This window comes from Phodopus roborovskii, unplaced genomic scaffold, assembly GCF_943737965.1.
Source record: "Phodopus roborovskii unplaced genomic scaffold, PHOROB, whole genome shotgun sequence".
Classification (NCBI taxonomy): Eukaryota; Metazoa; Chordata; class Mammalia; order Rodentia; family Cricetidae; genus Phodopus; species Phodopus roborovskii.
In genome coordinates, this window is record NW_026126461.1 from 1119987 (window position 1) to 1189933 (window position 69947).

At 50.8% G+C, this 69947-nt stretch overlaps 3 protein-coding genes across 3 annotated transcripts in view; 1 reads left to right on the top strand and 2 right to left on the bottom strand.

The window, feature by feature from the left end:
- LOC127226620 (intestinal-type alkaline phosphatase 1) overlaps positions 1–2659 on the bottom strand; it is a 3011-nt gene extending 352 nt beyond the window's left edge. The window contains exons 1-10 of the mRNA XM_051190687.1: positions 2467–2659; positions 2263–2379; positions 2034–2149; positions 1690–1864; positions 1449–1621; positions 1084–1218; positions 925–997; positions 685–819; positions 410–601; positions 80–196 (exon numbers count right to left, since the gene is read on the bottom strand). Of these exons, the coding sequence (XP_051046644.1) occupies positions 80–196; positions 410–601; positions 685–819; positions 925–997; positions 1084–1218; positions 1449–1621; positions 1690–1864; positions 2034–2149; positions 2263–2379; positions 2467–2650 (1417 nt within the window). The 5' untranslated portion in view covers positions 2651–2659. The remainder of the gene's footprint in view (positions 1–79; positions 197–409; positions 602–684; positions 820–924; positions 998–1083; positions 1219–1448; positions 1622–1689; positions 1865–2033; positions 2150–2262; positions 2380–2466) is intronic.
- Positions 2660–21201: 18542 nt separating this feature from the next.
- Positions 21202–24039, top strand: LOC127226621 (intestinal-type alkaline phosphatase). Its single transcript, XM_051190688.1, has 10 exons — positions 21202–21283; positions 21366–21482; positions 21599–21714; positions 21879–22053; positions 22127–22299; positions 22457–22591; positions 22673–22745; positions 22870–23274; positions 23476–23589; positions 23675–24039. Exons 1-10 carry the CDS (start codon positions 21217–21219, stop codon positions 24037–24039), a joined length of 1740 nt encoding a protein of 579 aa, XP_051046645.1. The 5' UTR covers positions 21202–21216.
- Positions 24040–36873: 12834 nt separating this feature from the next.
- Ecel1 (endothelin converting enzyme like 1) lies at positions 36874–44442 on the bottom strand. Its single transcript, XM_051190720.1, has 17 exons — positions 43575–44442; positions 42908–42976; positions 42695–42805; positions 42522–42614; positions 42226–42350; positions 41386–41608; positions 40818–40916; positions 40314–40388; positions 40079–40182; positions 39785–39843; positions 39655–39706; positions 38707–38774; positions 38446–38570; positions 38083–38148; positions 37631–37726; positions 37323–37399; positions 36874–37179 (listed from the first exon to the last, which is right to left on the bottom strand). Exons 1-17 carry the CDS (start codon positions 44358–44360, stop codon positions 37080–37082), a joined length of 2328 nt encoding a protein of 775 aa, XP_051046677.1. The 5' UTR covers positions 44361–44442; the 3' UTR covers positions 36874–37079.
- Between the last annotated feature and the right edge of the window lie 25505 nt (positions 44443–69947).

The window sequence follows — 69947 nt, forward strand, 5'->3', positions numbered from 1 at the left end:
GGTGTCCAGGGGGAGCGTTGTTCATTTGCCCTAGTCTTCTCTGCCTGCAGTCCCACTTAGACAAGGCTGTGACACTTACCACTCTCAGCACTGGTGACATTGGGCCGCTTGCCTGAACTAAGGGCATAGCCAGGGCCATTGCCATAGAGAATGGAGGTGTATGGTTTGCCGTCTTGAGCATTGAGTGGGGCCAGGCCTGCATGAAGGAAGGGAAATACCTTGCCCGCGTACTGACTACTGCTTTTGGAGTACAGGTAAGCTCATTTGCCTGCTCAGTGGTTAAATTGTCACCCATCCCTACAAGGCAGATACTCTTTGTGCCATTTTGAGGGGTGAGGAAACCGAGGCCCAGCAATATCTGTCCCCATAAGCTTGCAGCAACACCGCCTGACACTGTCCCTTGGCCTACCAAAGATGGAGGTCCCCCGAAGTGTGTAGCCACCAAAAGCAAAGACATGGGAGTGGTCAGCAGTGATGAGTATCAGTGTGTCCTTCTCGCTGGTAAGCTGGCTGGCACTTTCAATGGCAGAGTCGAACATGACGGCCTCAGTCAATGCCAGGTAAGCTGTGCCCGCATGGTGGCCTTGGTCAATACGGCCCCCTGTAGGAAGCCAGTGATGCTAGATGTATTTGCTCTGGGGCCCTGGCCCCGCCTCTTTCTCACAAGGCACAACCACTCCTCACCTTCCACAAAGAGGTAGAAGCCTTGTGGGTTCCTGCTCAGCATTCGAATGGCTATCTCTGTCATTTCCTTGAGAGATGGGTCTAGTGAGGAGTTCCGGTAGGTGTCATATTTCATTTCTGCTGGCTCAAAGAGGCCTGAGAGGCATAGGAATCCATGGTGAGCACTAAGCTGGGGAGTGGGGAGGGGGGCTCATAGCACACATACAGACCCCACTGAGAGGTGATACGCTATGGCGTTACCCATGAGGTGAGTCACAGTGGAGTCCTGGGAGGCCTGAATGAGCTCTGTGCGGTTCCAAACATACCGGGCTCCCTGCAGGGACACAGCCAGACTTAGTACATAGAGGCACAGTTCTGCTCTAGGCCCTGATGTGGCCCCTGCCCTGGACCCCACATCACCTGGTGCTTTGCCAGCCACTTCTGCACTAGGTTCTGTCCATCCAGCCTGGTTCCAGATTGGGCAGTATCATTTAGGTATTCAGGGTCTGGTGTCCCCTTGGGAAACATGAACTTGCGGCCTCCACCGAGAATCACCTTTGGTCAGAGGATCAGCGTGGGTAGATGTAGGGCTATGTGGGGCCCTACCCACTCCTAACAGACAGCTGTGTCGCCACCATGTCTGTGGGACATGCCTCCCCTGGGCTTTCCACACCTTCTTACACATACTCTACGGGACCTGGAGGTCAGGCTGTTTATGCCTGGGACTATGGCCAGTCCAAGGTTCAACCCTCAGTCCAGCCCTCGCCCTGGTTCTTGGAGCTCACATCAATGTCCATGTTGGAAATGAGTTGTGTGGCGATGTCCTTGCAGCCCTGCTGCAGCGCCAAGGTAGGCATTTCTGCATCTGAGTACCAATCACGGTTTACCGTGTGTGCATAGGTGCCAGCTGGAGAGGCGTGCTGCACCCTGGTGGTGGTCACCACTCCAACAGACTTCCCTGCAGAGGATAGAACATCACCCAGTGATCCAAGACTTTCCTAGCTCCCACGCCCAGCACCAACATACCTGCTTTCTTTGCACGATACATCACTGAGATGACCTCATTGCCAAATGTGCTGTTGCACTGGTTAACACGGGCTGCTGCGCTCACACCAATGGTCTTGTAGTTGGCCTTGACCCCACAGAGATAGGCTGTGGCTGTGCCTGCACTGTCTGGGACCTGTCTGTCCACGTTGTATGTCTGGGGACAAAGACACTCTCAGCTGTGTGCAACTGGTAGACATTAGTCCTTGCTTCCTGGGACATGTCCACACTTTTCTAGTTCAAACTTGGGCTCTGGTTCTGGATTCTTCCTCCTCCAGCCATTTCCCACCTCTTCTCCCTCATCCCAGATGTGTTCTAGCTCTTACCTTGGACAAAGCCATGTATGGGAAGCTGTCCATGGCTAGGGGTGTCTCAGGTCCTAGATGGTATTGCAGCTGTCCCTTTAGAATTCTGGTGGCTGTCACTGTGGGCACCCCCATCCCTGAAGGCACAGAATCTGGTCAGACCTGAGCTCACAGACCTTCTTGGACCCATCAGTGGCCTTGGGTGCTTGGAGTGCAAGGGCTCCAGGGTAACCAGGCCTTGAACACTCACCATCCCCCAGGAAGATGATGAGGTTCTTGGCTGATGTCTGAATGGGCTGCAGCTTCTTGGCGACATTGAGAGCCTCGGCTGCCTTTTGGTTCCAGAAGGCTGGGTTCTCCTCTTGCACTGGTCAAGAGGAAGTAGACCCAGGTTAGTCCAAACGGGTGTGTTAGGTTAGTCCTTCCATGGGAGTCAAAAAGGAGCCTTCTTTACCTGGGATGACACCAAAGGACAGATGTATCTTGAGGCCCAGCAACAGCAGTAGCAGCACCTGGTCTCCCTGCATGGCTGGGGCTACTGGTAGGTTACCCAGCAGAAAACCCAGGTACCAGCTACTGCTTAGCCTGCCTGGACTCAAGTCAGAGAAGGACTTTGTTTCTGGTTGCAAAAGGTCCATGTCCCTCCCCTATATGCAATGTTACCGTGGCTCCACCCCTGGCCTATGAACTGAAGTCTGGTTTCTAGGGTGTGGCTGGGCCAGGGGTCTTGTGTCTCCCTTAGGCTGGATGGGAGGTTAGGGGTAAATCCTGGATGAGACACTCATGCTGTGTACTGCTGGGGCCACTGTCTGCTCTTGTGTCTTGTCCAGGATCCCTCAACTACCTGAGAGCCAGCTGGAAGCAGCCTTTGCTCTGGGTGCTCAAAGTAGGTGGGCTTCCAAGCACCCAGCCTAGGCAGGACCCGGATTTGGTCCCCTAGTCCAAGGTACCCACTGATAAACACAGAGTGGCCTGAATACACTGCCCTCCAACTGTCTTCTTAATGGCCTTGCCTGAGGGAGGTGGCAGTTGGGGATCTGAGCCCAAAGCAACTGCTATGTGGGGTAAATAGTGCTGAAGGGGCCACCCAGGGTGGAACCCTGTCCGTGTCTTCAGTTACTGCTGGTGTGCTGGGCCTGCCCTGGAGATCCAGGGTGTGTCCTCTATTCGCCTCCCCTGTGACTGGAGCGGCAGATTGGGGTGGGACTGCTATCTTGGGCCAGATGTGGCTTTGACTGAATTTTTTCAGAGTAGCCATCAAGCATGTGTAAGTACCATTGACCCCTGCTCCCTCAGGCAGGTAGATGGGGCCTAAGGGTGAGTGTATTATCCACTTGCCTGAACACACCCAAATAGCCTCTGATAAGGAGTAAGAGGCAGTTGTTGCTGAATGTTTCTGTCCTGCCAGATCCCACTGCCCTCCAGTCCCAAATACGCACAGAGACTCTATATTAACTATTACATTATTAGCTGATGGCTGGGGCCTCTTATTGGGTAGCTCTGTCTTAATTATTAACCCATTTCTATTAGCCTGTGTATTTCCACATGGTCTATAGGGTCTGGACCTATTATTCCCTCCTCCACCTCATGGTGGCTCCTTAGGTTGCCTCTCTGCCTACCTTTCCCAGAATTCTCTAGTCTCCTAGTCCTGCCTATCTTCCTGCCTCTATTAGCCAAACAGTGGTTTATTCATCAACCAATAAGGGAAACATATATACAGAAGGACATTCCCCCATCAGGCAGGCTCAGAAATTTTTCTGCAATTTAACAATCCCATTTCTGAGAGTGTTTCCAAAGGAACTAAAGCAGGGCTCCAAGAGCTGCCTGGTGTGGCATACTGTGGCTGCTGTGGTGGCATACTTCCAAGGTCCCAGGTTTGGGGAGTCAAAAACAGGACTGAGTTGGAACGCAGTCTGGGCTACTTAGGGAGACCCTGTCTCAAATAAACAACGAAATTAAAAAGTGTCACTTGCGACATAGAAATAGAGAGGGGCCACTGGGGGTCAGAGGGCAAGGGGGGGAAGAAAGGGAAGGGAGAGACTATGAAACAAAAGTTATTTGAAAACACACCGTATTAAAACCTCTTGTGAACTAATGAAAACTTAAGAACGGGGTCAGAGGGGCCGAAGAGATGGCTTAGAGGTTAAGAGCTTTTACTGTTCTTGCAGAGGGCCCAAATTTGGTTCCCAGAACCCGGGTCAGGGGACTTACAACTTCCTGTAACTCCAGCTCCAAGGGGACCTAATGTCACTGGTGTCCATAGGCACCTAAATTCATTTACAAATACTACACACAGAAATAGACACATTCACATAATTAAAAACAAAATACTAAAAATACTAAATACTAAAAATACTAAAAAAAAAACTAAAGATAAATAAATAAACATGCAGGGTCTCAGACAAATGGATTTCTCTCCTAAGATTGGCAGCCACAGCCCTCACAGTAGCTAAGAAGGGGAACACATGCTATGGTTTGGATCTGGTTGACCTATGTCCCACAAAGGCTCAGGTGTTTCAAGCTCAGTCCTAAGCGTGGAGCTGTGCTGGGAGATGATAGATTTTTTTTCTAAGATTTATTTATTTATTATATATACAGTGTTCTGTCTGCATGTACCCCTGCAGGCCAGAAAAGGGCACCAGATCTCATTATGGATGGTTGTGAGCCATCAAGCTACACAACTGTCACATGCATGCAGAGTCCCTAGCTCAGTCCTGTGCAGACTCCCTGGTTCAGTCTCTGAATTTTTATAGGTGAAGAGTAGTGGAGGTGTCTGAGTCAGGGGCCCATAGTTGAGCAGAGCTGAGGTCAGTGCTTGCTCGTGACCTTCCAAATCCTTGAACTAAGTAACCCTCTTCTCATTATATGCTACCCACCTCCAGGTATTTCCCTGTGTCAACGGGAAAGACTTTTCTTGTTTAGGTGGATGAAAGGCCAAGCAACATGTGCTCCAAATACACAACAGGTGTCATCTACCTTAAAAGGGAAGGAAATATGATCAAAATACATGCATGAGAATGTCATTATGAAACCCATTATAATGTATAATTTTAACATATGTCAACAACAGACAAACAAAAATAACACCAGAAAGAAAAAAAGGTGTGCCGTGCTTAGCTCTAACTGGCACTTAAGAGGGGAAGGCAGGAGTTAGGTGGGTTATAGGTTATGCACCCCACTCCTCTTGGAATAATGCACCTAGCAACCTCAGAACCCCTTGATGCCCACACCTTTGCCGGGTTAGTGTGTTCCCATCTCTGAATAATGGTGTAAGTTTTCTGCTACTGGTAACAATCAAATTCAGACATTTTCTATTCAAGTATATTCCTAAACATATCTCGGTATGAAGAATAGAAGGGTCAAGCTGGCCTGAATGGGTTTGGGTACGTGTGGTGTAAAACAAAATTGTGTCCTCAAGCAACATTATAGGGAGACTCCATACTTACTATGTTATGTCTCTGCATAATTAAAGTCAGATGCATTGTGGGAAGAGACATAGGTAGTAGGAAAAAGTAAATGTGTGTCCTACTACATCAATCAAAATAAGGAACCATCCAAACTAAACCCTTTAGTAACTGTGATGGTCTGAATAAAAATGGCCCCCACAGGCTCATAGTGAGTGACACCTTTAGGAGATGAGGCCTTGTTGGAGTAGGTGTGGTCTTGTGAGAGGAAGTGCATCACTGGGGGGATAGGCTTTGAGGTTTCAGAAGCTCAAGCCAGGCCCATATCAATCTGTCTCTCTCTTCCTGCTGCCTTCCAATCTCTGGCTCTTTTTCTAGCACCGTGTCTGCCTGAGCCCCTCCATTCTTCTTGAACTAAACCGCGGAACCTGTAAGCCATCTCCAATTAAATATTTTCATCTATAAGAGTTGCCATGGTCATGGTGTCTCTATATAAAGCAATAGAAACCTAAGACAATGGCCAGCTCCTCTTTCTTTGGAAGTCCATAAGAAGCCCTAACAATAATTGGGGCTGTTCGGTATCATTGCTCATGCAGCCCAGGTGAGGCCTCTTTAATCTGTGCTCATTCTACCTTGAACAAATTTATCTTGCTCCTTGGGCAAGCCCATGTAGATTTATTACTTTCAGTTATTGGAAAAACAGACCCAGACCCAAGCACAGCTAACAGTGCTGTTCAAGTCTATTCACAGGAGATTTCCAGGAAGTTAAATTCTTAGACACTATTGAAATCCCAGTGAGTGGATAGGAGGTGGAGGCAGAGGCACCAGAGACTCAAGGACATTTTACCTTTTGGTTAGTTCAAGGTAGTGGAGTATACCTGAAACCCTGCCAAAATCAAAAGCCATCTGGGCATGGTGGCACACGCCTTTAATCCCAGCACTCAGGAGGCAGAGGCAGGCAGATCTCTGTGAGTTTGAGGCCAGCCTGGTGTACATAGTGAGTTCCAGGTTACATAGTGAGATCCTGTCTCAAATTAATATATATATATATATATATATATGTATATATATACATATATATATGAATATATATATGTATGTATATAAGACAAACATGTTATGTGGTAAATTTTATATTGTGTATGTTTCTAAACACATTTAAAAATATTTCAAAGATTAAAGGAAAAAATAATTTTCCTTGAGTTCTCCTCCCAACCTACACAGCTTAGCTTGTTCCATCCCCGCCCACTTGCCATGTGAGCCACAGGCCTCATTCCCAAGCCTCTGCTTACCCTTTCTTGTGCCCATCACTTGGCCCTCAGAACCCACCATGGCCCCTGCCTTCCTTCCGGCAGAGCCTCCTGGAGCCCTCTCATCTCTACCCCAGCTCTGTGTCTGCTGATCCCAAATCACAGAAGCAAGAAGTGAGAGAGTCCTCAATGTCCCACTCATCACCACCATAGAGACGGGATATAGTCCAGTGGCAGAGCACTTGCCTGGCATCCACACCTTAGTTCAGTCACCTATACTGAAAAGACGCTTAATTACTCCCGTAGCTGCTACATGGAGTGTGTGTTACCAGGGCATGTTTCTCCAGCTCATCAGAAAATATTCCAGGGCCTAAGGGAGTGAGCGCATAGCAGTTGGTAGAGTGTTTATTGCCAAGCATAGTGGCTCATAACTGTAACACCAACACTCAAGAGACTGAGGCAGGAGATTGCCATGAATTGTAGACAAGACTAGGGGCCTGCAGAAATATCTCAGTTAGGGCACATGATTGGCATTTTGAGGCCCTGGGTTTGATCCCAGCACTAGAAAACTATTTTAATCATTAATAAATAATTATATATATATATATATATATATATATATATATATATATGCTGCATAGTTTGATCATTTGATGTTTAACAATGGAATCAGAGTAACTAGGCTTTCTGTCTCTTAAGCACTCTTTGTGTTGGGAAGGAAAATTTTTGACTAAAGGTCAGAGATGACTAGTCAATAGGCAAGCCTTAATCAATTAATTAGCTTTATATCAGGGTACAGATTAAAGGTTCAGGACACCACACTCAGTCTTCAACCAAGTAAGTCTTTGATGTGGCACATCCTGCTTGGAGATGGAAGCTTTGTCCTTCCTAAGGTGCCACCTGCCATTTTAAATTTTTTGTATGATTGTTAACATGTATGAATGGAATGTGGGTGTGGGTGTGTGGCTGCCACAGTATCCATGTGGAGGGCACAGGATGACTGTGGAGTTGTGTTTTCTCTCTCTACCTTCCAAGGGTTCTGGATGGTCAGTGTGTCAGGCCCCTCTCCTCATGGGCCATTTCACTAGGTCTAGAGTCACATGATCATTTTAAGAAATGAAAAAAGTGGGCGGTGGTGGTGCACATCTTTAATCTCAGCACTCAAGAGGCAGAAGCAGGCAGATCTCTGTGAGTTCCGGCACAGCCAGGTCTACAGAGCTGGTTACAAAGAAACCTGTCTCAGAAAAACAAAAAAAAAAAAAAAAAAAAAAAAAAAAGGAAGAGAAAAAACGAGATAGAGAGCTAGAGAGAGGGCTCAGAGACTAAGAGCACTGGCTGCTTTTCCAGAGAACCCAGATTCCATCCCCAGCACCCATCTGTAACTCCAGTTCTAGGTGACTGGATCTAGATGATCCAGTGTCCTCTTCTGGCCTCCATGGGTACCAAGTACACACATGGTGCACAGACATACATGTAGGCAAAACACCCATACACATAAAAAATAATAAAATATCTTTTTAAAAAATGAGATGGAGAGAACCCTGTACATTTCTCCCGGTTTCCCTTGTGACTCCATAGATATGGTTTACATTTCCCCAGTTTGCTAGGAGTATCTGTGTGGGTTTGAGGCCCTGTTCAACCTCATCACCGCTCCAGTTATCACCCAGATGGGTCCCCTCCTCCTTGCACCCCATCCTCTGTCCCTTACTTCACAGCAGTAATATACAGACTTGCTGTCTTCAGAATCTTTTGCTTCCAGTAAGCTATAGCCACACAGCCTAACTGTAGACATTGGAGTAGCCTTTTTCACACAACAAGATTGGATTGTCTAAGAGTTGGCTGGCCTCCATTGCCAGGGCAAATGTAACGGGGTGTGACTGAGTGTTCTGCTAAAGGACTGCTGCTCGCTTCCAGCCTCACCTTTTATGAGTGAAGTGGCAGCAAACGCTCAGGTTCTACATGAACATGTTTGCCATCACTGTCCATATGGTGATGGCACATGCCATTGATTGAGAAACTGCTGGACTGTCCGTGCAGAATAGCTGTGTCATTTTCCATGTTCATCACTCCATGTGAGGGACCCTTTTTCCCTTCCTGCCAATGTTGATGTTCATAACAGCCAAGACAGTGACTCTCGACACCCAAAGTACTATGCAGGACAGAGAGGAGGATTCTCATATAGAACTACCTACCATGTGGATTAGAGTTCCACCAGGAAGGCAGAGGCAAGGAAAGGCTTTTAAGGGAAGACAAGAGGACCACACTAGTTATTATAGAATGATAATCTTGGACCGCAAGGATTAATAATGTGGTTCAGCCCATAGTCACACGGGAAGTTGCTGGGCAGATGGCCTCTGAACTTGGAGCCAGGCACGGCGGCACGGTGGCATGGTGGGAGCAAAAGCAGGGGATCTCTGTGAGCTTGAGGCAAATCAGTCAGTCTCCATTGTGAGCTCCAGGACAGCCATGGCTGCCTAGTGCAATACTGTTTTTAAATTTTACAAAATTCTTGGGGTGAGTTCATGGTAGCTGGGGGCAAGAGTTGTGGCTCTGCAGGGTCTTTTGTCATAGTTCATGCTGCTAGGTTGGTAAGCATGGGGGCTCTTCCCTTATTGGCTCTCGGGCTCATTTATTATTTAATTATTTTACATACGTGTGTGTGCGTGTGCGTGTGCGTGTGCATGTGCGTGTGCGTGTGTGTGTGTGTGTGTGTGTGTGTGTGAGTAAACCTTTCAGGAACTAGTTCTTTCCTTTTACCCAAACACAGGTGTGTTCACATCCTGAGCCATCCCTCCAGCTCCTGTATTGTTTTTTTAATCTTTGTGTTTTTTTGTCTTTTGAGACAGGGTCTCACTCTGTAACACAATGACCCAAAACTCATTGTGTAACCTAGGCTGGCCTTGAACTCTTCACAGTTCTCTTGCCTCAGCCTCCCAAGCATTGCTACCACCAAGGAACAAGGTTTTTTTTTTGTGTGTGGGGGGGGGGATTTGTTTTGGTTTGGTTTGGTTTTTTGCTTTTTTGTTTGTTTGTTTGTTTGTTTGAATGAAGATGATGCAAAATGTTGTTACTAACATTACAATAACTTCAATTTAGTTGGGCGTGGTAGCATTAATCCCAGTCCTCGGGTGGATTTCTGAGTTCGAGACCAGTCTGGTCTACATAGTGGGTTCCAGACCATACAGTGAATCCTGTCTCGATACTGATGCTACCACTAACAATAATAACAGTACAATAACAACAACAACAGCAATGTAATTGTGTCTCAATTTCTCTGGAGGAGTTTACCCAGGGACAACATGGAGACCTGGCAATCCACAGTACGTAATGCCACCAACAAACACTCAGTAGATAGGCTCTTATCCAACTTTACTCTAGAGAGAGAATGTAATGACTCGTCTGGCAGTCACAGTCCTTGCAGTACAATCTGGAAAGGCACCAAAGTGACAGATAAACCCCTAATCAGATGTTTATTGGCCACACCAGAGTCCAAAGGATGTGACAAATCTATGGAAGCCAGAGTCCCAGGGTTCACCAGGCTGACCTCATCTGACCACTCCTACTCCGGCCTGCCGTGCCTCTTACGTATGTAGGGTTGACATGAGTTGCCCATTTTGACTGACACTATCACGCCTGCTTTGCTGTTGCCACTGTTTTGTTGTTGCTGCTGTTAAGTATTTTGACAGGTGTGTAATGCAGGCTGCCTTTCATGTTCTTCTAAGACTGTGCTGCCATCCTCCACTACAATTGGCCCAGCTTTCCTGAAAAATAGCATCAAGTGCCTGTGCAGGGCTGGACAGCAGGCAGGCACTACCTGCCACCTGCAGTGACCAAAGGCTGCTTCATGTGCACAGTTTATGGACACAATCCAGCCATGTGGGGCCACCTGGGCCCCTGCCTCTACTCCATGCCTGAGTCACATGACTGGTGACAGTCCTGTTTCTGGGGTCCAGGGATTGTGTGACAGCAACAGTTGTGCTGAGGACTTAGAGGGTAGCTCCACTCCTTTCATGAGTGGCTAACCCTCACATGATAGGCAGATATTAGGCATCAGTTAATCAGTGGGGTGGAGGGAGTGTTGACCTCACCATAGCCCCAGCTTATTCGGAGTGATAGATCGCTACTCTCATCCCTTTGACAGCCCAGGTCTCATCTCAGGCCAGGCCTGCCAATGCATTTCTGAGACCAGGGGAGGAGGCTAGACCACGCCTCTGTCCTTCCCAGCCTGCCTACCTGAGGGGCCTTCAAAAAGTCTGCCCCAGGCAGCCAGCACTTGAGCATCTGTTCTGGTTTTGGATGACCATGAAGGAATGCTCAGAGCACCAGAAGTTGGACCATCTGCAGGCTTTGTGCAATACCCCAGGAGCAATTTAGACATAATTGTTAAGAACAAATAAACGAGGTGAATTCAAATGGGATAAACAATTTGTAATGTTCCCAATGTGTTGCTGGAGTCAGGGGCTCACCACTCAAAGGCCAATGTTCAGAGCACGAGAGTCATAGGAACAAATCAGGCTTATTCAAAGGCTGTCAATCATGACAAGAGAGCGGTTATTATCTCAGCTTGAGGGCTTGAGAGCATAGACAGTACTCATAGGGAGGGAGAAACAGGACAGGGAGGCTGCATCTTAAGGTCTTCCTCATCTAGGGCATGAGCCTCGTTTTACCTCCCTAGTTGGAACACTGAGGTGGACCTCAGTCTCTTGCCTCTAGGCCTACCTCTGCAACCCAGGCTGGCATGGAACTCACTACGTAGCCATGGCTAGCCTCAAACTTGCAGCACTCCTGCCTCAGCTGCCCAAGTTGTGGGGTTACAGGCATGCACCATCACTCTCAGGCAGTTACAGCCTTCCCGTCTGGGGGTGGAAGGGCCAGGGGAGAAGGCAGCACATGCGCAGTTTCAAACCCTTTCCAGGTGAGGGGTGGTTAAGAGAAGGTACGGCTCTTGCAGAGGACCCATCACCTACGTTAGACGGTCCATAACTAACTGTAATTCCAGCTCCAAGGAATCTGACGACCTCTTCTGGCCTCCGGGGGTACCTGCACTCACACATGTTCATAACACACACACACACACACACACACACACACACACACAAACATAAACTTAATCTTTTTAAAAATGTTCAAAACCAGGCCTGGTGGAGATGCCTGAAATCCCAGTATTTGGAACACTGAGGCAGGAGGAACACAATTTATTGGCCAGCTTGGATAAGTAGTCTCAAAACAAACAAACAAACACACACACACACACACACACACACACACACACACCACAAACTTTTTCAGTACCTTGAAATCTGAAGGTCATGTTATATTAAGTCATATCCATTAGACATCTAGGCTATTTCTGGTTTTGCTTTGTTTGTTTGTTCCATGTGGTTCTGGCTGTCCTAGAACTCTCTATGCAGACCAGACTAGACACAAACTCACAGAGATCTGCCTGCCTCTGCCTCCAACTCCCAAGTGCTGGGATTAAAGGTGGGTGCTAGCACCCCACTGGCCATTTCTAAATAAGTTAAATTCCTAGCCAGGCATCATGGCACACATTTATGGGGAAGCTTCGACAGGAGAATTTCCTTAAGTTTGAGGTCTTGTTTCAAAAACAGACAGAAAAATAAAATTCTAAAGTTCAATGATTCAGCTTAAGTTCAGGGTTTACATACTTTTTTTTAATTAAGTTTCTTTGTTTTGTGAGTGCAAAGAAGCATTCTCTTGTTCCACCGTGCATGTGTGCAGGCCAGAGGACATCCTATAGATCGTGATTCTTTCTGCCCCATGGCTGTCAGGGATCACACTTAGCTCACTGGACTCAAAACATCTTTACCTGCTGAGACAAATTTTGAGAGCTGGTTCTCTTCTTCCATAGGATCTCAGGGGATCAAACTTGGATCCTCAGGTTTGGCAGACACACTCATCTTCAGAGCTTTCTTACCAGACCTCTGTTTTATTATTTGTTTGTTTGTTTGTTTGTTATTCTTTTTTGAGACAGGGTCTGATTGTGTAGCCATCTGCTGGCCTGGAGCTCACTCTGTAGACCAGGCTGGCTTCAGCCTCCTGAGTGTCGGGGGTTAAAGATGTGCACCACCCTGCCCAGCTTTGTCTTTTGGGTACTTGGCTCATTTATTGACACAAGTATAATGGCACAAAGCAATATAGCCAAGGAGGACTCCCTGACAATTGGCTTTATTTTTCCTCAACCAGTTTTTAGGCATGTTGTGGTTTCTACTACAACGTCCTTTGAGGCTCATGTGTTGAAGGTTGAGTCCCTAGCTTGGTGGTGGTGCACACCTTTAATCCCAGCACTCAGGAAGCAGAGGCAGGCAGATCTCCATCAATTTGAAGACAACTTATTGTACTAAGCAAGTTTCAGCACAGCCAGAACTGTTAAGAAAAAAAAAAAAAGGTGAGTCCCTAGTAGAGCAGCATTCAGAAGTGGGCCTTTGTTTCTTTCTTTCTTTTTCTTTTTCTTTTTTTTTAAGTCAGTGTCACAAGTAGCCCAGGCTGGCTTTGAACTGGCTATATAGCTAAGGCTGACTTTGAACTCCTGATCCTTCTGCCTCCATCTTCCAAGTGGAAACAGAAAGATTGCCAAGTTCTATCTTCCAAGTAAAACTTTTAAAACAGGATTGACTTATGAGGCTCCTTTGATGGGTTTGTAATTTAATGAAAACACTAGAAGGTGGTAGGCACCACTTAGTTGAAGGAGATGGGTCCTGGGGATGTGCATGAGAAAGGGGTTTTGGCAGGCTCTGTGTAGCCCTAAGTGTCTTGGAACTTGCTCTGTAGACCAAGATGGCCTTGAACTCAGAGATCCTCCTGCCTCTGCCTCTTGAGTGCTGGGATTAAGGGAGTATGCTGCCACCACCACCTGAAGGGAATATAGTTTAATTGGTGCCTAGCATGCTCAAATCTCTGAATTTGATCCCCTTAATGGCATAAAACTGAACATATTGAATGCTATAATCCCAGCCCTTTGGAGATAGAGGCAGGGGGATTAAAATTCAAAGACACCCTATGTTGGCTGTGTATTAACTAAAGGTCAGCCTGAGTGACATGAGACCCTGTCCCTAAAGAAAATACGAAGTCCTGAAAAGCTAATACATTGAAGGCTTGGCCTCCAATATAGGAAAGTCTAGAGATGGAGTTTTGTTTTGCTTTGTTTGAGATAGGATGGCCTCAAACTTGCTGTGTAGCCAAGGATGACCTTGAACGCCTGACCCTCCCCCCTTTACCATCCAAGTGCTAAGATTACAGATGTGAGCCACTGAGCTCTGGTGCCCTTAATTAAAGAGTGTAAGAGGGTTGATCTCGTTTTACCATAACCCTTTCAGCAAACTGGCTTAGGAAACAGACTGCATTACCAAACTGTTTCCTGAGCCCGGAGTCTCTCACTGGGGCTTTAATCAAGAGAGGAAACTAAATCTGCCGATAAACAGCAACAGATTTTTCTAAGCTGTCTAACTTTCTGTATTTCCCTTTTGGAGTCTTTTGATTGCCATTTTGATTAGATGGCTATTTGACTATTGTTCACAGTGACCCTTGACCTCTGATCAAGTGTTTTTAAAATCTTAATATGTTTTAGCAAACTTCCCCATATCAAATTCTAGATAGTCTTTTTACCTAAAGGTAATCTGGAATTACCCAGTTGGGATCCTGTAAAGCCTAGAAGTCTCTCATTTGGTAAAAGAGAAGTGAACTAATTAGGCTTAGCTGGGCATAAGGGCATATCCCTTTAATCCCTGTGTGTAGGAGGCTGAAATAAAAAAAGCTTGAGTTCAAGGCCGGCCTGGGGTATACAATGGGTTCTTCGCCACCCTGGCTCACCAAGTAAGACTACTCATCTCTTTCTTTGTTTTCTTTTCTTTCTTTTTTGGGAGTTGGGTGAAGGTGGGGGAGGAGGGTCTGCCTAGGTAGACTCAATATATAGACCAGGCTAGCCTCAAACTCATAGAAATCCACCTACTTCTCTCAAGGGATTAAACCTGTGTGCCACCACAGCAGTCAAAGGCCCCCATTTTTAACCCCCCCCAAATAATGACAAAATACAATGAATTAAGCATACCTGATGAATTGAATTAAATGGGAAAGTTGTCAAGGAAAAAGTAATGATAAGCCTGGAGAGTTAAATTTGCATAAGTGTGTTACTAATATGTATCTCAGAAGTTGGACAAAATTCATACAGATCTGATAGTCTGGCATAGTATCCGCCACAGTCTGTTATCTTCAAGAGTATGCAGAAGAAATAACTGAATTTCCCCGTTCACAGATGCTTGTTTACTCAGTAATTTCCCAAGCAACCATCAACCTAAAGTGCTTTGTTCTCAAGGAAATCCACAGAAGAGCTTGTGGCAGCTTCCTGATGACTTTAAGATGGAGCTGTAGACTGCTGTGATGTCCCAGGATGCTTCCCAGGGAGTCCACTGGTTCTTAAACCCAAGAAACCCACTGGGTCTTAACCCTGACAACCCAAAGGGAGCAGAGCAAGAGTTAAGGCCCGGTGTATGGTGCATACCAGAATCCCAGCACTCAGGAGGCGGAGGCGGAGGCAGGGGCGAGGGGTAGAGTTCCAGCCTAGTTATATGTCTGAAAGATACGTTATTAAATACCAAGAAATTAACTTCAATAGGTTTTCCCCCTCCTTCCCTCTTTCTTCTTTGTTTCTTTCCTTCCTTCCTTCCTTCTTTCTTTCTTCTCTCTCTCTCTCTCTTTCCTCTTCCCTCCCTCCCCCTTTCTGTCTTTCTGCCTGTCTCTTTCTGTCTTTCTTTCAACACCATCTCCTCAATCCCAGGCTTTTCTTGAATCCCAGCATAGCCAAGGATGAATTGATCTTCTTGCCTTGCTACTTGCAGGGTGGAATTACAGGGGTGCACCACTGGTATGTTGGGGGATTAAACTCCCTGGATGCTGGGCAAGCACTCTACCAACTGAACTGTATCTCCAGCTCCACCCCTAGATGGTTTGAGGTTTGGTTTTTACACCACATTGGGCAATTCTGAACTTGTGTTCAGATGCTTAGTCTGCAGCCAAAGATGGTGCTGTGGAACCTTTGGAACTCAGGGGCTAAAGAGTGGATCTAGACCATAGAGTGGAGTGACACTTGTAGCCCATGCCTGTTTCTGCTTGTCTCTGCTTCCTGACCTGCCAAGATGTGAGGAACCTCCAGCACACACTCCTGCCATCACAAACTCTGCCACACCTTCCCTGCCACAGTGAACTGTATCCCCTTAAGCCCCAGACCACAGTAAGCCTCTTTGCCTTTAAGCTGTTTCTGCTAGTGACAGCCATGGGTTTGACTGTCATGGTAGCCATGGGTGTGGCTGTCAATACCTGGGATGCTCTGCTTAGAAAGTAATGTGCATCCAAATTCAAAAGAAAAATAACAGGTGTCGGGTGTGATGGTGCACACTCAGGAAAGGCAGAGGTAAACAGCTCTCTGTGAGTTCAAGGTCAGCCTGGTCTACATAGCAAGTTCCAGGCCAGTCACAGTTACATAGTGTGACCCTATCTCAAAGGAAGAAGAAAACGAACAAACTGTGTCCTTATAGCTCAGATATTAAGCTCTGTCTCTTCCAGAGAGAAGCATAGCTCACTGGCAGAGTGTCTGCCTGGCATGCTCAAAGCCCTAGGTTTGATCCCCAGCACCAAAGTAACAGTAGTATAAGTAATAATAATAATAATGTGGAAATATATAAATATAGCAGGGGTGGGTAGTATGTGCTTGTAATCTCAGCAGTTAAGAAGCAGTTAAGAAGCAAGAGGATCAAGAATTCAGGGTCATCGTGGCTACATAGCAAGTATAAGGCTTGGGCTGTAGGAGACACTTCCTCAAAGAACCAATAGGGGCTGTGTATGTAGTTCAATTGATAAAGTATTTGCCTAACATACTAAGTCCTGAGTTTGATCCCCAGCTCTGTATAAACATGACATGGTGGCACATGCCTATAATGATAGCACTCTGGAGGACACAAGTTCAAGGTCATCTTCATAGTAAGGTCATCTTCATATTGAGGCCAGCCTAAGATATATGAGACCATCTTTCTCAAAATAAATAAATACACACACACGTTGAGGCAGACATGATAGTCAGCCTTGATAGTAAGTACTTGTAATCCCAGCACTCGAGGTTGAGGCAGATGGACTGTCAATAGTTAGAGGCCAGCCTGGGCTATATAGCTTACAAGACCAGTCAGGCCTGCAAGAACCTGCCTCAGTAAGTCATAAATGAAGAAATACTAAATACGTAAATAAATAAAGGATAGGAAAAGTTTTAGATTCCATTACTCATAGTCTAGACAAAAACAGTACAAATTGAGAGAAAATGTTGCTATAGTTTTTCGTTTCCAGGCTGTTACTGAAAGACCCGCAGAGCATGGACCTTCCTGCTCCCACTCAGGAAAGGCGACACGAGAAGTGGTCTCAATGCAAGTAGCACGAGGGATTTTTATTCCAAGTGCGCTGGGATCCACAGTCATAGGATTGAGGACCTTGAGGACAGAATTGAGACAGTTTTTATAGGGTTTACAACAAAGCCCACACATAGGTTATTGGGGAGGGGGGTTTCACAAGCAGTTTACGAAGTCAGATAAGCAGTTAGTTAGCTCATTTTCTGTTATATTACTCAAGGGCCTGACTGTCCTAAGCATCAAGGAGTGTGACCTTTGCCTATTTATGCAGAAGACAGGGTCTGGAACTTGAGGTTTTTAGGGCTTTTTAGATAGTATTTCTAAACTTTTAGCTTTCTGGGGTCATTGGAGAATTAGGCTGTATTTTTCCATCCTTACATTACAATGGTTTATAATTGATGCCTGCCCCTGAGTAGCACATGCTCCTGGGAATTAAATAAAACTCTGCTGGTGGTTTTACTGAAACGCATCCATCCCTTGATGGGCCATGTGGACATTGAGAGAGGGGCTCCATCCCATCATCACCCTTAATCAGTGTGCACTTGTCATGGTTCCGTAGAAGCTTTTCCATCCAAGGACAACACTGTGACAGTAGTCAAGCTGTAAGGAAACATCCTCAGAGACAGAGAGCTCAGTTACTATACTCGTGATAAAGATGTTCAGTCAGGCCATACAAAGATGACGACACCACTATTGACCCAATTACCTCTAGTCTCCCAGAAAGGCTGAAAAGATGAGAATCATTTTAAACTTGAAAGTGACAAGGTGATCCAGCCACCCTGTGCCATGCTGCTCAGTCACACAGAGGAGTGGGGCACTGACTGGCACATGCTTGAGCAAATCTCCAAAAGTTACACTGAGTGAGAAACCCTGCTTCAAAAGATGACAAAGGGTTTCATCCCATTGACACAATTTTTTAAACAGGAATTTGGATTACTGGATTCAAGGATAGGATCAGAGGAAGAGGGTAGGGGAACCCAGTGAATGGCTGCAGAGGGGTCTGGTGGGTTTAGAGATATGGGGGAACACGGCCCTGGTAGTGACCCTGAACCCATTTCGGTGGTCACGGTACACACCTATAACCCAAGCCCTCAGGAGGCTGAAGCAAGATCACAAGCTTCAGGTGTTTGGGCTACATCAAGAGACGTGTGAAATAAGATGATGAAGATAGAAAGGCAGGGAAGAAGGGGCTGGAGAGATGTCTCACTGGCCAAGAGCGTGTACCCTTGGGGCCCTAAGTTCAATCCCCGAAACTTACGGAAAGATAACAGGAGGGAACCTGACTCCACAAAGATGCGCTCTGATCCTCACATGGCACAAGCACGCACCCATGATGATGGTGGCCGTGATGATGATGGACAACAATAAGAGAAGGAAGAAGCTTACAAGTTAAAGGGAAATGGTGTGTCATGGCTAAGCCTTCCTCCTGACTGAACACTCAGTACAGAGCTATGATCTTTAACCTACAACTTGTTTGGGGTGTGTGTGTGTGTGTGTGTGTGTGTGTGTGTGTGTGTGTGTGTTAATTAATTAAGTGCTCCTCCAGTAGCCCATTCGCCCCTGAACTTTAGCCAAGAATTTTCCTCTCCCAGAACAAAGAAATATTTAAGGAGATGAAAACTCTAATTACTCTGATTTCCTCATTCAATATTGTACCATGGATTGAATTATCATTGTACCCATTAATGTGTGTAATTATTATGTGGCCATAAAATCATTTCTTGATAAACTTGAAAAAATTAATTTTCCTAGCACAGCACAACAACACAGGAAGCGGAGGGAGCGGTTAGAGCGCTGGCAGGAGGCAGGGGCTTGCCTCGAGGGCCGGTCTAGGTAGGCAGTGTTAGGGGCCCCACGTTACTGTGCAGTCCATGCTGAAGAGCTGGGACACTGAACCCATTAGACAGAAGCCCCCTCTCCCTCCCCTGTCCCGGGCTGTGCACCACCCTTCTTTGCTTTTTCTTTTTTCGTGTTCATGGGCTTCATTAAATGGAAGGTGTTATACCCGTTTTAAAGATGTCTTACGCCCCTGCCCATTATTATTTTATATGTATGCGTGTTTAGGGGGGGGTGCGCGCGCACACGCGCGCGCATGAAGGGCCTTCAAAGGCCAGAAGAGGGTGTAGGACTCCCCTGGAACTGGAGCACAGACCTTTGTGAGCCACTACGTGGGTGCTAGGAATGGAATCTGGGTCCACTGGAAGAGCAGTCAGGGCTCTTAACCACCCAGCCATTTCCACATGCCCTTATTTCCTTTTTAATTACGTGCTACGTATGTGTGAGAATCGGGATGTGGCGTGAGAGTGCAGGCATCCAAGGATGCATCAGACAGGCCCCCGGGAGCTGAGTTCCAGGGCTGTGAGTGTCCCGATGTGGGAGCTGAGAACCGAACTTGGATCTTGCACAGGAAGTAACCTCTGGCCATCTCTGCAGAACCTCCTCATTCTCCTGTGTGGAGAAAGTGCTACATCTCTTGGTGGCATCCAAGAAGGATGAAACAGTGCTGTGCTTGTGTGAGGGGCTGACCCATACTGCAGGCTGAGGGTTCAATCATCCTGCAGTCAGGGCTCCCTTGGTTTTGATTTTGGTTTGTTTGAGTTTGCTTTGAGGTTGTTTTGGTGGTGGTGATGTGGTGGTGGTAGTGGTTTTGCCCATGGCACCGGGGCTTGAACCCAGGGACTTGTGTATGTTAGGCAAACACTCTGTTTCTGAGCTATACCCTCAACCCCCTTTTCTCTCTTTCATCACATGTTAACTTTTAAAATCTTTATATTTATTTATTTATAATTTTTTGAGACAGGGTCTCACTATATAGCCTCTGGATGACCTGGAACTCAATATGTATGCCAGGCTGGTCTCAACTCAGAGAGATCCTCCTGCCTCTGACTCCCCAGTTCTGGGATTAAAGGTGCTCATCATTTTGTCTTTTAACTCACTGGATAGCCATGACTTCCTTGAACTCCAGATCCTCCTGCCTCCAAGTCCTGAGTTCTGTAATTACACATGGCAGGTTGCCTTCTCTTTTCAGGCTAATGGTATTCAATTACTTCTGTGGATCACTTCTTATTTGTTTATCCATTCATCCACCAAAGGACACTTGTTATATAATTCCATTGTAATGGCAAAGTATCTGACAGTGGGAAGTAAATAAAAAAGTAGGTTTGGAGGTTCAATGCCCCGGCTCTCATGTGCGCTTAGATCTCATAAGGGTCCCCTTCACTAAATCACATGGAGAATAGCACTGTGATGTGGTCACAGGGGACAAAGAGAAAGATCACAAGGGAGCCAGAAATGAGAGGTCAGTCTTGGTCTTTGATTATAACCACCTCTAGTTGGGAGTACATAGGAGCTCATGAGAAATAAGATAACCCCTTCTGAGAATATTGCCTCAGATGGCCCCGTCACCTCTTCCTCCCAGTGCTTAAATGCTCCCTCACCTCCTAGCATGGTCTCCACACTAGGAACTAAGCATGCAATGTACACTTCTGTGAGGGACAGGCTCCAGCCGTATCCAGACCATCGCACATAGTTTCTGCTGTCTGTGACCATTGTGAATGATGCTTCTTTCTCTGTCTGCAACCCTGCTTCAGACAAACAACAAAGGGGAAAACCCAAGTTCTGGCCCAGGTCAAGCTTAATAAGAGGCCAAGTGGACGGCAGGGCATTCCGGACCTTCAGAGTGCTTGTTTCCTTTGTCGGTGTGGCTCCTGGCATTGGGAAATCAAATAAAAGCCCCACGTCCAAGTTGTGTCCTTCCAGACCCACCCACCTTCAGCATCAGAACAAAGTCTAGTCCCCCTGGCTCAGGAGCGAGACTGATGTGTCTATGGAGGATGACGTGAGCAAGAGTGGGTGAGCACCCCAGTCAGCACCCTCCCTGGGGAGAACACATAGAGGTTGCTCTGTCAGGACCCTGGTCCACCCACACTGGAGGACACACCCTGCCATTTTCCTCCAGTAAGGTTCAGTTCTGTTCACAGGGCAGAGGTGGAGCCATCGTGGCCACCTGGATCCAGGGGAGGAACACAAGATTGTTCATCTAGGAACAAAGTCTTGCCCTATTTAAGCCCAGGCAGACTGTGCCTTAGTTGGTACCCTGGTGTCGCTGCTCTCCTTCTCTGCAGTCCCACCACCAGCCCCAGCCATGCAGGGAACCTGGCTGCTGCTACTGCTGGGTCTCCAACTACAGCTGTCACTCAGTGTCATCCCAGGTAATGAGGCTTCTTCAGGTGCATGCTCTATCCACACACATGGGCCTTCAGTCTGACCCTTCCTCTGTATTCCCTTGGCCAGTGGAGGAGGAGAACCCAGCCTTCTGGAACCAAAAGGCAGCCGAGGCTCTCAATGTCGCCAAGAAGCTGCAGCCCATTCAGACATCAGCCAAGAACCTCATCATCTTCATGGGGGATGGTGAGTGTTCAAGGCCTGGTTACCCTGGGGCCCTTGCACTCCAAGGTACCACCCAAGGGCACTGGTGGGTCAGGCAGGCCTGGGGGTTCAGTCCTAACCAGGTTCTTCTCCTTCAGGTATGGGGGTGCCCACAATAACAGCAACTCGGATCCTAAAGGGCCAGTTGGAAGGTCATCTAGGACCTGAGACGCCCCTAGCCATGGACAGCTTCCCATACATGGCTCTGTCCAAGGTGAGTCCTGGGACACCTGGGATGGGGGGAAGAAGCTGACAAGAGGCTGAAAGGGTGACAGAGAGGACCCTGGAGATCGAGAGCCCAGTTAGGGGTCTGGCATGCAGGCTGAGGTGAAGAAATAAATTCTCCTTGAGCCCAGTTGAAGGTGTCTCTGTCCCTAGACATACAGTGTGGACAGACAGGTCCCAGACAGTGCAAGCACAGCCACAGCCTACCTGTGTGGGGTCAAGACCAACTACAAGACCATTGGTGTGAGCGCAGCTGCACGATTCAATCAGTGCAACACCACGTTTGGCAACGAGGTCATCTCAGTGATGTATCGTGCAAAGAAAGCAGGTGGGTTGCCAGGCTCAGGCATGGGGCAAACCTGGGGTGCCGACTGTCTCACCCTGACCTCTGCTGTCTTCAGGAAAATCTGTGGGAGTGGTGACCACCACCAGGGTGCAGCACGCCTCTCCGTCCGGCACGTATGTTCACACGGTGAACCGTGACTGGTATGGGGATGCTGATATGCCTGCCTCGGCAAGACAGGAAGGCTGCAAGGATATTGCTACACAACTCATCTCCAACATGGACATTAATGTGAGGAATAAAGGGCAGGGGGAAGAGGCTGGGAGAGGGGATGGTCCCAGACAACACGCAGACTGAGCTCCCTGGATCCTAGTGGGGAGCTGGGAACTGGTTGGAAAGGAGGCTTACGTCCTGAAGTCCCATCTTCTTTGATCCTCTCTGACTATAGGTAATCCTTGGTGGGGGCCGAAAATACATGTTTCCAGAAGGAACCCCAGACCCTGAGTATCCATATGATGTTAACCAGACTGGAACTAGGCTTGATGGCCGGAACCTGGTGCAGGAATGGCTGTCAAAGCACCAGGTGATAAGGGGCTCAATAATCATGGCACAGCAGAGACCAGGGGAGGGCTGTGGGCCCTAGCAAATGTTTGTGTCCCTCTAGGGATCCCAGTATGTTTGGAACCGTGAAGAACTCATCCAGAAGTCCCTGGATCCATCAGTGACATACCTCATGGGTAATGGCCCCACACTTCCGGTGCTGGTACCCCTCAGTTGGCAACCTTTGAACATGTGTGTATGTGTATGTACCATGACCCCACTACCAAGCCTGGTGGTCGCCTCTTTTGGTTTTGCCCTTAGGCCTCTTTGAGCCTGTAGACACAAAATTCGAGACGCAGCGAGACCCCTTGATGGATCCGTCTCTGAAGGACATGACAGAGGCAGCCCTGAGGGTACTCAGCAGGAACCCCAAAGGCTTTTACCTCTTTGTGGAGGGTGAGTGTCCAGGACCCCGTGAAAAGAGGGACAGTCGGCAGGGACAGGCTCAGGCTCAAGCTCCTTGGCTCCCTGCAGGGGGCCGGATCGACCGTGGTCACCATCTGGGCACAGCGTATCTGGCGCTGACTGAGGCCGTCATGTTCGACACAGCCATCGAGAAGGCCAGCCAGCTTACCAGCGAGAAGGACACACTGACCATTGTCACCGCTGACCACTCCCATGTTTTCTCCTTTGGTGGCTACACACTTCGGGGCACCTCCATCTTCGGTAGGCCGGGGGCACTGGCAGGTTGTTTTTGTTTGTTTGTTTGTTTGGGGGGGGTTGCATCAATCACATACAGAACTTTCTCTGAGCTTCACTTGCCTTGTGGGAATCTAGCAATGACTGAACTACTGGCCAGACAGAAGGTTGGGGAGCATCTAAGCCTCAGGCCTTGCGAGGACAAGGTGTCTCTCTTCCTTTATGCAGGGCTGGCCCCCCTCAAAGCTCTAGATGGCAAGTCCTACACCTCCATCCTGTATGGCAATGGCCCGGGCTATGTTGGTACAGGCGAAAGACCCAATGTCACCACTGCCGAAAGCCGTGAGTGTGATGGTGTGGCTTGCCTGCGGGTCGAGAGAGGATGGCTCCATCAGAAATCCTCTCGCTGAACCTCTTGTCCCTCCAGATGACTCCTCGTACCGGCAGCAGGCGGCTGTGCCTGTGAAGTCGGAGACTCACGGCGGGGAGGACGTGGCGATATTTGCGCGTGGCCCGCAGGCTCACCTGGTGCACGGAGTGCAGGAGCAGAACTACATCGCGCACGTCATGGCCTTTGCAGGCTGCCTGGAACCCTACACCGACTGCGGCCTGGCGCCCCCTGCGGACGACAGCAGTGCAACAGCCCCGAGCCAGACCTCCAGGACAACCAGACAGACCACCACCCCTGTCCAGGGCAGCGCTGGAAGCCTGGGCCCAGCCACCACCCCGCTAACCCTGACGCTGCTGGCAGGAACGCTTTTGCTGCTACTGGGGACTGCTGCAGAGTCCTAAACTCCAGCTCCTCCAGACGCCACCGGCCAGGTCCCAGGCCCTCACCTGGTGCTTCCTTACCCGGATCTCCCACTGATTTCTCATGGCCCCTCCCAAGACTGCAACCTTATCCAGTGCTCCCTGCATCCCGGCTGTGGGCCCTACCCTTGGACCCTCTCTGCTAGTGGCCTCAACCTCTATCCCGGTCTAGAGTGGCCGTTTCCTGGGCAACTGCCCAAGCATTCACAAGGGGACAGTCATCCCTGAACTAGCAGCCAGCCTCAGACCCCACACAGGCTGGGAGGCACCATGACAACGTGGCCCTGATCCTCCTGGGGCAGTCTGGGCTCTCATTTCTGACCTCAGCCACCAGCTGCTAGGAAAGGAGTGGACTCTTCCAACAATAATTTGTGGAGGACCAAACATGCGCCCACCCATCAGTGCTCCCACCAATCTTGGATCCCTACAGACTGAGGGACTAGGGCACAGGAGACCACAAGGAGAGGCATGGCTTCCCACCACTCCCTACACCACTCTGCTGGTGAGAAGGGATTCCCCAGCCTCCCTGGGCCAGCGCCACACTCAGAACCCTTCATGGGCCCATCCATCCCAATCCACAGAGAGAAGGTTCTGGAACCATTCAGCCCTCCCATGTCTATTATCCAGATAGGAAATTCAAGGAGCTGCACCCCAGCCACTCCTAGGTCATCTCAGGCTGACCCTAAATTGCTGAACTAAGGAAACCCCCTTACCTTCAAAAGTCTGTGTTCTCCTGGGAGAGGCAAATCAATAATAAAGTGTTATGCAATGCAATGTAGATAATAGGGTTTTTTCCCCCTTGACTCAAAAGCCTAGTGCCTGCTAGGAATGTGCCACTGAACAATATCCCCACCCTCTAGTAATATTTCCTCCTCCTGCTCCTCCTCCTGCTCTTCCTTCTGAGACTCTGTACCCCAAGCTGGCCTCAAGTGTATGGCAGTGCTTTTGCCGCAGGCTTCCAAATGCTGGGAGTTTAAGGACGCCCCTGGCATCCTAGTAGGTTCTTTGCAGAAGGAAAGCCTGGAGTGCCCGGAGCATAGGGTTCAGCTTGGGAGAGATGGGTGATGATGGAGATCCAGCCAGAGAAAGACAGCCAGTTGAACAAGAATCCTGAACAAAGTAAAGGCAGGAACATCACAGAACAGCAGTGCTTAGGGCCGGCGGCAGCAGTCATCGGGGAACTTTAGGACGGCAGGCTCCGAGGGAGTGGCTGGAGGAGGGTTGTCACACTAGGGCAGTGAAGAGATGTCAAGGAGCGGAAGACCTGTGAAACCAACGGTGCCGTGATCACAAGCCTTTACATAGGGTTTGGACCAGTCCCAACTCAGGGTGGGCTACTCTGGCTGTTTCTAGAAGCATGCGATCTTTTCTTCTCCCTTTCTTCCATGTCTATTTTTTCAGGTGTGTGTATGTGTGAGTGCGCATGCCCTCATGCTTAGACATGGGAGTTGGTCAGCTAGAGAGGAGATACAGACTCTGATCATCTCTGATTTCACACTGGGGACTTTGTGGACCACTACCCAGCATTGTCGCGCTTGGCACCTATCTAACCCACCCAGTGCAGACATTTGAAAGAATTACATAAAGATGGAATCAACTGTACCTCCCAGTAAATTTTGCAACATTACAAATTTATTTGTACATTTATGAAGGTATGAAAACACACTTTGCTCTCACTAGTAATTTTAGAAAGATTGAGTGTGTTTCCTTATTTGCTAAAATCTTGACTTAACACTGTGAAACATCAATTTGAAGTCCTGGCACTCAGAGTAGTTTATTTCAATTCCAGGTTTTAGTATCTGTCGTGAAAGTACGGAAGCTGCTGAATACAGGAAGGCGTTAGCACTAGAATCATCCTGGCTTTTAAATTCCATCCCCCAATTATACAAGGCTTTTGTCTGACTCCAGCTGATATATTTCTGTCTTCTTGAGTGTCAGTGAGTTGCTCTTTCAACACAGTGGAGTGACATTACACGTTTATGTTTTATAAATTTGTTCAAAGCCCAAGGACCTCTTCATTTTAAACCTTGCAGTTTTAAAAACAACTTACTCTGTAATTAGACACTGGTCAATAGATATCCAACTTCGTTAACATTCTGAAAACTGCTCAATGGTATGCTTTAGAGGGGCAAATTTTATGGTTATGTGTAGATTATACCTAAATTTTTAAAAGCAGATTAGATTAATTTCTACTTCCAAACTTCAAAGTGTATGTACAAAGGCTTTATCAGTCACACATGTTGCTGGGGGCCAGGAAGAAGGCTCAGCAGGTTAAGTTGCTGCTTATGGCTAGATGCCCAGCAATGCAAGACTGGTCTTCAGAATCCATGTAAAAGGAGAGATCCAGCTTTGAATGTTGTCTTCTGATTGCCACAAGAAACCCATGGCACGCATGGGTATGTACACACACACACACACACACACACACACACACACACAGAGTGAATAAATAATTGTATTTCTTTCTCTCTTTTTTATTTTTTTACTTTTTTTCTGAAACAGGATTTCTCTGTAGCTTTGGAGGCTATCCTAGAACATGCTCAGTAGACCAGGCTGGCCTGGAACTCACAGAGATCCACCTGCCTAAGCCTTTTCAGGAAGTGACCTAGTGCTAGAGGAAAGAGCACTTCCTGCTCAAACTTGAGGGGCCAGAGTTCACATCCCAGCACCCACAAAAAAGCCAGACATGGCTGAACACCTATAACACCAGCATCGAGGAGAACAACACCAGGGAGGTCTCCAGAGCTTGGCAGCTGTGAGTCCCAGATTCAGAACCAGATTGACTCAAAGGCAGAGAGTACTAGAGGAAGCCATGTGATACTATTCCTGCCTCTATGGATTCTCTCTCAGGTACCCATGCCCATGCAAAGAACGCCCTTTCCAAATCTGTCACAAAGTTCTCTTTGCCCACCACAAAACACCAAAGACTCAAAGGCAGTGCCTGCTGTAATTTAAGAAAAGCAACACCTGGGAGAAAGATCCCACGTGACAATGTTCAAGTAGGGTTTTTTTTTTTTTTTTTTAATTAGGGAAAGGGATCTTAAAAGGGGGAAAGGGGAAGCAGGAGACCAGCCTCCAGGGACAGGAGCAGCAGGAGAGGAAAGGGGGCAGAGAGGGGGTGAGGGAGAGGGAGAGAAAGAGAGAAAGAAGAGGGTGGGAGGGGGCAGGGCCCTTTTAAAGGGGAACACAGTGAATGTGCACAGGTGGTGCTCTTAGTGGCTGCAGCTGAGGGTGTATCCTGTCAGAACCCCAAGTCCCAGCACTCAGAAGGCAGAGGCAGGCAGATCTTTGTGAGTTTGAGACCAGCCTGGTCTACAGAGTGAGTTCCAGGACAGGCTCTAAAGCTACACAGAGAAACCCTGTCTCAATCCCTCCCACCCCCCCAAAAAGAACCTCAAGGACAGGCCAATATAGATACCTGAATACTAACAATGCCCCCTCTCACCTTTTTGTTAAAAGGACATCCTCACTAAGAGGGCATAAGTAGGGAGGGAAAGCACAATTTTTTAAAAAGCTTTTTACCAAGTGCCTAAACGGACAGCTCTCATTGCCTTAATAAGTGCCAGCACGGGGAACCTGCATAAGACCGAACAAGGCAGGCCCTCTGAACGTGGGTGTCAGTTCAGGGACTTGGGCAGTCTATGGGGCCACTGGCAATGGAACCAGGATTTATCCCTAGTGCACAAATGGACTTTGGGAGCCCATTCCCTATGCAGGGATACTCTGTCAGCCTAGATACATAGGAAGTGCATAGGCCCTGCCCCAAATGATATGACAGACCTTGATGATCCCCCATGGGAGGCCTCACCCTGTGTGAGGAGTGGATGGGGTGGAATGGGGAGATGGTGAGCGGAGTGGGAGGATGGGAGAGAGAGGGAATTGGGATTGGTTTGTATAATAAGATTTTTTTTTTACAGTGTGTATTGTTTTGTTTTTCGCTTTTTTGCTTTTTGGATTTTGATTTTTCACGACAGGGTTTCTCTGTGTTGTTTTGGAGCCTGTCCTGGAACTAGCTCTGTAGATCAGGCTGGCCTCAAACTCACAGAGATCTGCCTGCCTCTGCCTCCCGAGTGCTGGGATTAAAGGCGTGAGCCACCAACGCCTGGCTTAATAAGATTGTTTTTTAACTTAAATTAAAAAAAAAAATGTCAGCACACACATCTTGAAGAAGAGCCAGGCATGGTGCTATAGCCTTGCAATTTCTAGCACTTTGGAGGCTGAGGCAGGAGGATAGCCACAGATTCAAGACCAGCTTGGGCTACATAAGGCAGCCTGGACAATACAGCGAGACACTGCCTCAAAAAAAAAAAAAAAAAAAAAAAAGAGGAAAAGGAAAAAGAAGAGGAGGTGGATGAAGAGGAGAGGAAGGGAGAGAGAGAAGAGGGGGGAGAGGAGGAGCCAGATGGTTCCAGGTACTGGGGAGGCTGAGGCAGGAGGATTTCTTGAGCTCAGCAGTTGCAGATTAGCTGGGGCAGCATAGTGAGACTGTCAGCAGCAGTAGGGACAAGGCAGAGAATGACTGACAGGGTGGACTCGGGACACCTCCGTATAGGACTTTGCCACAATTATCCCAGACTCACTTTTTCTGGCCACACCGATCATTGTTACCGAGCATCACAGAGATTCTGCTCTAAGAGGACAATCTTGTTCTTGTAAGCCCACCCCACACCTCCCACAGCTGATGTGTGCCCAGGCTTCTGCTCATGGGGCTGGTTTGACCGTGAATGGAAGAATGGGTGGGTGAGTTGAAGGCACTGAGTCCTGACTGTTGCCCAGAATCCTTTTTAAACATCCTTTCCATCAGCGAAACTTCCACCATGCTCCCCATAGGCCGGTGCTTTTATTCAACAAAGCATTTGCTGTGGGCAGTATATCTCTTCTGCTGTGGCTTGCCTTTAGTGGCTCACACACCAAAAAAAAAAAAAAAAAAAAAAAAAAAGTAGTTTGTGTGTTTCATTATTGGAAGAGAATCCAGAAGATACCTTACGCTGAGATGTGTTAGAGACATATGTACTTTCAGTCAACTGTATAGAAAACCTCCCACACTGGGTAATTTTCTCTAATACTTGTTTCTTCCAATCAACGGCAATGTTTCCCCCACATTTTTCAGGAGTATTTGCTGACAAAGATATGCCTTTCGGTTTGTCGACAGATCATTTACTGTTCATTGTTTCTGCCATTTTTACTGCAGCAGAAAGAAAAAGTGTTTGCCCGGTGTTAGGTGTTTTTCTTTCTTTCTTTCTTTTTTTTTTTTCTTTTGTCTTATGCTATTATGTAAGAAACTTTACAAGAGCTCTCCAAATATTTATCATTGCTTAGGGAAATATCAAAAGTGCTGGGCTGAGAAGCACAGATCCTTAAACATCACAGGGAAAAAAATTGCAGGGGTTTGTCTTCTTGTTCTAAAGGCTGTTTTTAAATGTCTGGTGAACCCTAAGGATTTGATGCTGTCATTGATGAATATCTCAAGGCACAAGGTACCCAGGGCTGAGGCTGTACTAGGAAGGATGGGAGGGGAGTGTTTCAAATAGTACTATAAAAACAGATTTTACATTTCTCTCCCTCCCTTCTCCCTCTTCCCTCCCCCCCCTCTCTGGAGGTCAGAAGTCAGAGGTTCCACCATTTGGGTCTTGGGGATTGAACTCGGATGGTAAGGGTTTGGCAGCAAGCACCTTCGTCTGCTGAGCATCTCAGCAGCCCTCAAAGAGTTCCATAATGTCTGTCCTGCATTCTTCCCACCTCTGTGACATGGTGATGATGGGCACGCGTGGGACTCATCAGCCAGCCACGTCTCTCTGGAGCCACAGCATCATTTGTGGTTTCTTGGCAGGAATCTTGTAAGTCACTCAGCTACCCTGAAGGATAAGTTTGGTCAAAGCTGGATGTTATAATCCATAAATCCACTTAGGTAGACACACTAAACTTGAATACACTGAAATACACACAAAGTGAGTGGATGGGTTGGGGAGAGACAGGGTCAGCCCTGGTTTGCAGCAACCCTGTTGTTCTCCTCTGGGAACCCTGTGACTTCTGCTAGGTGGGTGCCCAGGTGAGAGGTGAAGGTGCCAGTATGGAGCTGTGTGTGTGTGTGTGTGTGTGTGTGTGTGTGTGTGTGTGCGCGCGCGTGCATGCACATGCATGGAGACCAGGAAAGCATTTTAGATATTATTCTCAGGAGCCAGTCACTTTGGTTTTCTGTTTGTTTGTTTGTTTGTTTGCTTTAGAGACAGGGTCTCCTACTGAATCCATAGCTCACTGAATAGACTAGACTGGCCAGCCAGTGACCCCCAGGGGTCCTCCCGGTTCTACCTCCCCAGAGCTGGCATTACACCTGTGCACCAATGTGCCTGATTTTTACATGGGTTCTGGGAATCCAATTCAGCTCCTCCTGTTTGAAAAGTAAACACTTTATTGACTAAGCCATCTTCCCAGCCCACATTGTTTATTGTTTAGCTAAGTTGTTTTTGGACAGAGACTCACAGCCCAGAATCCCTGAACCCTCGGGCATACAGCACCATGCTGGGTTTATGCAGAACTGGGGATCAAACCTAGAACCTTATGTGTCCAAGGCAAACTTTCCACTGACTGAGCTGCATCCCCAGCCTGCAGTTTGACATTGCTTACGAAGAGTGGCTATTCCTGCCCTGGGTTGTCCACTATACGGGGTTGTGGAAAAGCATGTGACAGAAGCATTTCTGAAGGTACTCTGGCACATGGTAGGTCCTCAAGAGCACAAAGTAGGCACTAATGAGGGCCTGGTACCCTCTAGCCAAATTCCCAAGGGCCAGATGCGCAGGACCCTGGGCAGGATAACACCTCCTGATGTGGCCACCTTGTCCAGGCATGGATTCGCCCCAGCCAGGGCCAGAGGGCACCACAGACTCTCACTGCCTGCCCCCTGCTCACAGACCCCTTCCGAACACTGACAGCTGGCACAGCTGCCTTAGCCACTTGGGAGGATTCAGGCAGGTGCCAGGTATGCCCTCCTCTTGCCCTTGCTGCTGATGTTGCATCTGACACTGGTCCTAGAAACAGGTGCCTCTACTGGTTAGCATTTGCGTGACAAGATATGGCCCCTTGAGGAAGCCTGCTCATGATCCAGCCTCTGACCTTCCAGAAGCCTACAAAGCAGCATGGGGTTTCCAATCATACCCCCGATCGAAGGTGGCCCCAGGGCCTATTTACTTCTGCTGTTCCAAGTTTCCATGTTTGCCAGCAGCACACACAGCAGCCTGCAGCACCGGCAAGTAGCTAGAAGCTCCCCTTCATGTAACCTTGTCCACTGGGGATGTTAGCGCACAAGCATTGGGCATGATGCCAGGGAACCAAAACGGGAAGGATCCTGACACTGCCTTTCAAGGAAGAAATGGCCTTCTCCTGCCACAATAGTGAGACCCCCAACTAACCTTAACAAAGGACCGCCAGCCCCTGATGCTGTATTCTGGCCCTTTCTAACAGCAGATTTACAGATTCTCACCATGGGCTAGCATGGCATCTCAGATCCTCTTTAACAAAGCCAGGGCTCCTCAGGTAAAAGGAAAATGCTCCCCAAAGAGCCTCCTTCAGACATCACCTCGCAAGCCCCTGACAGCGGCCCCTGCGACTGTTTGGTCCCACGGGAAGATGGGAGAATTTTTCCTTATTTATGCAAAGTATAGACAAGGAGAGATGCGCCTTTACAGCACCGTGTGACAGCAGCTTGGGGATTTGAGCTGCCTGCCGGCCCAATGAATCAGCTGTGAGCGGCTGCCAGAGGCTCCTGCATCCAGGCAGCAGCTGAGGTCGAGGAAGCCGGGCGCCTGCTCTACGTTCCACCAGATGAGCTCATGCTGGACTCTGGCCGGCTTGGGAATGAACCCAACGCCCCATGCATCACTCTAGGCACCTTGAACTTTATACTGATTACTGTGGTAGGAAGGGCAGTGAGGAGGAAGAGTATCTTCTGTGACCCACCGGGGATTTATTTGTGCTATACCTGAACACACTGTCTGGTAGGAATGTGACTTGAGCTGGTAATATGTGGCAAAATGAGGGAGAGTGGAAACAACAGCTATGTTCACAGTTACTCCACCAACACACAGCTATGATGCACAGTGTATAACAGCGCATAGGGGATTTAACCAATGGAGCATATAGGAAGACACCTCAAAGGCAGATTGCAAGTAAACAAAGGCTGAGGGTCTTCACCTCAGGAGACCCCCCCCAGGATCCAAATGAGCCACAACTCATGTCACATGACTAACGGAAAAAGGAGGAGGGTATTTGGTAGGGAGTGGTGTAAGGGAGGGAGGGGACTATGGTTTGCCTTAGACAGAGAAGGAAATTATGTTATCAGGGCAAGGGGGAACAAGGACCCCAGAGTGTGACTCCAACTCTTCATGAGGACTGTGGGAAAGGCCAGGTGGGGTCAAGACAGCCATCTCTCAAGGGGGAAGGGATCCACACTCCCCAGTTCCAATGGTACTCCAGGCAGGCCCCAATACTGTGCGGTAGATGGGGCAGGGAGGAAATGAGCACTCCTCTGCAAGGCTGCCAAGGTCTCTCGGTCAGTTACACGCGTCCAAATCCATGGACTTCAAAACACAATGACAAGTGAGCTTATAAAGCGAGGACCTCCCTGGGGAGGATGGGCTTAGTTTCCCATTGTCCTGAAACCTTCTTGAAGCATATGAAGGAATTATAAATAGCATGATTAAGGATGGATTTTTTTTTCTCCATGAATTCTCCCAAGGACCACCCCCTGCAGATCAATTGCTGTTCAGTGACCTAATCCTGGACAGCAGGCTACTGATTCCAAAGCCCACAGGGTGCCGGCTTCACAAGAAGCCCCTTCACAGTCCCTGTGGGTTTAGAGGTAATGGAAGTGCCTGTGACCCTTTGCTATGGAAGGAGGCAAAGGGAAGATGTTAATTCAGACAGAAACTCTCCTCTTTCAAGGGGTGGGAGAGAAGGAATTCTTGTCTGTACAAATACATCTCTCACTGGTACAGAGGCCATGGGAAGAAAAGGAAAGCTGGGCTCTGAAGTCCGAGCACAGTTCTGCCCTGCCTTGCCCTGCCCTGGCACGGGGTGGCACCAAAGGACGGCGGGGTGGGAGGGAGTGTTCGTTCAGCTTCTAGACAATCCAGAGCCAGCAGGAAAAGGAGAAAATTGAGATCTCTCTTCCCGCCCCCTCTGTGTGTGTGTGTGTGTGTGTGTGTGTGTGTTTCTGTCTCTCTTTGGCCCCCCCATCTCTCTGTGCATACACATTCATGAGTGGGGTACATGTGTGGGAGGCATGCATATATGCACAGCACATAAGTGGAGGTCAGAGGACAAACTGGGGTGGCATCCAGTTTTTATTTGAGATGGCCCTCTCATTGGCCTGGTACTTCACCGCCTGCAGACTTCCAGGGATCTGTCCCACACCACCTTCCTTCTCAACAGTGGGGTGCTAGGAATGTTACCTCACCCAGCTTCTACCTCGATTCAGGAGATCCAAACTCAGGCCCTCACATTCATGAAGCAAATGTTCTGCTAACCAGGGAGAACTATCCGCTACAGCCCTTCTTTTTCTGAAACTAGGTCTCATGGAGCCCACGCTGGCCTTGGAGCTCACTATGTGTTTAGGGATAACCGCTAATTCCTGACCCCCTGCCTCTACTTCCCAAGTGCTGGGATTATGGGTCTGTCTTACCGCCAGTGGTCTTTATGTGGTGCTGGTGTAAAGAAAAGTGGGGGTCTAAAGCCAGCTTTGGAGGGTGGGGAACCCAGAACGTAGAGGAGGAGAGAGGCAGAACACCTCAACAGCCGCATGGCCCTTCTGTGCACCCCCTTCAGCACCCCAAGATTTATCCCTTCTGCAGGTCTGGGACTGTCCCCGATCTTGTATGAGTACTACACTAGAGACTGAAGCACTAGAGAGCTGCCCGGCGTGGGGGGTGGGGAGAAGATGGGGCTGACCACGCCCCCTAGGGCCCATCCCAGAGGGATCTTTATGTGGCAGCCCCTCACTTCCAATATATTTGGAATAAGGTTTTAGCCATTTTAAAAATATGGCACCCTGGGTCGCTGGCGCTGGAGCACACTTCAGGGTGCTAGACGTTTGGATCAGTTCAGAAGGTCAAACACAGGGACACAGAGACCGAAATCTGGGCCCCACTGAACATTTAGAGCAGCCTGGGCCTCAGGGGTAGGTACCCAGCGGCCCTTCAGGTTGTCACACATCCCCTAAGGTCACCAAGCTGGAGATAGATCACTTATCTTCAGGATGTCCCTTCCAGATCTCTCTCTCTCTCTCTCTCTCTCTCTCTCTCTGTGTGTGTGTGTGTGTGTGTGTGGAGTTTTATTAGACAGGGAAGGGAGGGGGATGGAAAGAGAACAGAGGTGAAGAGACACAGAGACAGAGAGAGGACAGAAGAGAAGGAGGAGACAGGAAAAGTCCTGTCTGCCCCAGGGGAACTGTGGGAAAGAGTGTCTTTCTAGGGAGCTTTAAATCCTCCCTTCTTGTCCAGATGAATACCCACACACAAGCTGAGGAGCACCCCCATTATCCCTGGCCTTGAGAATCCAAGAGTTGGACTCACACTCATGGACCACGCCGGGCAGCCATGATGGGGCTGAGGTGGGGTGTTCTGGAGAAACAGCATAGGAAAGGGAAGGGGGACAGCCCGTGTGTGTGTCCACCATCACACATGGCAGTGAGCTAGCGTTAGGGGAGCTCCTCACCATATGCTGCTAAAAGCCCAGAGAAGGCATCTATCTCCTCAAGGTCACACAGCAGTAACCCCTGGGCTCGAGGGCCAGTCACAATGATGGGTGGTGGAATCAGATTCGGCCTAGAAGGGCCAGGCAGCTGATTTCGGAACATATTGCCGGGGGGAAGTAAGGAGGGTCTGGGTGCTTGGGCATGGGTGGATGCATGGGCGCTGACCCGCACTTAGAACGGCCCAGCTCCTTTCCCTGCTACCAACGCTTAGTGGAAGGTTGCATTTGTCACTCCAGGGTGTTGTGTGGAGTATGCCTGCTGTGGAGCCAGTCCTATCACCACCCTTCTGGGCTTCTAGACGCCTGTCACTATGGCCTCGAAGGTTTCTCAGAGCCGCACTGATGTCTCTTCACCAAACAGAATGGAATCTAAGTCGGGGTGGGGGTGGGGGTGGTCAGTGTTGTTCTGGGCTTATGTGCTCTCCTCCACCGCAGGAGATCTAATCAATTCCCAGCTCGGGGCCTGGCTGGCCAGAGAATGGCCACACCCTGTGCTGAAGGTGACGAGAAGACAGAGTCTGGGTGTCTGAATGCAAGAGGACTCAGAAGCCAGCAGGAGAGCTGTTGATGCATCCATCCATCTCTGTGGGTTGCAGTGAAGGTGCTTATGGGTCTCTCTGCAACAGCTGTCTGGGAACTAGTGGGTGACACACAATGGCATTGGGTCTTGGGCTACCTGCTCAGGAACAGTCTCTAACCCAGGAAATTATCCTCTCCCAGCACCCACTGACGTCCTCAGCAGGGTGTGGTTGGAGTTGGGGAACTTGGCTTCTAGCCCTGAGGCCTCCCTTGACTTCACCTGCAGAGGCAGAAAGGAGTGGACTTGGATAGAGCTGGGGAATCTTGGCAGAGACATGGAGGCTGGGTCTGGAGCTCCGATTCTATCTAGATCCAGTCCAGAAGGGTGGGGCAAGCCTAGGACATGAGGGGTACCACACATCAGAACCCCAAAATATCTCATAGGTCAAGGCGCAAGAAGTGTCCTTCTACCTAAGCTACCTAAGGCACATGCTATATATGTACCCAGCCCTGCATGAGGAGAAACCACTCCTGCATGGAACACACCTCCAAGGAGTGTCATGAAAGTGTCCCTGGCTAGCAGTTCTGAGCTGGACTCTGTGCCTGAGACTGAGCAGTGTACCCTCTGCAGTTTTTTCCAATGCCCTGGAATCCTGTGTGACCATCGCAGACTATACTGGCCACTCTGGGGCTTCCTCCTCAGAGTCTGCCCCTCATCAGGACACACTATCGTACACCAAACTCAGATAGTTGGGACTTTTAAAATGTCACTTGAGGCTGGGGACACTGGTCAAACAGTCTCTGAGCATGCCAGTAGTGTGCTGGGCTGGCAAAAGATGGACCCTTGTGGTGACATGGAGATGGGAGCCATTGAAGAAAAGAATCAGACCTGGGGGAAGGCAGATGGCCACTGACCTCCTTCCTTGTAGACACGGGGTCTCTCAGGCTGCCCAGCACAGCTCTCCATGACTGGATAGCACCAGTAGGTAGCCATGACCAGCCCAGAAGGTACTTTCTATAACCACCACTGGTTATGCCTGGAGCTCCCCAGCTAATTACCTACCACTCCTTAGCTCACATAGGAGCCCCCACTCCAAGCTCCAGACGGCCAGATGCTATGGAGGCTGGCCTCAAGTCGATGGGACCTGGGGCCCCACCTTCCTAGGCAAGAAGCTGACACACTGGAAGAAACACCGGCTTTCCATTGCCAGCAAATCCCTGTATCATCCCCAAAATCAAAGGCAGGTCAGCAGGCCACAGGGCTGGGCTTGGGGTGCCCTTGAAGGAAACTCCCTCATGGCTGTGGGGAGCAGAGAGGAGCAGTAGTTAGTAGAGAGGTGAAACAGGGTATCTAGATGTGCTACAGCCTGAGCTTCCCAGCCAGAGGACCCTCCATTTCTGCTTAGTCTGGAGGCCAAGGTGATAGAGATAGCACAGCAGCTTTATTGACCAGACTTATCAGCAAGAACACATCAGTGGCACCTGTACAGTCCAGCCCCAGCTGGGGTCCAGCTGCCTAGAGCCAGGTGTGGGGGCCTCCTATCCCCTCCTCGAGTGCCCCCGGAACCCAGCCTTACCCCTATTCCAGGCCCTCGCTGGAGCAAAGGCCTGAAGGGGATGGGAAGACAGTCGCATAAAGGTTGGAAGGCATGGAACCTGGAGCAGGGCAGCATGGGGCTCATGCTGCCCCAGCAGCTGGCGGAGGTGATCCGTGCAGGGCAGTAGGGGCGTGCAGGTAGACAGACAGACAGCCAGGCTCACCACACAGAGCATTTGTGGACAGGGTTCATGGGAGAGTCCTTGGGGCAGTGGAAGGCCCGGCCGAACTCCTCAAACTGGGACACGCTGCCCAGGACCCTAGGATGGGGGAGAGACCCCAGCGGCGTGGGCTTCACGAGCCACCCTAACACTTTGTCTGGGTTGACCCATGTCCCTTCTTGTCCCCTCTGCCCCCATGCAGACACAAGGAGGGGGCTGCCCAGGAAGGCGGATGGGCATACCGGTAATGCTCGGGTGCATGCTTGTCTGTCAGCACCTGCAGGTAGATGGACTGCGACCGTCGCTTGATGCACCAATTCTGGGCCGCAGCAGATAGAGGGGAGGAGAGGAAGAAATGCAACCTGGCGTCTGCTGCTTACTCCCTGCCCCTTCTCCCACACTTAGGCCCCAGCAGGAGCCTTGGGCCATGGGAGATAGGCTGGGCCTTGGGAATGATCATTTGAGGCCTGAGCAAGGTTGAGACTGAGCCTGGACACCGTGTTCCCTACCCAGCCCTGCCCAACCCCTATCAGGTCTCCATGCAGCCCACCTGGGCAAAGGCAATGAAGAAAAGCTGGTTATGCGTGTACTTGAGCCGGTGCAGCGGGTGCTCTGGACCATGCTCCCGGACCCACTTCTGATAGGCCTGGGGGTGCAGAGAGCTGCTGTGAGCACCTAGGCTGCACAGGCCCATTCTCCATCCTCCACCGGGCCATCCTCCCAGGAGGAGACTAGCCCCTCCCACACCAGCCCCGTGCTACCACCCATTCTGCTGTGTTCCCTGCCCGTCCACCTTCCCGCTTTGGCATGTTGATCCCAGAACTGTGCCACCCCCTCCAGGCGGTCCTCTCTGCTCTCCCAGTGGAGGTGCTGCCCCCAAAGGTCCCCAGCTGGGGCCAGAGCGCCGGCAGGATGAGAAGGGAGGAACTGTGTCCCCAGTCTGGGCTTCTCATCCACCTCCACCCATCCGCCAGCAGAGACAGAGTAGGCTGGGTGGCTCACGTAGTAGGCCAGCTTGAGGCCTCCCATGTCTGCGATGTTCTCACCAAGTGTGTGCTTCCCATTCACCTGCCAGAAAGGAAGAGAAAGAGGCTGTACGGGGCCTGCAGGCCCCCACAGAGGCCACTGCCCTGAGCTCCTGCCCTCCCCGTTTCCCAGGGAACTCTGGAAAGCCTTTTCCTGCCCTCACCCCTCCACATGCACCATGCGAGTCTTCTTCGTGAACTATGTGGCTGTTGGTGTACATGGGAATCTGGAGCATGTGTGGATATATGCGTACACGTACACGTACACATACACGAGCATGCATGCTTCCAGTCTGTGGCCAGACAAAGGGGCATTAATGATAAGGTGGGAAGGTCTCACCCGCTGGTTGTAGACGGTGAAGTTGTCATAGAGGCGAATAATGCACTCGGCCTTGTGCAGAAAGCGGCTGTAGGAAGCCTCTGTCCACCAGTGCAACAGGTTTCCTGAGCGGTCATACTGGCCCCCTGTGGGCAGTGGATGGGCATGCCAGCCAGCATGCCAAGAATGCGCCTCACCCTGAGGCCAGGCTGGGCACTAAGCCCCTCCTCTCCACCAGCCAACCGCAGCTCATCCCCTGGGTCTCTCCCACTCTGGCCTTACCCCAGTCATCGTAGCCATGGGTCAGCTCATGTCCAATGATTGTGCCAATGCCCCCGTAGTTCAGAGACCTGGGATCAAGGCAGCAGGTCAGGCCCTAGCCCTCACCTTCTCTCTGAGAGCCCCATATTGCTGCCCACCCCCTACTGCCCCCGCAGGTGTCCAGAGCTCTAAGCATCTCCAAGGTCCCGGCATGTGTCCCTCAGCTCCCTCACAGGCCCCATGAAAGGAACCAGTGACACATGGCTAGCTGTGTTTTGGGAAATAACATCTTACAAAGATGATAGAGGCTGTGAGTTTAAAAAAAAAAAAGCAGCAAGGAAACGGAGGAATTCACTGGAGGGCTAGGCCTCCTTCCTCGTCTCTGTGTCCCTCCACTTTCTGGGTAAGGGGTATGCTAGTTAGCTTTGGCTGTAAGCCTGCCACAGCCCAGAATCATCTGAGCTAGTCTTAGTAAGGGATTGCCCAGCTCAGATTGGCGTCTGGCCATGTCTTTGAGAGACTGGATTGATGACTGATGTGGGAGAACCCGGTCCACTGTGGGCGTCACCATCCCTAGGCAGGTGGGCCCAGGCTGTATAAGAGAGTAGGCTGAGCATGAGCCGGACAGCAAGCTAGAGAGTGAGCAAGCAGCATTCCTCCACGGGTTCTTGCCCGGATTCCCTCAATAATGGACTGCGACCTAGAAGTGTAAGGTAAATAACCCTTTTCCTCCCCAGGTTGCCTCTGGTCAGGTTACTTTATTGCAACAACAGTGATCAAACTAGAACAAGGGTATAATCAGAAAGGTATTGCTTACAGTTTCTTCTAAATAACAACAGATGAAATGAAATGGGACTATGGGAACCCACGGTGTGTAGCTGAAATTGCTCAGTTCTCCCCCATCCTGCAACCTCCTACCTGTAGACAGGGATGGTGGACCTAGTTGTACTCTTTAAGTTTCCTACTTACTGTGGGAAGTCAGGATCATACAGGGTGGGCTGCAGGATGCCAGCTGGGAAAACTAAAAGGAAGGTATGGTTAGTGGGAAACACATTCACTTCCAGGCCCACTGGGGGAGGGTCAGGACACATCTCCTTACCCATTTGGTTCTTGTTGGGTAGATAGTAGGCATTCAGGGCCTGTGGAGGGAGCAGCCACCTATGCAAGGAGACCAGAGTCACCTGGAGGGTACACACTTCTTCCCCTAAGATCCTTATATCCTAGCTTCCTTCAAGGTGGTCCTGATAGCACAGCTAGCTTCTAACAGTGCATCCTCCCCTGGCCATCACCTTATTCTCCTGTGTTCTACACAGACCCATGTACCCAGCCTGTCAGCATACTCTCACTTCCCTCTTGGCCCTCCTTGACCCCTAGCCCAGGGCCAGGCACCCACGTGGATTTGTCCACTTCCTGTCGAATCTTCTTGACAGACAACTGGATACTGAATCGGATGCTGTTCAGGATGTTCTTGAAGTAGGTCTTCTCATGGACCTCAAACTGCATGGAGATGGGCAGTGCTCAGCCACAAGCTGGGGAAGGGCCAGGCCATTCATTGAGGAACCATGATTCCTCCTCCAAGTCTGGTGATGGGCTTCCCTGGGGCCTGGAGGCAATGAAACCCTGCCTACCTCATATTCTTTGTCTACAGCCTCAGGTTTCAGCAGGAAGTCTGGGTAGCCAACCATGACCATCATGTACTGGAGCTGCAGTGAGAAACAGAGCAGGAGACCCGGGGCTCAGGAGACAGCCTCTCATGGGAAAATAAAAATAAATAAATAAATAAAAATAAAACACAAAAACTAAAGAGCTTCAGACTAGCCTGGGCCTAGGATCAAGGTAGGAGAGAGCAGACCAGTCAATGCCATAAAGGTGTCTTTGCCTCTTTCCTCCCTCTTTTTTTTTTTTTTTTTTTTTTTTTTCCTTTTTCTGGTTTTTCGAGACAGGGTTTCTCTATGTAACAACCTAGCTGTCCTGGAACTCCCTCTGCAGACCAGGCTGGCTTCAAGCTTCTGCCTCCTAAATGCACCACCACCTCCTGGCTCTTTCCTCTTCTTATTCCCAGTGCCTGACACCCAGTAGGCACTCAAATAATATTTGTGGAGCCAACAACTGGGACTCAGACCCTATCTCACCTTGGCCCGAGCAGCTGCCTTGGTCTGGGCATCCATCCAGTCCAGCTCCTCCAGGCGCTGGCCCAAGATGTACTTGATATCTTCCACTAGCTGCTGTACCTGAGGGTCAGACATCAGGGATCCAGAGTCAACTGAGGAAGCTTTAGACCTGACCCCAGCCCCTGGCACCAAAGGTATTCCTATCATCTAATACAACTTCTTCAGTAGAGGACACCATGCTGTGCACCAAGGAGAGATATAGAAAGTAAGGCCCTACACTCAACAGCATGAGAGCAAGCTCCCAGGCTGGAGAGGGAGCCATCCCAGCACAATTCTATACAGTCCTAAGGTCATGTCTCCTGGGCATGGCTAAGAAGGACCCTCAGGGGAAACGCAGAGCAAGCCACATGCAGCTGACTGCATACAAGCATCCTAGGGGAGGAGAGGCCCAGGGAGGAGCATCTTAGATCCTCAGGGACAGCTAAGGCCTATGCCCGACCTATGCCCTGAGCCACAAGGGGATGTATGGGGGCTTCCATTGTCCACACAGAGCTCTTGCACCCCCACCCTAGACCCAGGGCAGCCTGACCTTGGCTTTACTGGCAGCCGAGAAGTGCTCGTGTACAAAGAGGGCACCAAGAGCCATGCCAAAGTGGCGGTTGGCCTGGCCCAGGCAGACTCGGGCCAACTCCTGGGGTTTGTCACTGCCCTCCATCTCTCTGGCCAGCTCGTGCAGTGCCTCACGGAATGGTGGGGACAGGTGCTCACTCAGAACCACCACCACACGCCACACTAGGTAGTTGTGTAGGATCCTGGAGGCCAGGTAAAGCAGGGGATTGTCCAGGCAGACATGCAGGGTAGGTCACGCAGTCCTACCTGCCTGTGCTCCCTTGCTAGGATAGGACCCAGTACCCACCCTGCCCACTAAGAAGGGGAAGGAGGTCAATTTGGATATGCAGAAATCGGTTTTGAAATGTTCCCAACCCCAGCCACGATGCAGAATGTGACCTTGTTAATAACAAGAGCCCCTAAGCCTAACCCTGATGGGCCAGCATCATTTCCAGCTTTTGTATGGGTCATCGAGCACTCAGAGATGGTTGCCTAGATGGCCTTCTCTTCCTTCCATGGATGTGCATGGATTTTCCCCAAGGATCTTTAGCTACATATCCCTTAGTGACGTCCAAACTCTCTGCCTCAACATCCCAGGAGGTGAGGATCACTGAAGGGAATCCCAGTCTATTCAGCCTTCCACAGGGGAGGAGTGGGCACCAGCATATGACCCCAGGAACTGATTGCCATCCCAGAGCTCCCACCTGCCTCCTGAAGTGTGGTTTACAAAGGTCGCCAGTGCACAGCTCTAGGTTGCTGGGGGCAGGGGATGCTAAGGCAAGGAGCCAAGAACACAGGAGTGGGGGATCTGCAGCCTCACCTGCGGGGTGTGGTGCGGATGAGCTGTGACACCTGCTGCATGTAGTCTGTAGCTAGCAGCACCACCTCCTCATCCTCAGAGAAGTCCTCCTGGAAGATTTGGTCCAGCAGCCACTTCCACTGCAACTATGGGCCAAGGGCAGGGAAGCAAGAGACAGCAAAGGGGTCAAAGAGAGGCAACCAAGGCACGTGGACATGGGAGGAAGGGGTCATGGATGACCTCGGACAAACCTAAAGAAGGTGACCTGCTATCCCAGCCCCCAGCATCACCCATCTACCAGGTCTGGGAACACTCACGTGGGGGGTGATCTTCTGTAGCTGTCCCAGAGTCACTTTGTTGTACATGGAGCTGACATCTCGACGGAGATCATCATATTCTGACACAGAGATCTGGAGTGGAGACCAGAGAGACCCGACATATGCTTCCTGCCCATGTCCCATCCCCAGGAGCTCCAGCCCCTCCCACTCACATTGGCCAGCCTCTGTTCCAGCTGAAGGATCTCTTGAGCCTTCTGTTCCACAGAATCCGCCCCCAACAGTCTGAGAAGACGCTCCATGAACACCCTGTATGCTGCCAGAATCTACACCAGGAAGGAGCTCCTCAGTTAGCAGGAGGGAGACACCTTCCCCTGGAGCCCCTTCCTTTGCGGAAGGAAGCGCCACCCCACGCCATGCCCAGGCACCTTCTCACTCTCCTCATCTTGAGCTAGATACAGGGTTCTCTCTGGCAAGGTGAGCCCGTCTTGGTCAATCTGAGGAGAGAAACAGGGACTCCAGATCAGAAGTGAATGGCCAGTTTTCCATCGTTCTCACCCAACTGCCACAAAAGAGAAGGCGGGCCAAACAGATCCATTGCCACAAGCCCCAGGAGCATGAAACCCAGCCCCTCCCTCCATCCAGAGACGCTAGCCAAACCCCATCACTGTTAGTCTAGTCTGAAGACACCTTGGAGAGCCCACCCTTCACTACTTTCCCAACCAGCCTTCACTTTCCCACCCGTAGGGACACCATGGGGCGCAGTATTGGGAGTTGGTGCTTCTGGAATTCCTGGCCAACCCCAGCCTTTCAGGGAGGTAGCCCACGGTCCCCCACTCCCCGAACCCCGCCTGCCTTAGGGCTGGGAATTGCGGCTCCCGCGGCTCAGCTAAACACCGCAATTACTCCAGGGAAATTACTTGCGCCCTCCTCCCGCGCTCTGCCGGTGCGCGCTCCACTCCTCCCCGCGCCCCTCGCAGTCCGAAGCCGCATCTCCAGCGCGGGATTGAGCTTCGGGCAAGCGGCAACGAGGGTCCCAGGTCTCATGCGGGGTGCAGGGTTTGCGGTGGTGGGGTGGGGGGGTGACACACTCACACGGATGACGTAGCGCGAGGAGTTCCTGTCGTCCAGGCTGACTGTGAGCGAGAAGAGCGCGGCCGCGCTGTACACGCCTTGCGCCTTGTACAGCAGTCGGTTGAGGTCCCAGCGAGCCGCCCCCGGGTGATCGGCCGTGCCACCCAGGTCCCAGCCACCGCAGTCCTCGATGACCTCGAGCATGGGCCGCGGCCCGAGCCTCTCGATCTCGCGCATGTCGAGGCACGAGCGGAAGAAGGCGCGCACCTTGCGCTGCGCAGCGCCGCCGGGGCCTCCCGCAGGTCTCGCCAGCAGGCGCCGCAGACGCTCCTCGTTCTGCTCGCCGATGGCCGCGATCGTGCCGTAGGTGAGCTTGTCGTCGGGGATGGCGTGGCGCCGCAGCCAGCCCCCGCACGCGAACGAGTAGAAGTCCTGGCACGGGTCGATGCTGGCGTCCAAGTTGGCAGACAGGAAGCGGGCGGCGCGCGCGAAGGCCTTGCGCTCGGGGCAGCCCTCAGGACAGGCTCCGCCACCGCCCGCCGCTCCGGGGCCCAGGTACTTGAGCGCCAGCATGGCCGCCAGGATGGCGCAGAGGCCGGCGGCGAACACCAGCCCCGACAGCAGGCACACCTCGCGTCGATTCCAACGCGGCAGCCCGGCCCGGGTCCCGCTAGCGCTGCGCCCTGCACCCCTCGGGAAGCCTGGGGGCAGCGAGGTCCCTCGGGCGCCCCCGGTGCCACACCGGCTTACGTACTTGACTTCCTGGAACTCATCGTAGTGTGCTGTCATGGAATAAGGGGCCTCCATGGTGCCGAGGCTGTGCCCGCACACGCCTTGTTGGGTTGGTTATAGGCTGCTTCAGGCTACCGGCTTTCTGGTCGGCTCCCACATGGTCACAGCTGTAGGGAGGGAACATTAGCAGGCTCAGAGAGGCCCTAGAAAGCGAGGGGGGCCAGGACAGGAACAACGGATGCAGGTTAGTTTAAGAAGATGGAGGCCACCTGTGATCCACAACCAAAGCCTGTGCCTGGCTGGCTTCACTTTACCACCCAAGGAAGAAGGAAAGAGGAGGGCTCAGTAGCCACCAGCTCTTACAGGAATAGAGTCTTTTAACCTGCCTCCCCACGTCTCCATCGCAGAGTTGGGAATGCCTTAGCACAAAGCAAAAGAACACCGAGCACAAAGTGGGGCTTCACTGGCAACCTGTTTCCCTTGCCTTCGCCTTTCTAGCCCATCATCTGCTCCAGCCAAGGCCAGATGGGGGAGGGGGAAAGCAGAAGCCAGAGAAAGGAGGTGTGGTTAGGGGCGCCTCTATGCGGACCCTGAAGCCTCCTTCAGCTCGCTGCACTAAAAAGCGATCAGACACCTAAACTTTGTCCTTGGGGAAGTCTGCAGGACCACTCCCAAGCCAGCTTCTGGCTGTTTCTCTTCAGTAGCCCCAAAGCCCATCAGCCCCTTCCCCAAGCAGCAGTCTCCTCCAGCCTCCATCTCCCCCCACCCCCGACGGCCCTGACCAGAGATTGGTTTCATCTTTTGCCACCTATCGCAGCCCCAAGCCATTCCTGGCGTCAACAGGTTCTCCCCAGAACCCAAAGTTAGGCGAAGTTTCACCCCTTTTGCTATGCCAGCCCTGAGCTCGGAGACTCCTGTGTCGCGTAGTGCTTAAGAGCCGAGTCCTAGAGTCGCAGCCGCAGCCGCAGCTGGAGCCAGAGCCGGGAGGACACAGACAAAGCCAAGAAGCTCGGAGCAGCGGCCGCGGTGGCCCCAGAGGTGGCCGCGATGGTTGGCCTCGGCGGCAGTGGACCCAGCGACACTTACCCGGCAGGTGCGCATCTGGGCCGGGCGAGAACCGAAGAGTCCCGAGCAAATCCCGGCCTCAGCCGGAGCGGAGCTGGGCTGGCTGCCGCTCCGTTGAGCCCGCCGCCTCCTCTGCCGCCGCGCCGCGCCGCCCGCCGGCCCCGAAGGAGGGGGCGCGCAGGCGGCTCCACCCTCCTCCTCCCGCCCCCTGCACCCCTCCTTCTCCCTTCCTCCCTCTGGGCTACCTGTCAGCTCCCGCAGCGCGGAGGTGGGGATGACGACCGCCGAGACACGCTCCTGAAGGTGGTGCACCGGCTTCAGGCTCCAGGACTCCGGAGTCCAGATCTGTCCCGGGAAGAGGAAGCGCATTCCCTTCTGATGAGGTGCCGCTGCTAGGAGCTACCTACAGTCTGCGGTAATGGGACTGGAGCTGGAGGTCTGGAGGCAGATCTGGAGTGACAAAACCGTGCGGACAGAGCCCACAGCAGCTCAGCCCAGGGAGGACGCCAATGGGCTGTGGGAGGTGTAGGTGAAGAGCTTGTATCTTGCTCCCCCCACAACCCCCCCCCCCGCACTCAGCGAGGCGCCTTCAGCATCAACACTTCTTTGTCCTTTTAACTTGTGCTCCTGTCTGCCCTGCCCGGGTTCTGGTTGATGCAGTCCCCTTCACCTAGCTCTACTGGGGAATCTGCAAGAAGAGGCTGAGGCCGTGGCCTCCTCAATTAGTTTTCCCTACCATCACTGCCAGGAAGTCACTGGCTTACATAGGGAGAAGGGCCAAGAGAAGGGTGCTGTAGGCCGCAGGGAGAGGGAGGGATCTTACCCCCACTTCGCTCAGAACTACTCCTCACGGGCTTACATGATGCGGAATTTATCCAGTTTTCCGCCGCTTCTAGTTGTACTTGCTTTTTAAATGTTGGACCTCCCTCCTTCCAGGAGACAGAAACGTCTTTGCCTCTCCACTGTATTCACAGGGTGAGGCACACACGCGACAGAGTGACAGAGAACGAGGAGCTTCTGCCTTGCTTTACCCATCTCTTCCTGTGTCCCTGGCCTAAGCAATGTTTCAGACATCGGTGTATACCCATGTAATGGAATCCATGATGAGGTGGGAATGTAGAAATGGTCCCACCATCCTGTCACCCTCCCCTGGGGCCGTTCTTCAGCCAGCTACCCAGTCACTAGCCTTCAGTAGCCACCACTCCCACTACCCTGCCTGTCCGGTCTGCCCATCTCTCCATCTCTTAAGTCCCACTCTCAGACATGGCTCTCGATCTGACCATCCTAAGGTCCTCCTCTGCACCACTCATTCTCAGGTCCAATTAATTCTACTGAGGGGAGATGGAATTATGCAAAATGCCTTGTTTCCGTGAGGGGGAGGGGAGGGCAGGGCGGTGGCAGAGTGGCTCTTTGTGTTTTTAATCTGCGTTTTCCCCTCAACATTCCATCTCCAGGAGGATAATTTTCCAGCCTTTTCAGGCCCTGATTGGTATCATTTCTCCGGCAATGACAGCTTTTATTTTCCCTGAAATGAATGCCATGAAATTTCCAAGAAATATAAAAATGGATATTGTCTCAAGGAGCTGACTACTCCGACAGGAAGGTGCAGAGACAAGTATGCTCCCCCAGGGACTTTTGACTGTGGCCACAGGAGGATGGGGGCCCTGATCCTCAGTCCCTTCCTCTGCTTTCCTCAGGGTCGGCCCTTGCCGACTCTCTTTATCTGGTTACCATTCCCACACTCAGCTACCATTGATCCCTTCATCTGTCTTCCAGCCCTGCTATTTGGGCCTCCCGGTCTACCTGTTCTGTTCAGCATCTTGTTCTCCACACTGAGCCCTGAGTGTAGGACCAGGGTCAGCTGGAGTTTGCTTAGAATTGTGTCCTTTAACCACTTGGCCCTCACCACCCTGACATGTTCTGTGGTCAGGCTGTCCACAGAAATGGTCCCAAGACCTTCTCTCTCCTACCTATCTTCAGAAGAGGAAGGTGAGGGGGACAGCAGGGATCTGAACTCCTGTTGCTTGTTCTCTCAATCTCTGGGGTTCTCAGAGATCCTCCTTCAATTACTAGGTGATCCCAGAACTGATGAGCAAGATTCAGGACAGACACGGGCATGCCTAGCTGAGTTCAGCAGGGCCCTGAGTGAGACTCTAGAAGCTCAATTCAGGGAGAGGAGGCAGCCAGACAAGGCACAAAGAGGTGCCAAGGACAGAAGAGAAGCATTTGGAAGCAGTTATTTGCCTCCATATGAGCCAAGGGCAAATCCTAGTGACCCTGCTGATGGGGTGTCACTGAGTCTGGGTTCTAGGGAGGAACACTAGTAGCCCCATCTCTGGCGCTCCTTGGGACAGCAGTGTTCACACTAAGGACTGACAGCTACTGAGCATTCACTCACCAAGGTACTCTGTCTTGCCCTAAAAGACGGTGATAGCCTGAAGCCAGACCGGCCAATCTGAGACCTAGCTTTGGTCAGTCCCAGCTCTATACCATGTGGGACAGACCCTGCCCCTGCACTGTGTCAGCTCTGGGATACACCCCAGCCTCTACGCCATCCAGTCAGTGCCCTGGTCTCCCAGCTGTTCTGTGGTGTCTCCTAGGCCACAACCAGCTTCCTGCCCTCTGCCTGGCCTCCCTGGGCTCATCCATCCATTATTCACGGCACAAAATGGATTTTTAATTTGAGAAATGAAATGACTCTCCCTAGTGGCTGGTGTGGCAGGAGGGGGGGGTGTAGAAAGGTCGGCTCTCAGAGATGGCTGCACGTTGCTAACTATGGATCTCCTTGGGAAAACGGATGCCTACATCAGGTGATGGGGTGCCACAGGTGTGTGTGCCGCACCCACCACACAGACCTGTGCCTCCACTCATGCCGTTGCTGTCAGCCCACAGTGAGGTCTGGGAGCAGCTAGAGCCACCATCCATGTGCTCCTGTGCCAGCTCCTGGCTGGTCTGTCACCTCTCAAAGTCCTGATCTTCACTGCCCGGTCATCTGGCTCCCCAGAATTCAGCGCATCCAGTAATTCACAGCTCAAACTGTACTTTTAAGGTGTCTTTCATTTATTATTTAGTTAGTTAATTATTGCAGCAGGGTCTCACTACGTTGCCCCAGCTGGTCTGGAACCCCTGGGCTCAAGTGATCCTCCCGTCTCAACCTCCCAAGTAGCTGGGATCACCGTCAGAGCACACTACCATGCCTGGCTATGACATGGCTTTCTAATTTGAGAAATGAAGTATCACTCCCTGGTGGCCGGGGTGGCAGACAGAGACCAAAGAAGCCTGGAATCCCCTGTACCCAGTCTAGTTTAGGTCCCCAGATGAGCTCTTATGTGAAGCCCTGACCCTCACTCTGTTCCCTTTGGTCTAGGCAGCTGCCGTAGCTCCCCCACTGGCCTCCAGGCCCCAGAACCCTGAGTCCCCTGTCATGATTAAATCACAGTAATGTATCCTTTGAAGCCCTCATCTCCCCTCCCGGTGTGTGTGTGTCTCTGTGTGTGTGTGTGTGTGTGTGTGTGTGTGTGTGTAGACCAGAGGCCAACTGCAGGTACCCTTCCGCAGATACCACCTATCTTGTATTTTGAGACAAGGTCTCTCATTGGCCTGGAGCTCACCAAGAAGACTAGGATGACTGGCCATCAGGCTGGGGGATCTTCCTGTCCCCACCTCCCTGATATGAGTTTTATAAGCATGGATACCACACCCGGCTTTTTTGTTTTGCTTTGTTTTTGTTTTAATACAAGCACCAGACCTCATGTGTGCATGACATGCACTTTACCGGCTCAGCTCCAACTCCCCAGCCTAGAAATAGTCACTTCTATGTCCTTCTCTGCCCTTTCCACTCTGAGTCTTTCCCATCTCTTCCCTGTGGAACTCAGATTAGGTTTCATTTCCCAGAACATAGCTCACTCCCTTACACCTCAGGACCTTAGCACTTTCTGACAGGAACATCCTTCCTCTGTCATCTCTTAGCCAATTGTCAGTCATCCTTCTGGCTTTCTGGAACATTCCCAAGTGGCATTTTCAGTCCTCAAGACTGGGCCTTGGGGCGTGCCCTCCCTGAGTCCCCACCACACTGTTCTTGCTTGGATCCCAGCACAGACACTCACTAAGTGGGGTCCAGGAATCCACCTGTACCTGCCTCCCAGCACCAAGTTCACCACCACACCCAGCATCTAAGGACTAAACTCGGGTTCTCACGCTCGCACAGCAAATACTTTACCAACTGAGCCATCTTCCCAGCCTCTGGAACAATGTTTTATCTTAATAAATATCTGAGAATCTCCTTATTTCAAAAGGGTTAAGCCATACACATATGGGGAGGACCAACTTGAAAATTCTCCTTCCTAACCCTTCCTGTCCTCCCAGGCCTGTGTATCCATAACCCATGTGAAACACCCCCTTCCAAGGCCTCCTTGATGTGGTCCCACATTCTTCCCCACAGCAACTGAGTGTCCTTTCTCAAGCCCACTCTCTTTTTGGAGCAGCTCCATGACTGTACCCAAAAAACTCAGGCAACGGTGTCTTGAAGCTGGCTGGGGTCCAGCTATAAGGTCCAGGACCTGAGCTGCCGGTGCTAAGTATGGGGAAGGTCAGGTGCTGGGGTTGGCTTTACCCAGAAACTTCTGAAGGAGTCTTAGACCTTGTGGCTAGACCTTGGCCTTTTGTCCAGACACCCTGCCTCCAAAGGCCTTTCCTGGCTCCCGGTCTGAGGTGGCCTAGCCATCTTTCATCTGTTGCTCTGGGTACATCTTGTACCAGATTTGTCTCTATCTGACATTCTCTTGTGACTTGCTCTGTTCCCAATGGCAGCCTCCCTTGCTCAGTCTGTTGGAAGCAGATTTTTCCCATTGCACCATGCATCCTGTCCACTGAGGTTTGGGTGCCGGGCATGGGGTCAGGATGGGGCTGGACCACTAGAGCAGGTAAGGCAGCATCAATCAGAGGTTGAAAGGATGGGGCATTTGGAAGTCGGGTTTGAAGCCTGCAGCTCTGACAGCTAGGCCTCTGGGGCTCTCCGTTTTGATGGAAAGGCAGACAGACAGCTCAGCTCTTGCTGCAGACAGGAATAAGGCAGGGGATCAGGGACTGTGTTGCATTGCACCACATAGCCTAGGCACCTCTTTCTGCCTGTCACCATGGCCACTGCCCATTACTGCAAGAATCATTGGCTCAAAGGGTCTCCAGATCCCCTCCCCCACCACTCCATCATCATTTCAAGTGATTGGAGCTGAAGGGGATTGTTAGGTAATTAAAGCTGAGCCACTAATTGTTCCTTTTAGGAAAGAGAGCCTGGATGCAGAGGGGAGGGGATGGGGAGTCTCTAGGGGCTAGGCCTGTCTCTGGCCCTGGGTGGAGCCTTCTAGAATGTCTATGTATGTTTGGGGCAAGGATGTAGGCAGAGTCCAGGCAAAATGGATGGAGGACCAGCACAGAGTTGGGGCCCTACAGAGCACCTGTGTAATGCCATGAATGAGCATGCCTAGCTCTGCACTCAGCACCGGCCCATTCAAGTGTAGACTGGAGCTTGGCAACGGTCTTCTACAGTATCCTTTGAGAACAAGAGGCAGGATACCAGGACCCCCAGTTCCAGGTTGACCTCTGGATAGGAGCCTTGGAGCTAAGGAAGGCAAGACAGGACAGGAACTTAGCACCAAGGCCCCTGTCCAGAGGTCCTGGTACCCTGCCTCTTATTCTCAAAGGATGTCCTGCCTGCCTGCCTTCCTTCCTTGATGGCTCCTGGATTGGGCACTCTGGCCTCACAAAGTTAGTAGGAAGTTAGGTATCCACCAGCTTAGAAAACCGGTCGCAGCTGGGGATGCCATCAACTTGGCCCCAAGCCCCTCTTGGAAACTTATCCCAGGGCCTCTGCCACTGTTGACAAAGGAAGTTTTTATTTTCTATCACTGCCTAACAAGCTACTCCTGACACAGTCATTAGAACAGAGCTAGACTTTTTCACAGTCTCTATGTTCCTGGCCCAGGTGTGGCTGACTATATTTTTTTTGTGTGTTCACGTCCCACTAGATTTAGATCAAGGTGTCAACCACACTGTCACTCTCCCCTGAGACTCAGAGTCCTTTGCCATGCTCACCAGTGGGCAGAATTCTGTTCCTTGTCTTGGGATCTCTGTCCACCAGGGGTTACTCTTAGCTCCTGGGGGTCACCTGCAACCTAATCAGCACTCCCATCTCTAAAGCCAGCAGTGGGTGCCTGCTTACAGTGAATCTGAACACCTACTGGACCACGCTGAACAACCAAGAGAATGTTCTGCTCTAAAGGGCTTGTGTGCTAGGCCAATTCTTCTCCATAATTTTCCCCCATTTTGAGGTCAACTCACTGGAATATTCGGGGCATCTTCAAAACCACTTCACAGTAGTATCTAGATGTGTGTGTGTGTGTGTGTGTGTGTGTGTGTGTGTGTGTGTGTGTGACTGAATTACAGGGAGAGATGGGTGTGCACACCAGGGGCTTAGAATCTTGATGACCCCATAAGATCCTGCCACAAGGATGAGTCAAAGGTCAGAGCCAAAGCTAAAACAGGAGCATCGAGCACTGATCTGAACTGGTTAACTGTCTATTTTCAGCCAACTTGACACACACCAGGGTCATCTGGAAAGAGGGAACTGGAATTGAGAAAATGCTTGCATGAGATTGGCCCACAGGCAAGTCTGTGGGGCCGTTGCTTGATTGATGACTGATGGGAGGGCCCAGCCCACTGCGCACAGTGCTTCCCCTGGGCTGGTGGTCCTGGGTTCTGTAAGAAAGCAGGCTGAACAAGCCATAGGGAGCAAACCAATAAGCAGCACCCCTCCATGGCCTCTGCTTCAGTTCCTGCCTTGAGTTTCTGCTCTGATGTCCCATCATGAAGGACTGTAAGCTCACATAAAACCCTTGTTCCCCAAGTTTCTTTTGGTCATGATGTTTAGATCACAAAATCTGATTAAGACGTAGCCTCTGGGCCAGACTCTAGGGCTAAATTATCTCATTCCATCCTCACAGTGTTCCCAGAAGTGAGCATGACTGTTACTCTACTTTACAGAGAATGCAACCACAGTACCATGACTTTCACATAGCCACACAGCCGATAAGCAGCCTGGCTAAGGTGCAAGGGTCACCCAGGCTCTGATCTGGATCTTGATGTGTGTTCTTGGAAAAATCATGTAACTACTCTGGGCCTCTGTTCAATGAAAGTGCTAAAATACATTCTTCATAGACAAGTAGGTCAGATTCCGTGCTCACACGATAGATAGATAGATAGATAGATAGATAGATAGATAGATAGATAGATAGGTAGGTAGGTAGGTAGGTAGATAGATAGATAGATAGATAGATAGATAGATAGATAGATAGATAGATAGATAGTCTGGTCCATGCCTTCCATAGCCAGTTGGCATGTGACTGGTGGACTGGTATCTTTAATACCTGATGAGATGAATGGGACCAGTGCCTGATGCCCATTCAACTACAGCCAGTCTGACCCTGTGACCCAATGACAATGCCCCCAGCATTGAGGCTAAGAAGCCTCCCAGCATCAAGAACCCCATGATCAATGGCCAGGAATTGCTGTTTGCCAACGCAGGCTGGCCTCTAGACACCTGAATGGGACTTGAAGCCCTAGGCCAGGACAGACACACATGTTTGTGAGGTGTGACACTCTCTCCTCCTTGTGAGGCAGTTCTTGGGAGAGAGATGAAATGCAGAGGAGGCAATGGCCACCTGCTCCCTCCCCATGAGAAAAGCTGTCAGGCACCCCCATGGTCACCTCCCTCACTTCCCACCCCCGCCCCCTCACTTGAGCTGCCTCCCTCAGTAATGGGCTTAATCATAACATGCATTAGCTAGGGCCTGCTGCCTGCAATTACCTCTTCAATCAGCCACCCACCACCCACCACCCCCCAGCCTTAGGCCACCCATAGGGACACCCCACTACTCCCTCCCACCTCCCCCCAAATGTAGCATAGGAGCCTCAGACTGTGCAGATGGGCTGAGCTATGACCCCTGCAGCAGAGGCCTGGGGTGGGGCTGGCCAGTGGGCAGAGAGCCACAGCTCGGGGTTACAGGCAATTATTCTAAAAGCCTGTTGAAGGAAATGTGCTGCCTGCCTGGTGCAGCGCTGTCTTCCTGAGGTTATGTTGACCCAAGTAGCTGACGGGCTGCTAGCACGCAGTGTGTTCACATGCTGGCCTCACCACACAAGCACCAACCGGTGCCAGGGCATCAGCAGCACGTACAGAGACCACGGTGCCCACCTGGACCATCTCTAAGATGTAGGCACAGACGACAGCTCTTGGCTTGGGGGCTTTTCCTATGAAGCCTCATGCACTCTTTAGCCCTAACCCTTAGTGACAATTCCCTCCTAAGGTGCAAGGAACAGAGGTGCTGAGTTGAACTGGAGGACTTCCCATGACATCTAGAGCCTCAGCACTGGGTAGGGGACTGGAGAGAAGGGCAGAAGGCAGGCCTGGTGCGGGGAGTAGAAGGGGGGGGATGCTGTTGTGCTGTGATTCTCTCTAATTGCTGTTTTGCTGAGAGGTAATTAAAATGCCTTTTTATTTCACACGTCAGAGCCCTCGCCAGGCTGTGGAGAGGGCACAGGGGGAAGCCAGGAGGTGGAGGCAATAGAGAGCTAGGCGCCTGGCACACGCAGGAGCCAGAGAGGTGAAGCATTGAGCCCAGCCAGCCTGCCAGGAACCCCACCCCCACCCTCTGGTCTAGCCCCTGGTCCAGCCTATGAGCATCACGAATGTAACCCAGACCAAGGTCTGCGGAGCCCACCGCACCCAACAAAGGGCACGAAAATGAAGTCAACACCATGCCCGGTGCCTCCTCCGTACATGTGTTTTGCTGGCTGCTGAACTTTCAAGAACAACTACTCCTGTGAAGACAGCACCATTATCCCAGGAGAGAGGAGAAAGAGCCATGAGCCCCCGCCTTCTCAGTCAGTCCCATAGGAGGGTGAGATTTGAACTGGACAGACCCTAAACTCACCCGCCTTAGGTCAACCTGCCCATCCAGTCACATACCTGTCCCCATCTGGAGTCCCACAGGCCTACTCTGACTCTCCTTCAAGCCCTGTAGCAAGTGGCATGGCCTTGAGATGCATAATAATACCTGCTATCAGGCATCAGTCCATGCCTGTCACACTAGACCTGTGAGTCTCAACCTTTCACAGGGGTCACATAAGATACCCTGCCTGTCAGATATTTACATTATGACTCATAACAGTAGCAAAACTTCAGCTATGATGTAGCAACAAAAATAAGTTTATGGTTGGAGGGTCACCACAACCTGAGGAACTGTGTTAAAGGCTCTCAGTATTAGGAAGACTGAGAACCAGTACTCTAGACCCTATGGTTACTTGCTGATAGGCCCCTTGGGACAGGTGAGTCAGGACTTGCACTGGCTATAATCAGAACAGAGCCTAGACAATTGTCCAACCAGAGTCAGGCTAGAGCAGAAGGTCCCCTGCTTTCTCCTAGGGTGCTGGAGATGGTGGGTTAACAGCATCTGAGCATCACTGATGGAGGAGGTAGACCCAGGTCCAACTGAACCACACTTTGTGTTTCTTGTTTTGCTTCAGCCAACTTCCTATGTGCCTATTCTCTCTTTTCAAGGTGGGCCTGGTACAGCATCATCCCATCTGTATCTCATCCTCATTCCCTTCTCTATCACCATCAGTATACCCATCATCACACCATCACCTCATCTATTATCCTTGTCTTCATAGAATTTATCATTATCCCTACCATGGGCATCAACATCAGCAACATGTAATCACTATTCCTCATCAGTGTTGCCATCACTACCATCATCATCAGGGCTTGCCTGATCCCCAGTGTGATGATATCTTACCACAACCCAGTGCTATCTCATCTTACTGAATCCCCAGAAGAAGACATCCATGCTCTGATTTCTCAGGTGGACAAGCCAAGCCTTACAGCCAAGGAGTTTACCCAAAGCCACTGAGGCAGAATTGGAATCGCAACTGCTTGATCCCAGAGTTTGACAGTCCAGAGGACTGGGCCATGTCAAAAGGAAAAGGAAAGAGATGTTGGGAGAGGTCCTCTAGGACTACTTAGGAAGCAACAGCGACAAGTGTGCCCCGTACTTCATCCAGTTTTCTTAGCAGATAACCACTTGTCACTCTGACTTGTCACTCTGGTAGTGTTTAACAGCCCAACTCCCAGCCCTCCCTTGGCTGTGTTTCACCAGAGCCGCAGGGGAGGGGTAACTCCAAGACAAACTGTTAATACTCAAGCTGAGGGGGTGGAGGGATGGCTCAGTGCTTAAGGGCACTTGTTGCTCTTCCAGAAGACCTGAGTTCAATCCTTAGCACTTATGTTGTGGCTCCCAACCCTCTTCTGATCTTTGCAGGTACTGGCAAACACATGGCCCACATACATTCAGATAAAACACTCATACACATAAATTTGAAATAAATGGTCAGCCATGATAGCTCATGCCTTTAATCCCAGCACTCTGGAAGAAGGCAGATCTCTCTGAGTTCAAAGCTAGCCTGGTCGACAAATACATTTCCAAGATAGGGCTGTTACACAGAGAAACCCTGTCTCAAAACACACACACACACACACACACACACACACACCTACCTTTAAAAATATTTCCAGAGTTTCCTTTGTTTGAGAGGTTGGAGTCAGGGGTCTTCCCCAATTGCTCTCTATCTTGTTTTTTATGGTAGGTATGTATTTACTTACTTTATGTGTATGGTATCTTGTTGCATGTATGCATAGGAACATTGTGCTTGCTTGTTGCCAGTGGAAGTCAGAAGAAAGCATGGGATTCCCTGGAACTGGAGTCATGGATGGTTATGAGCCACCACGAGGGTACCTGGATCAGAACCCAGGACCTCTGCAAGAGTAACAAGTACTCTTTAACCACTGAGATATCTCTCCAACCCCGTCCAGCTTCTTTTTCGAGACCGAGTCTCTCACTCTTCAAGTGCTGGGATTACAGGCATGCATTGTTGTTCCTGTTTGGTTTGGTTTAAAACCATGGGTTCTAGAGAACTGAACTCAAGTTTTCATGTTTACATAGTGTGTACTTTACCAGCGGAGTCATTCCCCAGCCTTGAGTTCCAGGGTTATCTCCAGTACAGTGGAAGCCAGACTGCCCCTTGTTCCCTCATTTTGGGAGCCATGACTAGCTCTAGGAGGCACCTATCACGAGGGATGGCCAAGCTGGGGATGGACTCTATCTAGTTGGGGCTGTTGTAATAAACATTGTGGGACTGGGACTCCTAAGTTTGGGAGGCCAGGGGTGTGGATCAGGGACCTGGCATGGTCAGGTTATGGTGAGGACTTGCTCCTGATTGTAGATAGCACTCTTCCTCCTCTGGCCTCATGCAGCAGAGAGTAGAGCAGTAAGGCAAGCGCATTCATGTCTCCTCTTACGGGGACAAGAGTCCCAGCATAAGAGCTCCTCTCAGAATCAGTGCTGTAGTCTCAGCCTATCAATTGGGAGGGAGCATTATCAGCCAGTCCATAATAGACAGTGGGGCCAATGGGTATGCAACAGCCCAAGCCAGGAAATAGACAAGATGCAGGACAGATGTGACCAACATTAAACACCTTTCTCCCAGCCAACCAGCCTCTGCTCTTCAGCCTCGCCTGTCCCTAGATCCTGTTGGCCTTGGTGTCTTAGTCACTTAGGGAGGCTCATGACAGCAGTCACATCTTCAGGGTCTAATCAGGTCCTTAGTGCCTTGTGATGTTTTCTGGAAGCACGGGGTGGGAGCACTTGGGATAATTGAGGGATGGTGGAGGATGGATGGGGGGTCCAGAGGCACATCAACAGGTGCCTCCTCTTTTTTGAGACAGGCTTTCTCTGTGTAGTCTTGGCTGTCCTGGAATTCAGGGATCCACCTGCCTCTGCCTCCCTAGTGCTGGGACTAAAGGCCTGTGTCACCACCGCCCAGGGGCTGCTCCCCTATGAAAGGCAAGGGTGACAGCCTGTTCATTCTCTTGTCCACTATGGTAGCTCTGTAGTCTTAGAGGTAAGTGACCCAGGAATGCAGGGAAGAGGTTGGGGGTGTCCTAGGTCTCTGTAGCACAGGGGATCCCTCTGTTGTATAAAGCAGCTTGGTTGCTGGACAAGAAAGGGTTTCGGTTGTCTTTGTGTCCCTGGTGTGTCACATGGATGGATGGATTGAAGTTGCCTCCCACACACAATGGGTTATGACCCCTCCAGGAGAGGCATCTCTCCATCACTGGAGAAAATGGACTGACACCTCAGGCTCCACAGTGAGAATATTCTAGTTGAAATCCCAGCACTGCCATTTTCTAGCTATGAACAGGCTACTTGGCCCCTTTAAGGGATGATGTCTTCATCTGAAATGGGAACAATAAGATCCTTCTTGGTTTGCTGAGATCCGAAGGAGGTTACTTTCAAGGAGGCAGAGAAGAGCCCTGTGGCACTGATGGAGGCCAAGCAATGGCCCAGTGATGGCGTCATCTTCCAGGGCACAGCAGATCCTAGTGCAGTGACATGTTCTCAAGGGACAGTGTTATGGCACAGAGGAAGCTTCAGAGCAAGGTAGAGGCTTGGGAAACCCTCTCTGGGTGTGTTTGGGAGCCACTGAAATCTGGGGAAAGGCCTCTTGGAGGCCAGTAGAATCCTAGACTAGGAAATGAATCCTCTGCCAATACTTGCTGAGCTGGAGCCCTGCTTGTCGCTGAGCCTCGATATCCTCATCAGTTACATGGGAATCCCAACAGGGGCACCCTCTCAGGGAATTGTGGGATGTATACAAGGCAATGTAATGAAAGCTCTCAGCATCACGTCAGGCATACCGTGGCAGGGGCTGAGCCACATACACAAGCGTGCACACACACACACACACTCACACACACACACACCGACACACATGGCTGACACACACAGCTGGCTCCCCCAAAGGAGTTCTGGTGTCCCCACAACCCTCACTATCCACCCCTGGAGGCTACAGCAGTCACACTCTCGGCTGTCAATGTTCCCTGCCAGCTAATGGACCAATTTTTTAGCATTACGGAGATTTGGCCAATTTGGCGGCCCTGACAGAAAGGCACACAGAGTGAACGGTTGCCTGAGGGTAGGGTGGGGTGGGAGAGCTGAGGAGGGCAGGAAGAGAAGGGGCTGTGGGCACTCTCCCACCTCTGTGCCTGCTCCAGGCTGAGGCCTCCTAGTCCAGCAAAGGGAGGTGGAGCCATTGGGGAGATTACAGAGATAATTACCCCCACTTACAGGCCCCTCCTGTGCTAAGCACTTTGCATATATTTTCCTCTTTTAATCCTCCATAACCCTATGAGGCCATTTCTATTATTTTCTCCATCCTTCCTGATGTGGAATTTAGGCATGAGGCCCTGTGCTTGCTCAAGGTCACACGGCCAGAAAATGATGGGAGCTGGGAGGAAGAGTTGAGGCTGAACTATTGCTGGGCTCCGTTGTAACTAAAGATGGAGAGTCAGGCCAGGGTACCCTTCAGCCATCTATCCACCCTGGTAACTCACCTACTCAACAGTGTCTTAACCCCAGCGCCACCAGCTTCTAAGGTGGAGATCCCCCTCGTGCCACAAAGGGGTCCTCATCTCCTTCTTCCCCTGACTGAGGGTGTGCCCTCAAAACACTCGCCAAGCCAGCACACTGCAAGGAGAGGACACCAGTGCCCTAGTCTGGAGCTGGGCTTCTGTCTCCTGTCCAGGCTGTAGGCAGGGTCTTCAACAAGCTATGGCTTTCCAGGACTGGTCCCAGGGCAGTGGCAGGCTGAGCACTCCACCTCACATCCTGGACCCTTCTAGGAGCAAGGAGGCTGCTTTGCCGGGGGGGGGGGCTGCAGAGGGGGAGGGGAGATGCAGTCACAGGCAGTGGGGAGGGGGCTGCTGGGCTCTGTGCATTAAGCGATCAGAGAGCACAATATTTCATTGCTGGCAATCGCAGCCAAGACATCAACTGCTTGGGGAGAGCAGCCTTAAAAGCCTTTTGATTTTATTTCTCCCACTTCATTTTTTTTCCTTCCCTTCCCTTGCTAGTGTCCTTGACAAGGCTCCCTTCCCCCTCTCCTGCCCCTTCCCCAACCTGGGCTCCAACGTCCTTAGAGTCTGGCTGAGGAAGACTGAGTGAGCTTCCTCCTTTTGCAAAGCTAAGGGCCTCGGAGGGCTCTGTCCCGGTCAGACTCAAGGCTTGAATGTGCAGGAGTGGCTTGGGGAGACACCTGGCCATACTTGTGTAGTATACGTCCCCTTACCCATTGTGTGTGTTTAAAATTCTTACAGGTACAGGCCTATGTACACACGTGTGTACATGCCTTAATGTGTACACAGACATGCACACAAACACACACTCACACACACACACAAGGTCCTCAGCGCGAGCCTACAGAAAGCACTAGCAAAAATAAGAGATATTGGTGTGGCCCTGAATGGTGAGGAGACAGACATCCATAGATGTCAGCCCCCTTGGGTCCCATCATGAACACACTATAGATCCCCATGCCCTGAGACCTTGACTTGTGTGAGAAACAGGAACTGACTCACTACAAAGTGAACCAGGCCTGCTAGGTCGCTGCAGGACACCTGGCCTGGTGCCCCTGACGTCAGCCACCGGGCCGTGATGTCACTGCCCCGCCCCCGCCTCTCCCCCTCCCCTGCCTGGGTGCTCCATCTCCGCCTAATGGCAGGCGATGCAGAATTGCACATCTGTCTTGCCGGGAATTAGTTAATTGAATCAGGCGGCCCGAGCTGCCGCAGCGACCTCAGCCCTGGCCCCTGGGAGGGGGCTGGGCAAGGTGGGGGTAAGCTCAGACTGGAGGGCCTCCGCGGGGGTTCACCTAGGCTGGGGCGGGGCAGGGGGGATGTAGCTATGTATGAATGTAGGTCAGTATCCCACTCAATCTTTCCTTCTCCCTGCACCATGAGGACCTGGGGCTAGACTCCCCCAGGAGCTGGCTGAGAACCAGAGAACCAGAGCTTGAGGAAAACCCCCTTGGCTAACTGTGCCCCTGCCAGAGCACCCATTGTTGGCCTGTTCTCGTCCCTTTTCCACAGCCACTCATATTGACACCCTCCATTCCCCTCCCCCCCCCCCACAAGGACAGAGGATCTAATCTGATTTCCCTAGCCCGGAAGTGAGTGATCTTTCCCTCCCCGCTGACCCCCAACTTCTAAGACTGCATCCCTAAACGTTGGGTGAGGTGATTGCTTCTGCCTGGATATGGCTGCCATACCCATCTGTATGAATTGAAGTGAAGGGTCGAAGAGCCTGAGTGGGAGGGACAGACTGGGCGTGTTCCATTGCAGAGGCTCCCACAGGCACTCCCACCGGGGACCCACACTGGCTCATTCCGTCCCTGCTGGGGTCTAGCATTAAGCAGCTGGCCCTCTCATTCAGTCCCCACCTTTGTATAACCTTTCCCAGTTTCCGACTCTTAGCTAAATGCTTGATCCTTGAGCAGTAGCTTCCCCATTTCACAGATGGGAAAGCAGAGGTCCCGGAAGGGTAAATGCCTGGCCAAAGACCTCAGTAGCTACAATATGCCATAGCCTGGATTTGAACTCAAATGCTCTGTCTGGCCTTGAATGTCAGTCACTCTGCTGCTCTGCCTCCCCCTCCAAGGACCACTTAGTTGCTAGGAGACAGCAAACTGGTGGTTACTATGGGAACTAGGCTGATGGGGAAGGTGGAAAGAGTTGGTGTCCAGACAGCAACAGGAAGGCTCCAGGTGGGCTCCCCGGCTCCTTCCCCGCCCCTCGAATAGAGGCTTTCAGCTCTGGGCTCTAGTTCCTGGGATCCAGGCAGCAGGTTCTAAGGAGTGAGACCAAAGGGAGGTGTAAGTGGCACTGGATAGTGCATTGCAGACCAAGAATACACTGGACCCCCCCAGTGACCAGACAGGCAGGTCAGGGAGCCTCACACTTCTGCTTCCATGACCGGTATTGGCTAGCAGTACAGACAGCACCCTCTCAGGAAGCAAGAGCAAAATGCAGGGAAGGGCTACTGTAGGGCAAAGCCACTGAGAAGGTTCTAGAGCTGTGACAAGTGGGGGTACCCTAGGCCCTCCCCCACATATAGTGATGGAAAACTGGCAAAAGTCATATAGACTTTACTGTGTGACCCTAGGCAAGTAATGTAGCCTCTCTGAGCCTCTGAAAAGTGGGCACAGTAACAGTACCTTTCATATAGCATTGTAAAGTTTGCATGAATGAATTTGGCTTCAGATGGGGCTGGCGGGCTCTCAGGACCATTGGCATTAGTTGCATTTTTAACTTAGATGCTCAACAGTTTACAGAAGTCCAGGCCACTGTGGACCCAGCTTCTTGTCCCCTCTTTCCTCAGAAGCGTGGTCACTTATATGCCTCACCCCCTGCTAAGTATTGGAGGGACAGAAGCAGAAACAAGACTGTCCCCAGGCCCTCCTACCAAAAGCTGGCGCCACCGTTTGGGGAGAGAGGGAGGCAGAGACAAGGGGAGTGAGGAGGGATGTGCTGCAACTACATTTGCTCATCTAGACTGTCAGTCCCTTAATCTGGTCCCAGAGGAACAGCACAGAGGCTTCACTCTGGATGACAAATGAGGAAGGGAGAAGCCTGGCCTGCCTGGACGCTGGGTGAGTAATGGCCTTGCATTAAGATATTAGGCCTGGCCGGGGGCACATGGGAGGGGGCATCCCCCCCCCCGCCTCTGCAAAACAGGGAATAGCTCTGAGCAGGAGGCTTGGGAAAGACTGAGTACTAGGAGGGTAATGGGGGAGGTTCCCAAGGGACCTGGGGAAGGGGCTGGTAAAAGACACCAAACACCAAAGGGAGGGGTACTGAGACAGCGAAGGACAGACAGCCATAGAGACAAGGAGACAGAGGCCCAGGTAGAGGTGACAGGGAGAGGCGGGAGAGTGTCCAGACAGACAGGCAAGACCAGGGCAACAGAAGGGAAACCCAGGGAGGAGACTGCATGCCCAGAGGGTATGAAGGAGCAGGCTGGCCACTAGGGGGCGTCTAGACTGCTGGTGACCACTCTGGCTGTAGACTCCCGAGAGTGCCACCTGGAGGCAGGGCATCATGGCTGGTCCTGCTTGATTCCGAGAGGACATTGGGTGAGCCTGGCAGTCCTAGCAGAAGTGGCCTTGGTTGTTAGCCTGGAAGGAAGGGGCCCTGTTCCCATAAACTAGTACCTGAGTGGTCCCTCTTCAGTAGACACTGGCTGCCCATGGCTGATCTCTGAGGAACAGGGCTGGCTGGGGTTGGCTGGGGACAGGGTCTCTGAGAGAGACGATGGAGTCAGACAGTGGGCAAGGTTTGAGGTAGGTGCAGCACAGACCAAGGCTATCAGAATAAAAGGAAGTGATGGACCCCTGAGATGCCTATGGGAAAATGGGCCCCCTCTCTGCTTTGCAGCCTCCCCCGGCATCTGAGCTCACCTTCCCCACTGGGACTCCATTCCTGTGACCCAAGCAGGGTGTGTGACAGCCTTCACACAGGGTGCTGTGCCTCCTTTAGGCCCCCACTTGGCAAGCCTAGTGATTATGGTTTAGTTTCAGGAACTCCCTTATGAAATGCCAAGAAGAGACACATTCAATAAACTTCGTAAGTGAACACTAATTTTATTTTCCCCAGGCCCTGCCATGTTTGTGTAACCAACATGAAACCCAGGGCAAATCCCAGCAAGCACCGTTTTTTCTCCTTCAGAGAGGTCTTCCAGTGGTTCACATTCAGACCTCGGAAAGCATCCATCTCTCTGTGCCTCAGTATGCTGGTCTGGAAAATGGCTTCCTGTGAGGCTCAATGGAGTGAGCAGTATAAAATGCATCATGAGGTCACGGAAGTCACCCAGAATCCCAGCCCTCTTCTTGGATGCCCTCGGTCCCCTCTCCATGTCTGTGGGGACACGCTTGTACAGGAGAGCCAAAGCTGTGAGCTCCAGGAATGAAGATCGTCAGGCAGGGGAGTGGGGGGGGATGACTTACCCTGGTATCTTATGGAGCCCAGAGTAAAGGTCTAGGGGCCAGCTACCACCACTGATCTGTCCTGCCTATCACTCCAGTCCAGCATCTCCCAGCTTCCTGGATGCAGCTGGCTTGGTGCAGTCCTCTGGCACCACAGACTCAAAGCCCTTAAGGCTTGTTGAACAAGGCTCTGTGCAAGGATTGGGGATACATCTGAATTGGCAGTGTGGTTGCAAGCATGACTAGAGCCCTGGATTTTCCATCATTATCTCCCCATAAACTGAATGTGGTGGCCCGTACCTGTTACCTCAATACTCCTGAGACAGAAGGAAAACAGAAACTGGCTCCTGCAGAGCTACACCTAACCTGGAAGAGGGTAATTTGGAGATGGAGGTCCAGTGGTGGGGTCCTGGGGAGCGTAAAAGTAATCACGGAAGATCTCCAGTCAGAGCAGGTGCGCTTCTGATGTGTACAGCTGAAGAAGGAGTCTGCTGAAGGGTAGATGGTATAGAAGGAGGGGCTTCTAAAATGTGCCCTCTCAGCTCTCCTGCTTTGTCCTCCTTGGGTTTGTTCTGGACCTCAAGCTGTCACCGCCCACGATTTCCCACCCCCTCACAAGGCCTGCATCTTTCACACAGAGCCACCAGGAGGCGCCCTGAGCCTGTAGGTCCTCTTCACTGCTGCCAGGATGAGTTAGGTCTGTGGTTGGAGGATCAAAGCCTCCGACCAAGCCAGAGTCCCCGCGCCCCGCAGGGAGACCCTTTCCTTCTCATACACAATGTTTCCCTGATCGCTACTCGGTCCCCATCACTGAGCCAGTCACAATGTGGCAATGTCCCATCAGTGAGCCCGTCATCAGCGTTTCTTCAGCTGCCACCAAGCAGATGTCCTGCTCTTTCCCTGAGTCCCCACCTGTGGAGGTCTCAGCCTCGGTGCAAGCTCAGTGACCATTGCCAGTCAAGGCCTGGTTTGGTCAGCTCTGGTCCCGGCCACAGATGCTGAGTCTCAGCCCATCCCAGGTTTCCATGGAGCAACGGTTCCCACGCTTGCTTTATTCAGACTCATCGAGCGCGTTAACGCTTAGGCCTTGGCCACCCGGGCTGGAGGTCAGGACCTGCAAAGGGAACAGTCACCCAATACCAGGGCTTCTCCTGGCTCCCTCAGTCTTGGGTGGAGATTCCACCCGGAAACCACCAGGAGGAAACAGCTCCCAAATTTTGAAAAGTTGTTACATTTTTATTGACTTGTTTTGTGTGTGTGTGTGTGTGTGTGTGTGTGTGTGTGTGTGTGTGTGTGTGTGAACACATGCCGTATCAGGCGTGTGCTGGTCAGAGAACAGCTTGCAGGTCAGGGCCCTTCTTCGACCATGGGGTCTTGGGGATCGAACTTAGGTCTTCGGGCTTGGAAGCTGCTGCCTTTACCCACTCAGCCATCTAGCCAGCCCCTAAAATGTATGTATTTTTAAAAAATAATAATCTATTTAAATTCATTCTGTATGCATTGGTGTGAAGCTATCAGATTCCCTGGAACTGGAGTTACAGACAGATGTAAGCTGCCATGTGGGTGCTGAGACTTGAACCCAGGTCCTCTGGAAGAGCAGCCAGTGCTGTCAACCACTGAGCCATCTCTCCAGTCCTTAACATATGTGATTTTAAATATTTGTAAGCTGGATATAGTGGTCCAGATGTGTAATCCCAAAATTTGTTATCTGAGATGATTGCTTATTTGCCCAGCACCTTCATGGGGATTTTGCATAGGGGACCCCGCTGAACCTTTCTACAGTCCCATGAGGGAGGACCAGGCTTAGCTCCATTGAACAGACATCTATCTGAGGCTGGGGAGACCTTATCATGATGGGTTTAACAGTTTAACCAGATCCCTGCTGCCCCCATCCCTTTTCCTGAGACCTTCTCTTCACAGCCTCCTCCCACACACAGGCATTTGGGTCTGCATGTGGACCCCCAACAGCCAGGAGATCTATCCTAGCGGTGGGCAGAGATCCCAGCTCAGGGTGGGTCCCTCTGCACCATCAGCCTTGATGGTAGCCAGGCTGAGGCTGACTTTAGTCTTAGGGCCAGGTCTCCGGAACAGTGGTGGTATAGCGCCACAGTGACCCTAGCGGTTGGTAGAATAGTTGTCAGACCCCCTTCCCGGAGGCCCTGCATCTGTGCTGGCTCTGTGCCTGGAGTGTCACACTGTTCCCAGGGGCTCCTCCTCATGGTGGCTGCCAGCCTCCCTCCCTGCCTCCTATTAATCATGTGTGCAGGATTTATTTTCTTCAGCAATTTATTTCAGTAAATGCAAGCTGGGTGTGCCTGCAGGTGGGTAGGATGCTCCAGTGCTGCCAGAGTCACGGAGCCTGGCTTTATTGTCAAGGGTAATGGACATGACTCAGAAGCCAGCACCCCCCAAGGAAGATGCCAGCCTAGCCAAGCCCTGCAGCAGGACACTGGGGACCCAGGGACCAGCCCAACCCACATTGACTCAATGGCCCCCAGGGTCTTGCTCCACCACCTTTTCCCAGCTGAAGAATTGGGGGTAGAGGGGAGGCTGCCATCTTAACCCTCAGCTTGACACCTCAATATTCAGATTGGGGAGTCTAGTTTCCCCACCCAGTCCCGTCTCTTGAGCTGCCACTTCCCAATACTGCCGGAACCACCCTGGAGGAATTAACCCACTAACGCAAAGCCTGCCATGCCCCACCGAAATTCACAGCCCCAGTGCACATTCCTGGGTCCTCTGGTGCTCCTCCATCTCCCTCTGTCCCTTTCTGGTGACTGGACGTGTCAGACTGAGACTGGATAGAAAGAGGTCCTGAGGTCAAGCAGGAGCCAGACCTCCAGTAATGGGCATCATTTACAGGGCCTAGAGCAGAGAGAGGGGGCTACAACAGTAGAGGCTGGTCCTCCCCCTCACCAAGCCCTCTGTAGTTCCCTCCAAGACTCCCTATTCCTCCAGTGCCAGATCTTAATCTACAAGCATCTATCTCTTCCTTTGGGATCCCCAAAACCAAGGCAAAGCGGCAACCTCCCCCACCCCCCCAGGTTGCTCCACCTATCAGGGCTGCCTCTAATGCTGCAGATAATTCCTGCTGTCGCAAAGCCATTACCCTGCAAATGGGTTGGCTTCTGTGTGTGTGTGTGTGTGTGTGTGTGTGTGTGTGTGTGTGTGTGTGTGTGTAGCAGGCAGAGCAAGAACACCCTTTCCTGCCTTGCTCTCTGTAATTGCCTCCAGGCATTTATTGGCTTGGTGTGCTGTCCCACACCTTCCAGGCTTCACCTCTGGTCTGTGCCATAGATACCCACCTCTCTTGGTCCTTAGGGGCAGGGCCTGATGCTGTAATCAAGAGCTGGGTGTGGTCTGCAGAGGGGCCCTTGGTATAGATTCAGTCTCTCCAGCTCCTCACCTAGAAGCTGGAAACAAATGAGAGAGTGTCCGGAAGAATCCCAGACTACATGCCTTTATACTGTGCTTTCATTTCTCTCCCACCCTGGAATCAGGGGTACAAGAGTCCCCTAACTCTCTCCATCCTGCTCTCCACTTGCTCACTGACAGATTCATCACTGAAGATGAGGCAAAGCCTGGACACCAACCCTCCCATTTCTAGAACTTCTGCAAGGGTGCCTCAGGAAACCCCTGCAGAGTGGTAATGAGGAGGTGCTGTGGCCACAGAGGCTGGATAGGGTTGAGGTCAGGAGAAAGGTCTTCAGGAGCAGGCACATTCAGACTGATGTCTCCTCCCCTAGAGAAAAATGACTTCTTAAACAGTTACGGTGAAGGCTTGCTACACTGTAATGCCTTGAACCTGATGGAATTGCCTTTGGCATTAATAAACATTTGGGGTGAAATACTACATCACCAAACACATATCACTGAGGAGGTTTCTACTTCTCGTATTTTAAAAATATTCTTAATGCTCTGTACTGTTACACATGCTACCTGCTGGTTTCAAACACACCCCCTCCCTCCAGCAAAGCAGGGAAACTCAAGGAAGCAAGTTTAAAAGCAAAGTAAGAATGTGTCTCAGCTTCAGAAGTGAACATACTTGTTTCTGGATGACATGGTGGTACATTTTTGTAGTCTTCCCAGCACCAGAGGCTGAGCAAGAGGACCTTGAGTTTGAGGCCAGCTTGAGCTGTACAGTGACACTCTTCGTTTTAAAAAAAAAAATAAAAGAAAGAAATTAAACATTATTAATATTAATGAACTGCCATTATTTCCAGAAATCTCATTTTGCATTGATGCAGATAGAAGTTTAGAGACAAACTGATAGAAATTAATATTGTTATAAGAATGGTCTAACTGAGGATTTTTAATAGAATTGATGAAATTTAATTTTAATTTATGTGGAAAGCATTGCAGAAGCGACCACATGATGTTAACGTGCCTCTTCACAGTCTCCCCAAAACTCACAGACACACAGGATCTCATATATCTCATCCTTGACAGGCCTCAAACTCCCAAAGCAGAGAAGGATGACCTTGAACTTAGGATCTTCTTGCCTCCACCTCCTGAGTGCTGGGAGGACTGCCCCATGTCTAACTTATGTGGTACTGGGAATCAAACCCAGAACCCTGTACATACCATGCATACACTCCCTGGCCCCAGAGATGCTTTTCTCTAAAAAGACCATCTAAGCCAGACATAGTGGTTCATCCTTGTAATCTCAAAACACGGAAGACTAAGGTGGGAGGATTTCTTTGTGTCTGAGGTGAGCCTGAGCTTCACAATGAGTTCTAGGACATCCTGGACTGCAGTGTATGCCTGTGTCTCAAGAAATCAAAACAAATAAAAGGACCATCTAATGTAAACAAAAAGATCTAAAATCCTGATCAAAAAAAACATATTACACAGGAGGTGAGATGTGTTGGTTACTTTCCTCTTTGACATTTCCTCTTTGACGATGTGTCTTAGAAATAATAAAGCAACTCAAAGAGGGGTTTGTTCTGGCTCACAGGTCAAGGGCTCACAGGTCAAGGGCCCACAGTTCAAGGGCTCACAGGTCAAGGGCCCACACTTCAAGGGCTCACAGTACAAGGGCTCACAGTTGAAGGGCTCACAGGTCAAGAGCCCACAGTTCAAGGGCTCACAGTTCAAGGGCTCACAGTTCAAGTTCACAGTCCATCATGGCAGGGTAGCCATGGCAGTGAGAGGCAGCTGCTCACACTAGGAGGATTGTCCCACTCATCTGTCTCCTTTTTTGAAGTCTATGGCCTTGGAATAGTATTGCCTACAGTCATAGTGAGTCTTCCCATCCAAGTCAACCCTTCCTGGACATACTCATTGGTTTGTCTCCAAGGTGATCCTAGATCCTTTCAAGTTGACAACCAGTATTAAACCATCACAAGTGATAATGCAAATTCCATATCAGAATTGAAGGTGTTCCATTACCAAAAATCAGAGCAACACAGCTTAAACCACATTCAGAAATGGGAAAGAAAATTACGAAGAGACATGGCAGAAAGGAACAGAGAAAGAATGGAAGACGAAAGACAGGAGAATACGGGTAAGAGGGACAAAGAAAGTGAGGAAGGGGAAGAAAAAAGATTACACAGCCCTGTAATCCTGGCTACTGGGGATCCTAAGGCAGGAGGATTATAAATTCCAGGCCAACCTGGGCTACAGGGTGAGCTCAAAGTGAGCCTGAGCAAATTAGAGAGATCATCTTAAAATCTAAGAGTAAAAACAGAATGGCAGGCTTAGGGCACATGCTTGCAATCTCTGCTCTTAGAGGTAGAGATGAGGATCCCTAGTACATAGTGAGTTTGTGGCTAGCCTAGGCTACTTGAGACCCTGTATCAAACAGAAAGAAAAGAAAAGAGAAACCAATAACTAACTAAAAAGAAGTCTAGGGATGTAGGTTGATGGGAAAGTACTTGCCTAGTACAGGCAAGGCCTTAGGTTCAATCCCTAGTACCAAAAAGAGAGGGAGGGGTGGAGGGAAGGAGGAAGAGGTAGAACTCTTAGAATTCTGTCTGTAAAAGTTTGTTTTCTTGCAATCACCTGCTAGACAATGACCTGTAGTGATGTCTGAATATGTGACTGGCTGAGACAGGGGAATTGCTTTAAATTTGAAGCCAGCCTGGATAAGAAGGGAAGGGAGAGGTAGGATCTGCCCAGCCACTGAGCCCTTCCGGCAGATTCCATTACTACCCTGCTGTCAATTCATGGAGCCTGTGACAGACAGCCCAGATTCAGCAACCGCCTACTCTCAGACAGCACCTCTACCTTCCCAGGTCTCTCCTAAAGCCTAGCGGAGTTGGGAAGGTCAGAGCACAAAGCAAGGGGGACACAGCGCCCCTTACCAGCAGGAAGTAGTTTGGAAAGAGCGATGCCCAAATTCACAAATATTGTCTATAAATGTCTGTCTTCGTTTAAATGGACTTGGTTATATAAAATAAAGAAAGAAAAATATCAAAATTAAATAAATATAAAAAAGAAAGTAAAAAAAAAGAAAGAAAGAAACGAGGGGAACTCATAGCCACAAGGAAGGCCCCTGCTCAGCCACCCTCTGAAGTTAGGCCACCCCCACCTTGTAGTGAGATATTCACCCCGCTTGCACCTGTCGCACTGACCACGCCCATTGGGGGTGGGGACAGGTGCAGGTGTGACCTGGGAGAACTAGGTCTGGGGGCGGGGACCCCAGAGCTCTCTCTTGCTTCCTGGTGG

Excerpts from the sequence above, each read along its gene's own strand:
- LOC127226621 (XM_051190688.1), top strand. The coding sequence starts at position 21,217 with ATGCAGGGAACCTGGCTGCTGCTACTGCTGGGTCTCCAACTACAGCTG. Across the intron at positions 21,483-21,598 it reads CATCATCTTCATGGGGGATG|GTATGGGGGTGCCCACAATA; the intron begins GTGAGTGTTCAA and ends CTTCTCCTTCAG. Across the intron at positions 22,300-22,456 it reads TCTCCAACATGGACATTAAT|GTAATCCTTGGTGGGGGCCG; the intron begins GTGAGGAATAAA and ends CTCTGACTATAG.
- Ecel1 (XM_051190720.1), bottom strand. The coding sequence starts at position 44,360 with ATGGAGGCCCCTTATTCCATGACAGCACACTACGATGAGTTCCAGGAA. Across the intron at positions 42,615-42,694 it reads TGGAACAGAGGCTGGCCAAT|ATCTCTGTGTCAGAATATGA; the intron begins GTGAGTGGGAGG and ends TCTCCACTCCAG. Across the intron at positions 38,571-38,706 it reads CCATGGCTACGATGACTGGG|GGGGCCAGTATGACCGCTCA; the intron begins GTAAGGCCAGAG and ends CACTGCCCACAG.